A 72,089-nucleotide genomic window follows, 5' to 3' on the forward strand; every position below is an offset into this window, starting at 1 on the left:
CTATATTGACCTTTTCATGAATCAAAAATGTTCTTAATGGCATTTAGAAAGGTGAATTCTTTCCAGAAGGTTTTCAATCAACTTCTCCTAAGTCCATCAGAGGAATCACTATCTGTGGCAGTTATAGCCTTATAAAATGTATTTCTTAAATAATAAGACTTGAAAATTGAAATTACTCCTTGATCCCCAGGCTACAGAATGGATGTTGCATTGCCAGGCAGGAAAACAACATTATTCTCATTGTACATCTCCACCAGAGCTCTTGTGTGACCAGGTACGTTGTCAATGAATAGTATTATTTTGAAAGGAATCTTTTTTTTTCTAAGGAGTTGTCTCAAAGTGAGCTTAAAGTATTCAGTAAATAATGTTGTAAACAGATTTGCTGTTACCGGGATTTGTTGTTGAAATTATAGAGCAAAGCAGAGAAGATTTGGCATAATTCTTAAGGGCCCTAGGATTTTCAGAATGGTAACTGAGCATTGGCTTCTACGTAAAGTCACCAACTGCATTAGCCCCTGAAAAGAAAGTCTGCCTGTCTGTGAAGCTTTGAAGCCAGGCACTGACTCTCCCTTTATAGCTGTCAAAGTCCTAGATGACACCTTCTTTAGATATAAGATTGTTTCATTTACATTGAAATTCTGTTGTTTAGTGTAGCCACCTTCATCAGCTGTCTTAGCTAGACCTTCTGGATAACTTTCTGCAGTTTCTGCATCAGTACTCTCAGCTTCACCTTGCACTTTTATGTTTTAGAGATAGTTTCTTGCTTTAAACTTCATGAACCAACTTCTGCTAACTTCAAACTTTTCTCCTGCAGCTTCCTCACCTCTCTCAGCCTTTCTAGAATTGAAGAGCGTTAGGGCCTTGTGCTAGCTTAGGCTTTGGCTTAAGGGAATGCTGAGACTGGTTGGATCTTCTATCCAAAACTACGAGAACTTTCTGCCTACCACCAAAAATGCTGTTTTGCATTCTTACTATTTCATGTGTTGTTGGGAATAGCACCTCTAATTTCCTTCAAAAACTTTTTCTTTGCATTCACAACTTGGCTGTTTGGCACAAGGGGCCTAGTTTTTGGCCTGTCTGAGTTTTCAACATGCCTTCCTCATTAAGCTTAATCATTTCTAGCTTTTAATTTGAGGTGAGATGTGTGACTCTTCTTTTCACTTGGACACCTAAAGGCCACTGTAGGATTGTTAACTGGCCTAATATCAATGTTGTTTGTCTCTGGGAATAGGTAGCCCTGTGGAGATGGAGAGAGATGGGGGAACAGTTGTTGGAGCAGTCAACACAAACATTTACCAATTAAATTTGCCATCTTATATGGGTATGGTTCATATACCCCAAAAAATTACAATGAAAGCAACAAAGATCAATGATCTCAGATAACCCTAACAAATATATAAAAGTTTAAATACTGTAAGAATTACCAACATATAACACAGAGACACAAAGTAAGCAAATGCTGTGGCCTTAATATCTAGTGGCTCCCATTTCCCCTCTTGGCTCTGGCCTCATGATATGGAGAGATGCCCAGGGTGAACATTGTAAACAAGAGGGGTCTGGAAGCCCCGCCTGAGGGAGGGGACTTCATTTGGAGACAAATGCAGAAAATCTATGTCCAAGGCCTATTGTTTGAAACAATCAAGGTCACAGAAGAAACACCACTAGGGACCCTAAAAAAAAATAAAAACTATTTTAAAGGAATAGTATGGAAAACTATATGCCAACAAATTACATAAGTTATATGAAATGAACAAATGCCTAAAAGACACGATAAGAAATAGAAAATCTATAGAGACATATAAAAAATAAAGGCATTTTGTTCATAATTTTAAAACTTTTCAAAGGAAAACTCCAGGCCCTGATGGCTTCACTGATAAATTCTCCAAATTTTTAAAGAAGAAATAAGACATATTCTCCAAAAACTCTTCCAGAAAATGGAGGAACGCCCACTCACTCTATGTGGGCAGTTTTACCCAGATACCAAACCCAGACAAAAAGAGCACAAAATAAAAACAAACAAACAAAAAAACTATAAACCAATCTTCCATCAATATAGACTCAATGATATACTACAGCATAGAAACCCACTTTAAATATAAAGACAGATTGGTTAAACATGTAAAGAAAAGGAGAAGGACAAAGTCAGAGGACTGACACTACTCAATTTCAGGACTTACTATACAGCTACAGTAACCAAGACAATATGGTATTGACAAATATCAGTGGAATGAAATATACAATCCAGAAATAGACCCACATACATTTAGGCAACAGATCTTTGAAAGGAGCAGAGGCAATGAAATGGAGCAAAGATAGTTTTTTCAACAAATAACACTTGAGTAACTGGACATCAACATGCAAAAAAAAAAAACCAAATAATAATAATCTACACAGACCTTACACATTTCACAGAATTTGACTCAAAATAGATCACAGATCTGTGAAGTGCAAAAAAATAAATCTCCTAGAAGATAACATAGGACAAAATCTAGATGACCTTTTATGTGGCAATTATCTTTTAGATACAACACCAAGGGCACAGTCCACGAAAGATGTAACTGACAGTCTGGATTGCATGGAAATTTAGACTATTTCTCTGCCAAAGACAATGCCAAGGGAATGAGAAAACAAGCCAGACTTGGAGAAAATATTTGCAAAAGATATATCTGAGAGAGGAATATTATCCAGTATACTCAAAGATTTCTTTAAACACAACAATAAGAAAACAATTTGGTTAAAAAATAAGCAAAAGACCTGATCAAACATCTCACTAAAGAAATATACAGATGGCGAATAAGCATGTGAATGATGTTCAGCATCATGTATCATTAGAGAACTAAAAATGAAAACAAGATCCACAATACACTTATTAGGCTTACTTACTACCTACACTGACAACATCAAGCGCTGGCAAGCATATGGAGCAACAGGAACTCCAATCCTGATTGGGAATGGAAAGCAGTACAGACACTTTGGAAGACAATTTGGCAATTTCTTACAAAACTAAACAAACTCTTACCAAATTCAATCCAGCTGTGCTGGTTGCTATTTACCCAAATGCATTGGAACAAAACCCTGCATACTGAAGTTCACGGAGGTTTTTTTCAAAATTTCCCAAACTTGGAATCAACCAAGATCTGCCTCATACAGTGAATGGATATATAAACTGTATTACATCCAGACAATGATATATTACTCAGTGCTAAAAGTAAATAAACTATCCAGCCACAAAAAGACACAGAAGAACTTACATGCATATTACTAAAAAAAAAAAGCCAATGTGAAAAGGGTATATTTTGTATGATTCCAAGTATATGCCATTCTGGAAGATGCAAAACTATGGAATCAGTAAAATTTGTAGTTTCCAGGGGTTAGGAAAGAGGGAAAAGTAAGTAAGCAGAGCACAGATGATTTTAGGGAGGTAAAACTATTCTGTATGATACTACAATGGTCAATACATGTCATTATACATTTTCCAAAACCTACAGAATGTACAACACCAAAAGTGAACCCTAATGTAAACTATGGACTTTGAGCGATAGTGATGTGTCAGTGTTGATTTACTAATTGTAAGGAATGTTCCACTGTAATATCAAATGTTGACTGTGGAGGTGGTTGTGTATGTGGGAGTACAGGAGGTATATGGGAATTCTGTACATCCCACTCAATCTTGCTGTAAATCTTAAACTACTCTAAAGAAAAAGTCCATTTAAAAATTTAAATAAAAGGATGAGATATATATTTACCATATGAACACAAATCAAAAGAAATCATCAGTGGCTATTTTAGTATCAAAGTATATTTCAGAGCAAAGAATATTACCAGGGATAAAGAATGTTATTTCATACTAAGAAAGAAATCAATTAATCAGGAGGTAGTAACAATTTTAATTATTTATGTCCCAAATAACAGAGTTTTAAAATATATGCAACAAAAACTGATAGAGCTGCAAGGGGAAATAATTTTTAAAAATATAATCAGAGAATTGGAAGGGGAGGTCATCGAGAGGACATGACCACCAGTTGACCCATGAGTTAGAACTGGGCAATGGGAGGCTCCCCCCACCTCCCCTGTACTTGGAATGTGCATTCCACATACCTTCCTCCCTCCCAGAAGCTGCCCCAAGGATACAGCCTTGAGAGAGTGATGTGGTGTTGAGACTGTCAGGACACTATACATGGCTGAATCCACTTAAGGCCTCTGTATTAACTTTAAGATTGGGCAGGTGGGTACAGAGAGCTTCTCATCATGAGGTCACCTATGATGTTGGTTATGTATCATACCCGTCAGGATATGACTCTTCTTGCAACTGGAAGTAAAACCTTAATTGAATTTGATGATATAAATCTAGTTAGAGATTAATATTGCCAAAGACATGTCCTGAGTACTTATATGTTAAATGAAAAATACTTTAAAACTTCACTAATGTTTAATGCATAGCTGCTTAAAGAGTAATTTGTCTTGTCTCCTTGTTCTGATTTCTAGAATATGAAAAAGTTTTTCTTGACAAAGAAGTCCCCAAGAGATGTCCAATGTAAATTATTTTCATGATTCTTCTTCTTCCCAGAATACAGAATAGGAGAATTTCACCCAAAGGATTCCTTCTAGTGGTGAATATGTGTCAGCCTGAGGGAAAGTACTTCTACAGATACTGTCTCCACCCAACTGCGGATGTCGTCTCAAGCATAAATCAGAAGAGAAGAGGAAATAGCAATCTGGTCTTAGAGAAAATTTGTGTTTAGTAAGTTATCTCATGTTCTCTGTAACTCTCTTCTTAAAGTAATTTTTAAAATATCTGTATGTATCTGCATTACCCATGTCCACTTGCTTCGAGTTGAGTGTGGCTTGTTTAACTTCTGACCTTTAAAGAAGGTAATATAGTTTTTCTCCTCCCATCAGAGGAGCTTTCTATGGGAGCTTCTATGGTCTCTTTGACAAAGGTGTACATATCATCATCATGCAGAACCACAGAGATGTTCTCAGGTCAGCTTTTGGAAGATCTCCATTTTTTGATGGCTACTGGATATTAGCAAATTCCAGCTATCTTGACTCAAGTGGATTTTTCCATTTAAGAAGATAAAGTTTTTCACATCAGATAGAGTATTTTATCTTAAAACAACTTTTAACATAGAGATAGAAGTAAAAACGGATATATATCCGGTGAGAAGTGATATAAAACTCAACTACTACAGAAATAAGATAAAACTCAGAACCTGAGAGAAAAGGAAAGCACCTTAAGCTAGCAGAAGGAACTTGGACTTTCTTCCTGAACATCTCACCAAGAGGGTATCTTAGGCAATGATTAAATTCGCTGAGTCCAAGTCTCTCCTTGAAAAAACATAAATGATAAGATTCTCACAGTTTTAGAAAAATTATTATTTAAAAAAATCTTAGTGGATGAACACTGAATCCAGAAGGGCATGGAAAATGTGTTGCTATATTTTAATACTCCTAAAAGAGTAACTCAATTTGTCTCCTTTCCCTGTTTTTTCAAGTTTACTATTCCCAAAGTTATTATTACATTTCTTGTGAAAATTCTCTGAATTACAGCTAAGAATTTCAAACATGCTTTAATAGAATGTGCTAATGCCTCTTGTAGAGATTCTTAAAATTGAATAACCCCTCTTGGATAAAGCCAGAAGTAAAAGGTTAAAAAGTTGCTAAGCTACTGTAAAGCAAGCAGCATGTCTGAAACTTCTTTTGCATCTGTATATCCTATAGGGTTGCTAAAAATACGCTTGTTAACTAGGATGTAAGAGGTAGTTTTTTGGTTTTTTTTTTAAAGATAGTACCATGTATTTTACTTAAATAACATAGTTGGCTGGTCACTAAGATTGCCTCCAATAAGCTTTGGACACTTTACCGCTTTATGTTGCATATTTTAATGAACAAAAGAGGGAAATAATTGGAAGTTTGTAAGAATGTTTACACTTTTTTTAAATTTTTTTAATGTTTATTTATTTTTGAGAGAGAGACAGAGTGTGGGCGGAGGGGAGGGGCAGAGAGAGAGGGAGACACAGACTCCCAAGCAGGCTCCAGGCTCCAAACTATAGCACAGAGCCTGATGCAGGGCTTGAACCCACAAACCATGAGATCATGACATGAGCTGAAGCCAGATGCTTAACCAACTGAACCATCCAGGTGCCCCTACATTTTTTTTTAATGTTTATTTATTTTTGAGAGAGAGCATGAGTAGGAGAAGGGCAAAGAGAGAGGGGATCAGAAGATCTGAAGAGGGCTCCATGCTGACAGCCCAAAGGGAAGCTCAAACTCATGAACCAACCAGGAGATCATGACCCGAGTCGTAGTTGGACACTTAACCAACTGAGCCACCCAGATGCCCCTACATGTTTAATTCTAAATGTTTCCACTTCTTCCTAAATAATGCCCTAAATTTCACAAACTATATTGTTATTCTGCAAACTACAAAAATAAATTTTGTGGCCAACTTCAGCAGGATCATATCTATATGTACAGAAGTAAGATATTTAAGAGCTGCCATAATGTTTTTCTGGTTCTCAGACTACAACCTGAAATGAACTTTTAAAAATCTGAGTTTGTCATTTCTTTCTATAAGTATTCAGAAGAATCCATCACTCACCACACTCGTTATAATCATCATTAGTAGCAAAATGGTCAAGTACAATAGCCACTTGCTTCAGTTAGCCTTCAATGCAATCAACACAATTATCTACAATGCCACTGCCTGCTGGTAATGGATCACTAGCATGCCATTTCCCACGGGCAAGGATCTCAGGCTGTGTTCATTCCCAAGGCCAAGACCAAGCCAATTCCCAATCCCCATATTTAAGGAGCTGCTTCCTGGGACCAATTTTGTTACACATTTAAAATTAGATGGGGCACCTGGGTGGCTCGGTCGGTTGGGTGTCCGACTTCGGCTCGGGTCACGATCTCGCGGTCCATGGGTTCGAGCCCCGCGTCGGGCTCTGTGCTGACAGCTCAGAGCCTGGAGCCTGTTTCGGATTCTGTATCTCCCTCTCTCTGACCTTCCCCCATTCACACTCTGTCTCTCTCTGTCTCAAAAATGAATAAACGTTAAAAAATTAAAAAAAAAAAAAATAAATAAAATAAAATAAAATTAGAACACACCAAAAAAAGACATACTTGTTCTTTTAATAAAAAAATATCATTTAAAGATGGTTACCTAGGTATTGAAGAACTAAAAATAGACTTTTTAAAGCACTAAGGGATCATTTTAAAAGCAGCTGAAGGAAAAAAAAAATACCAGCTTCAGGACTGGAGGAATAAAGGGGAGAGTTTGGCATTATTAAAATTCAGAAGCTTAGAGGACCCCACACACTGGAAACTCACACCTATGAAAGGGGGTCAGTGTAGGAGTTTTGAGAAGAAGCCTAATTTCTCTAAACCAGTTTCTGTAAAATAGCACTACATTCTCATAGCATGTTAAGGATAAAATGCATAACTTACATAAAACGCTTAACAGTGTCTTTCACAAAGCAAACATACATACTATGAAAGCTCCCAAAGGCCATCCATTTATTGTTAGGATAAAGTTCAAACTGTGATGTTTTTCAACACCTAAAGGCCCTGCATAATGTGGTTTCTGTCTGCAGACACACCTCAAAACCACGCTCCTCATTATCATCTCAGCTTCTCCAGGCCATGAATGGAAAACAAAACAAAAACCACAGATGATACAATCCTAGAAATTCATAGTATATTTATTATTTGCTGTTTGTTTATTGTAGGCGATGGTTTCTTTACAAGGACACCCAAAGCACAATCAACAAAAGAAAAAAATAGGTATACTGGACTTCATCCAAACTAAAAATATTTGTGTCAAAGACTCCACTCAAGAAAGTGAAAATAAAACCTGCAGATGAGAGAAAGTAGTTGTAAGACCCTCTGATGAGGGTCTTGTAGCCAGTGGAGTGGTGGCCCTCAAAGAGATAGGTCTATATGCCATATCACAATTCCTGAAACTGTTGATGTGACCTTCCTTGGGGAAAAAAAAGGTCTTTGCAAATGTAATAAGGGTGCCGAGATGACATTAATTTGGAGAACCTGGGCTGGCTCTAAATCTAATTAACAACTGTCCTAATAAAAGACAAAGCGGAAAAGACAAGAATACAGAGGATAAGACCGTGTGAAGACAGAGGTAGAGGATGAACTCTTACAGTCACAAGCCAAGGAACATCTGGAGCAACCAGAGCTGGAAGTGGCAAGGAAGGATTCTTCCCTGGAGCCTTGGAGGAAACATAGCCCTGCCAACAGATTGATTTCAGATTTCTAGCCTCCAAAATTGCAGAGACCAAATTTCTGTTTTAAACCACCAAGACTGTTAATTTGTTATGACAGCCCTAGAAAGCTAATACAGGTCTAAATATAAAGAACTCTTAAAACTCAATAATAAAAACACAAGAGACAAAACTAATTTGGACGTAAATTAAAAAAAAAAAAGAAGCTTGGGAAATAAATGTATCACAAGGGAAAAAAAACACAAACGACAAAAGATATGAGATGACATTTCTCTCAAGAAGATGAACAAGTGGCTAACAAGGAACCACATGAAAAGGTGCTCAACACCTAGAGGAATGCAAATCAAAACCACAATGTGATCCTACTTCATATGCATTAGATTGGCCATAATAAAAAATAATAAAATAAAATAACAAGTGTTGCTGAGGATATGGGGAAATTAGGGTGTTCAGACACTGCTGATGTGATTGTGAAATGGTGCAGCCACTGTGGAAAAGTTTAACAGTTCTTCAAAATGCTAAACATAAAGTTACTATATGACAGCAATTCCACTCAAAATAATTGAAAACAGGTGTTCAAACAAGCAAACAAAAAAATAGCACAAATGTTTGTAGAACAGTACTCACAATAGCCAAAAGGTAGAGACAATCCAAATATTTGTCAACATATGAGTGGAAAAGCAAAGTGTGGTATGGTCATACAATGGAATATTATTCAGCCATTGAAATGAATGAAATTCTGATACATGCTACAATATAGATGAACCTTCAGAACATTATGCCCAGTGAAGGAAGCCAGACACACACACAAACACATAAAATTCCATTTATATGAAATGTCCAAAATAGTCATATCCATAGAGACAAAAAGTGGATTCATGGTTGCCGGGAAATGCGATGAGAAGGGAATTGGGACTGACTACTAACTGGTATGGGGTTTATTTTTGGGTGATGAACATGTTTTAGGAAATGAAAAATAGGAAGTGTTGCATTGGCCAAAAGTTATAAAAGGTCAGGAATGTAAATTCACTCACCACAAATTAATTTCCTCTGTTCATGGATGTTCACATGAAAGAAAAAAAAACTGAAATATATTATGTTAGAAATGTTGAAAGAAGATCTCAATTGGTTTCCAAATGTGGGCATTTGGAAACAATCTTCATTACCAGGAACAAGGTGCTTTTAAGAATTCATTCATTCCATCCCTGACCACCTACTGAAAATACCCAATAAACACCAGATACTGTGTCAAGTTCTGGCATAAAACTTTCACCTGCCTTCAGGAAGTATACTCCTTGGTGAAGGAACTAGACATTAAATAACCATTCACTGGTGTATCCAGTTACATGTTACATGTACACCTGAAAAGTGTATTCATTATAATTGGGTTAAAAAATCTGATATATATCCACAGACCCAAAACATCTAGCTTAGTGTGATCATATTTCTGATAATTTTAATTTTCAATTATTGTGTTTCCCACTTGACCTGTCTTAGATTGAACACTGTTTATCAACGACTGTCAATAAATCTGTCCTATTTTGTTGTTTTGCTATACATCCAACATTGTACAAAATGTTACTTTCTTAACATCATTTTTCTTTAATACTGATAGATTTGAAGGATGGACTAACTATACCTTAAGGACAACCATACATTGCCGCCAACCTGATTTTCTGTCCTATTTAGGTTACTTCAGTTACTTTGAAAGGAGGCTCAGAAGATACAATACTTTAAATAGCAATAATTTTATTAGTATACATCTTGAAATTGACCATCTTGGATCAGATTTCCCAAGATGACTATAAGGTATTTCATTATACAGATTCCGGTCTTTTATTTCTGACACATTAATAACAGTATGAAATGTTAATTCTATTATATTGTCTCATTTTCAAATTATACAAACATTGAATATCATTTGCCTACTTCTATACAACTTTCTCTCTGAAAATTTTTTACTTTTGTCTTTAACTGGGTTTTATTTTCTTGGTTCTTTTCATCTTTGTTTCCTGTATCCTTCATTGTAATTTTGGCCATTCTGGTCTCTTTTGAGTACCTAGTAGTTTATTTCTCATTTCTGAAATGATTTTGTCTTGTTCAAATTTTGTTCTGAGTATAAGTTGGCTCTTACTTTTTATTTCCAAATTATTCATTTTCAGTTAGAGATTTTGAATTTCTTTTTTTTTTTAATTTTTTTTTAACGTTTATTTATTTTTGAGACAGAGAGAGACAGAGCATGAACGGGGGAGGGTCAGAGAGAGGGAGACACAGAATCTGAAACAGGCTCCAGGCTCTGAGCTGTCAGCACAGAGCCCGACACGGGGCTCGAACTCCGGACCGCGAGATCATGACCTGAGCCGAAGTCGGCCGCCTAACCGACTGAGCCACCCAGGCGCCCCAGAGAGATTTTGAATTTCTGATCCAAATGTTCTTATATATCTTGTGTTACAGGTTTAATGACATTTCATTTATGATAGAATATTATCATATAATTTCTCTGTTTTGTGGCTAGAATCAGTATCAGCTTATGCCCAGATTCCAAAAGAAATAAATTTTAACAGAAAATTAAGTAGACATTTCAGGCTGCCTCATAAATACATACATACATACATACATACATACCCCTCATGAAAATTTCTAAATGAGGAATTTTGCTTAAAAAGACTTAAGATGTGTAGCCTCAGAAGGAATGTTTATCTTAACGGTAGAAGATATTATATTGCCATTTTTATTTTCAGACATAAAAGGAGGAGACATTACGGAAGATATTTCATTAGGCACAATTCTAGATTACAAATAAATACAATATGAAATACATAAGGAAGCAAATTCCATCTCAATATCAGTATAAAATGTCAGGGGTGCCTGGGTGGCTCAGTCAATTAAGCATCCCACTCTTGATTTCCACTCAGGTCAGGATCTCATTATCTGCAGGATCAGGCTCTGTGCTAACAATGCAGAGCCTGCTTGGGATTCTGTCTCTCCCTCCCTCTCTGCTCCTCCTTTTCTCTCTTTCAAAATAAATAAACTTTAAAAACAAATGAAACAATAAAATTTCAACACGTAAGCATTTTCAAAACACATCATTTTGCTTCGTGGGGTGGTGAACTGTCAGGCCTGTAAGTCTAAACAGCACAGACATAATGCTTGAGCATGGAGTGGTATTCAGTATTGCATTGTATCCAGGCTACATAAAGATATGTAGCAATACTACATAGGAGTTCCTTGTCTTTAACGTTTTCTAAACCCCATCCTAGTTCTATTCTCTTTAATGTATGTTATTTCTTAATTCACATCTTTCTAACACCAGTACACATTTAAAGGGAATAGTTAAAAGCAGAGTTGAGAGGAAGAAGTTATAACTTTGCCCACTTGGAAACCAGATCTTAATATGATTGCAAATACTAAGAGCTGTTTGACTGTTTTTTGTTGTTGTTGTTTTTTGCCCACTTTGTTGTTTTCTGCTTATGTGAATATCAGACAATATATAATCTATGACAAAAATTATATTCATGTAATGGAGTATATCCGTTAACCTAAGTAACAAAGAAAAGAAAAAAGTAGCAGCACACCTGAACCAACTTAAATGCTTTGTTCACCCAAAAAAAAAAAAAAAGTTGTAAGAATCAATCATTCTGTCTACATGAGAATATATTCCAATCCAGTAACACAGAAAACTTTGTTTACACCATTGCTCTGCAAATACAGCACAGTGACTTCAAATTCATGAGCCACACAAAATGCAGGTTTTCGGTATTTTAACATTTTAAAATAGGCAAAATGGTCTTAGATAAATAAATATGCATATAATCACACCACTGACCATTAACATGGAATAAACTATCTGAGATTTTTGTTCTACTGAAAAATAAATTGTCTTAAGATAGTATATAACCCTTCAACACTTATCCATACAGTATTGCTTGCAGAAGGCACCACTTGTTTTCCCATGAGCTATTTAGATCATTCTCAAACTCAGGAATTGACTACTCAGTCTTTTCATTGCCATCTTCATGTCCTTGTTCCTCAATGTGTAGATAATGGGATTCAGAATGGGTGTGATCATAAAGTCCAAAATGGCAAGAAACTTATCCACTGGCACTGTGGGAAATGGCCACACATAAACAAAGATGCATGGTCCGAAGAACAAAACCACCACAGTGATGTGAGCTGACAGAGTAGAAAAGGCTTTAGACAAACCACCTGAGGAACGTTTCCATACAGTGACCAGGATGAAGATATAGGACATGAGCAATAAGAAGAAGGTGCCCATGGAAATGAACCCACTGTTGGCAGTAACCATGAATTCCATTCTGTAGGTGTCTGTGCAGGCAAGTTTGATAAACCAAGGAAGGTCACAGTAAAAGCTATCTATCTCATTAGGACCACAAAAAGGCAAATGAACAACAAAAGCTACCTGGACCACTGCATGAATGAGGCCAATAACCCAAGCACCGGACAGAAGCAAAATGCACATCTGTGGGCTCATGATAGTCAGGTAGTGGAGGGGCTTGCATATGGCCACATATCTGTCCAAGGCCATGGCGATGAGCAGGACCATCTCAGATCCACCCAGGACATGAAGGGCAAATATTTGGATGACACAGCCCTGAAAGGATATGGTTTTGTACCCAGAGCATAGGTTATGAACCATCTTAGGAACTGTTAAGGTAGAAAGGCACAAATCAATAAATGAGAGATTGGCTAAAAGGAAGTACATGGAGGAATGTAAGTATGGGTCAAAAGTCACTGTAAACACAACAAAAAGGTTTCCCAGAACAATTGTTACATAAAACACGGTAGAGAAAGCAAGGAGAAAATGCTGCACTGGTCTATAGGTAGAAAGTCCCAGCAACACAAATTGAGACACTTCAGAGTAATTTGTTTCAAACATTGGCTTTACCTGGTGATACCTAAAAGAGCAAAAACAAAACAATAAGTAAGGAATTTACCAAAAATTATTATTTTAAAACACAGATTTAAGCTTTCATTAAATCTGGTTTTAAGAAGAAATCTTTAGTAACAGGCAACAGGTGTTTTTAAAATATCATGTTAATTTATCTGTTCAGCTAATATACACACATAGTATAACTAATATTCCTATTGAAAGCTACCATATGTCCAGTTTTGAGGTAAAACACTGACCCTGACTTTAGGAGGCTTACAGGCTAATGGTGGATCTAGACATTAAATAGCTTTAGAGACAGATAGAGCCCTCTTTTCCTTTAAAGAACAGAGTACCATAAGACAATGTGGCTCATCCAAGTGGTGATTGATCAGATTCTGCTTAACAGGGAGTTACTACTGAAAAGTAGAGCCCACACTATGTAAATGCCAAGTTCAGAGATCATGAAACAGGAAGGTTAGCAGGGCAAAGGGATAAACAATTGAGATCAGGCTGGAGTAACAGGCCAGATAGGATGAAAGTTTGTATCCATAAATTGAACTTTGCTTTATATCCTATGAGCAATAGAGAATTATTAGGGATTTTAAGGAGTAGCTTGATATATTTCTGCTGTCAAACAGTCACAAGGCTTCAATGTAAGGAATTGAATGAAAGGCCTAAAGTAAACTTAGTGAGACTACTGAAGAATCATATCAGTGTGGACAGGGTGAAGTATTCAACCAACAAGACTGGAACAGCAGATGGAACTTGGATAAATGGAGATCTTTGCCTTTTAACATAAACATAAGGAAATTTTTAATGAATACTTAAATGTTAAGAAAAAAACAAAAGAAATATATAAATACTAAAAACAAACATTAAGATGGAAAATTCATTCTTAACACCCTTCATTAACAAAACAAGGAGGAAATAGTTGACAGTAACCAAGACATTGAAATCAAAATCACATTATATGTCAATATACACAGATATAGAAGGACAATATATATAGATATACACATAGGTATTTTTACATGAAGATTAAAGTGCTATAAAAATAAAAGTAAAAACACTGTGGAAAATAGATTTGTTTGTTTGTTTGTTTTTTTAGAGAGAGAGTATGTGCATGCGAGCAGGGTAAGGGGTAGAGGGAGACACAGAGAATCTTAAGGAGGCTCCACACTCAGTACAGAGCCCAACACAGGACCCAGTCTCGCTAGCCTGGGATCATGACCTGAGCTGAAATCAAGACTCAGACACTCAACTGACTGAGCTACCCAGGCACTCCCAGATGATTAATATTTGTAATATGAAATTACCTATTCCAAATACATTTCAAAATGTTATATATCAATTTTAAAATGAGTAGAACATATGAAGACTATTGACAAAAGCAAAATGCCTATTAATCATAATCATGAAAAATAAAACACTCAGTAATCAGATAAATGTAAATAAGATTACACTAGAGTGCTATTTAGTTCTAACAAATCGTCTAAGTTTAAAAAAAATGATGATTGTCATGGATGAGGCTGTGAGGAATCAGACACACTCATACACTGATAATGGTAGTACAAACTAATACAATTCTCCAGAAGGTACATTCAAAATAGATACAAAGAGGCCAACAAATTAGACAAGCTAAAAGAAATGGATAAATTCCTAGAAACATACAACCTTTCAAAATGGAATCAGGAAGAAATAGAAAATCTGAATAGACCAATTACTAGTAATGAAACTGAGTTGGGGCGGGGGGGGGGGGGGACTCTCAACAAACAAACATCCAGGACCAGAGGATTTACAAGTGAATTCTATCAAACAATTAAAGATTTAATCCCAATTTCTTTCAAACTATTTCAAAAAATACAAGAGGAAGGAAGGTTTCCAAATCATTCTATTAGGCCAGCATTACCCCAATATCAAAACCAAAGACACTACTAAAAAGGAAAACTATAGGCCAATATTCCTTATGAATAGACATGCAAAATTACTCAATAAAATATTAGCAAACTGAGTTCAACAATATATTAAAGGGATCACTCACCACAATCAAGTGGGATTTATGCCACAGAAGCAAGGATGGTTCTATATTCACAAGTAAATCAACATAATGCATCATATTAACAAAATGAATTAAAACTATATAATCATATAAAAACATACAGAAAAAGCATTTGACAAAATTGAACATCTGTTCCTGATAAAAACTCTCAACAATGTGGGTTTAGATAGAATATACCTCAACATAATAGAAGCCACATATGACAAACACACAGCTAACAGCATATTCCATGATTAAAAAAAAAAAAACTGAGAGCTTTTCCTCTAGCAACAGGACCAAGACAAGGATATCCCTTAGTGTTACCTTTATTCAACATAGCACTGGAAGTCATGGCCACAGCAATCAGACAACAATAACAATAACAACAAAATTAAAGACATCCAAATTGATAAGAAAGAAGTAAAACTGTCACTATTTACAGATACATAATACTTTACATTGGCAATCCTCAAGACTCAAAAAAAAAAAAAAAAAAAAAAAAAAAACTACTAGAACTGGTAAATCAATTCAGTAAGGTAACAGGAAACAAAATTAATACACAGAAATCTGTTGCATTTGTATACACTAATAATGAAGTAACAAAGAGAAATTAAGTCACAAACACCAGTTACAATTGCACCCAAAAGAAAAAATATCTAAGAATAAATGTAACAAGATAAAAGAAGTGTGCTCTGAAAACTATAAGACATTGAAGAAAGATATTGAAAACAACATGCAGAAATGGAAAGATATACCATGCTCATGCACTGGAAGAATTAATATCATTAAAATGTCCATACTACCCAAAGAAACCTACAGATTTCAAGCAATGCCTATCAAAATACAAATAGCATTTTTCACAGATCTAAAACCAATAAACCTAATCTTTGTATGGAACACAAAAGACTCCAAATAGCCAAAACAATCTCGAGAAAAGGACAAATTTGGAATTATCACAAGCCTTGATTTCAAGATATCCTACAAAGCTATCATTTATAATCAAATATTATGGAACTGGAACAAAAATAGACATATTAGGTCAATGGAACATAATAAAGAGCCCAGAAATAACCCCATAATTATATGATCAATTTATCTCTGACAAAGGAGGCAATAATAAGGAAAAGGCAATCTTTTCAATAAGTGGTGTTGGGAAAACTGGACATCTACATACAAAAGAATGAAACTGGACCATTTTCTTACACTATACATAAAAATAAACCCAAAATGCATTAAAGACCTAAATGTGAGACCTGAAATTATAAAATTCCTAAAATAAAAGATAGGCAGTAATCTCTTGGACATTGGCCTTAGCAACATGCATATGGATATGTCTCCTCAGGCAAGGGAAATAAGAGCAAAAATGAACTATTGGGACTACATCAATCTAAAAGGCTTTGGCACAATGAAGGAAACCATCAACAAAACAAAAAAGGCAACCTATGAATGGGAGAAGATATCTGTAAATAATATATCTGACAAGTGGTTAATATCAAAAAATATCAAAAAATATCAAAGAACTTATAAAACTCATACCAAAAAAACAAATAATTTAAAAAAATCACCAAAGTACCCAAATAGATATTTTTGAAAAAAAGACCTACAAATGGCCAAAAGACAAGTAAAAAGATGCTCACTCACTAATCGTCAGGGAAGTGCAAATCAAAATTATGAGATATCAACTCACACCTGTTGGAATAGCTAGAATCAAAACAACAAGAAATAACAAGTTTGGGCAAGGATGTGGAGAAAAAAGAACCCTCCCTATGTATTATTGGTGAGAGTGTAAATTGGCATACCCACTGTGAAAAACAGTATGGGGTTTCCTCAAAAGATTAAAAACAGAAATACCAGATAATCCAACAATTCCAGTACTGCAATTTACCCAAAGAAAACAAAACCATCTATTCAAAAAGATATCTGCATTCCTAAGTTTATTGCAGCATTATTTACAAGATATGGAAGCAACCTAATACTAATATATATATATATATATATATATATATATATATATATATAGGTTAATATATATTACACACACACACACACACACACACACACACACATACACACAATGGAATATTACCCAGACAAAATAGGGAATGAGATCTTTCCTTTTGTGATAACTTCGGTAGACCTAGAGAATGTTAAGTGAATGTTAAGTGAATACCAAATTATTTCACTTATATATGAAATCCAAAAAGCAAGACAAACAATAATAAAAAATACAGGAACACACTCATAAATATAGAGAAGAAACTGATGGGGATGTCAGAATGGGCAAAGTAGGTGAAGGGTATTAAGAGATACTCTTCCTGGGGTACCTGGGTGGCTCAGTCAGTTAAGTGTCCAACTTCAGCTTAGGTCATGATCTCACAGCTCATGGGTTCAAGCCCTATGTTGGGCTCTGTGCTGACAGCTTGGAGCCTGGAACCTGCTTCACATTCTGTGTCTCCCTCTCCCTCTGGCCCTCCCCTGCTCATGCTCTGTCTCTCTCTCTCAAAACTAAATAAACATTTAAAATTTTTAAAACAAAGAGGTACTCTTCCTATTATAAAATAAGTAGGTCACTAGGGAATATAGGCAATAATACTGTAATAATATTGTTCGGTGACAGACAGTAACTACACTTATCATGGTGAGTGCTGCGAAATGTATAGAATTGGTGAATTACTATACTCTACACCTGAAGCAAGTATAACATTGTATGTGAACTATACTTCAATAAAAACTAAACCAGAATTTTATGACATGACAATAATAATACACACCAAAAAGTTTCAATTATCCTTCATTTATGACCAAGAATCTCACTTGAAGAAAATTTGCTTAATGCTACAATAGATTAGTTAAAAAATAAGCTATAGGGCTACATATATATTAGAACCATACTTATTAAAAAATATTAGAAATAACCTAAATGTCTACAATAGAGAATTAAATTATTAATGGTAATTCCACCTGAGGAGCCATTCAAACATGTATAATGAAATAAAAGTCAGTAACATCAAAATATATGAATAATTTTCATTGAATAAAAAGAAATGGTTATCAAATAAGATGAATATGAAATCCTAACCCCTAATCCATAACCTTGGGAGAGGTCTCTGAACAGCAGGATATTAGGCACATACCCTAACCCTAACCGTAGATCTGAGAGAGAAACAAATGAATAGGAAACCCATTTTTAAACTTATATGTCCAGGAAAAAAAAATAGAAATTCTTATCTTCTATGTTTATCAATAAATTGTTACTCTCTGGATTTCTGTGTATTTATTAGTTTGAAGCATATGGAATTGTTCTTTCTGTAGGTCCAAAGATGATTAAATTTTAATGTCATAAATTTCAATCTAATATATTAACTAATTTGTTTCTTACATAATTTTCTAAACTGCCATTAAGCAACCAAACTAAATTATGGATGCTTATTTCATGCCTGAATTAAATAACGTGGTTCCCCCAATGCACTGCCACCACCAGTTTTCCCCCCAGCCCCACACTACTAACAACCATTCTTTCTTATGTCATCATATTTCCCTTTTACTACCCCACATCATACCCAGACTCCTGCATGTCACAAGTCTGTGCTTCCTCAGAAGGAAAGCAACATAAGAAGGTGGGAGCATCATGGTCCCACTATAGCCAAGAATAGACTTGAGAAGAGTCAGGCCAGGCAGTAATAGGAATCCTGAGGGTTACTGTAGCCAAAAGGAAACACTACAGAGGTCCTACTAAGAGGACCCACCACAAGGGCAATGGATGTAGAATTTTATAGCCAATAACTGAGATAAAATACATAAAGATTAAGCAAAGAATAATGGGGTAATTACAGAACTGAATAGTAGTGGATATGACATCTCAAAGGACCTATAATCAACTCTATCTAAAGATTTTGAACACACAATGTGTGGGTATTTTAAAATATGGATATTCTGGAATACAAAAAGACACACATTTAGTATGTTCCCAACTCTATAAAATAAATAAAAATATTTTAACGACCAACAGAAAAGTCAGTAAAAATAAAAGATTATTTTTTTTTCTTAGTCGCAGGAAAATTAGGTGTTTTTCCCTGTTTTTCTCTTTTCTTTATCTTCCAAATGTCAAAAAATCCTTTATTAAACAAGTGGTCTTAATTTGACACATTTCAATAGATAGGAAAAATATTCTCATCAATCAGAGTGGTATATTTGATAGAAAAATCAATATATTAACTCTACAAGGAGAAGGTCTAACTTTAAAAAGTGGGAAGGCATGCACAGGTAACTAACACCAGGAACAGCAACAACACATACAACTGGCCAATAAACATATTTATTGATATTTAGTCTCATCATCATCAGTGATCATCATCAATCTTCATTGTTTTGTGTTTTACTGATCAACAGAGAAAGAGAATTCTCAGTATTATCAAGGTTTCAAAAAAAAGTGCTCTTATACATTGATGAAGGGATTATAAATTAATATTTGTTAGAATTTAAAATGTACAAATCTATTCCTAGAAGTACCAGCATAAGAGCAAATATTATGTACATGCAGCATATATGTTCATATAATATATATGTATTTACAAACAGATACACACATGTATACAAATAATAGAATGTTGTTGGCCCATGTCAATCAATAGAAAAGGTATTAATCACATTTTAGTATATTTATATAATGGAATACCCTGAAGTTCTTAAAATCAACTAAATAATTCTACACATACAGATCTGGAAAGATTTAAATTTTAAGTGAAAAGAAAGTGCATAAAATTAATATGAAACTTTGTGTTTGAATAAAAAAATTCTCCAAGAATGAATACAAAATATTATAAATAGTAAGTCCTGAAAAGTAAGATTACATGTGGCTTTCACTTCCTCAAGTCTGTATTTCTTTTCTGTTTAAATGATCTAAAACAACTTATATTGTTTTTGACTTAAAAAGTATGATTTTTAAATACAAAATAAGGGGTTCAAGATGTACGTCCTTTCAAATTCAGATTATAGTGATATCAATATTCAAATAAGCATTTAAAAATTGAAATAAAGTTTTACAAATGTGTGAACAACTGTATAGTCATAAAAGTATCACAACCGTCACTTTAAAAATGTTCTCAGAGATTCATTGCCATGATAAAGTGACTTGTGAGCAGTCTATTGCTATTGTTTAGTTGATGGATACTAGTAAGAAAGGAGAGGGTAGGAAAAGGCAGGAGAAGGGAGGAGCGAGAAAGGACAGGAGCAATGAAAGAAAAGAAAGAGAGAGGAATAGAAGCAAGGATTACCATAAAGGTTTTAAGAGAGGCAGTTAACATACATACCAAGAGAATATTTCCTGTTTCTTCTGTCGCCTACTTACTGCTTAAAATTACGCAGTGATTTTTCCTGCTCTCTCAACATCACAGCATTTTGGCATATAAAACTCTTGGGAGCTGTCTATAGCCCATCTTTCTTGCACCTCACAAATGTCATGAACTACCTTGCTCCTTCATGAATGATCAGCTTTACCCATACTTTTGTTCTGCACTTAAGGCACCCTGACTTTTTTCATTTAGCTGATTATTTCTTATAAAAATTCATTCCATCTATTCCACAACTAGTCAATGATGTCTCACTCTCCTCCAGTCTGGATTAGATATTCCCCTTCTATGCTTTCACATCATACTTGCAAACCTTTCATAATAAATTTTTCATGATAATATAATTTACACATAAATAGTCTCTCCATCTCCCCTGCTAGGTCTATGAGCTTCTTGAGAGAAGGGACTGTGCTTAGTCATAAATGCTGGCCCATGTAAATGTTGTGAGTTTGGGGAAAAAGATGAGTGGTTGGATGGATGTGGGCATGCATATGTATATAAATGCATGGGTAGTTGATGGTAATGGTTTTGTGATAAAGACTTTGATTTTATACTTTATTCCTATTGAAAACTGATTCCAGTAAAATAGAAAACAATTGCCACTCTAGAAATTGCCACAAATATATGGCAGGTATAAGTTTACTCACATTAAAACCAGTTGCTAAGATCTTTTCTAGTCTCTATCCAAATGTAATACAATCAAGACTCAGAAATTTCCCTGTAAATCAAGACATAATCTAGGCATATGGAGCAATGCATACAGCCTGAAATGAAAATTCTCACTTCCCTTGGAGAGACCAGCACCACTGGGTGTCCAAAAAGTGCTTGTCGAATTGGAAAACAGAAATGGAGATTTATTATTTTTATTATTTTTTTTAATTTTATTTATTTATTTTTGGGAGAGAGACAGCACAAGCAAGGGAGGGGCAGAGAGGGAGACACAGAATCTGAAGCAGGCTCCAGGCTCTGAGCTGTCAGCACAGAACCCAACACGGGACTCGAATCCACAAACCATGAGATCATGACCTGAGCCGAAGTTGGTCGCTCAACTGACTGAGCCACCCAGGTGCCCCCAGAAATGGAGATTTGAAAAAAAAGGAAAGAGGGAGAGATTTTCTAATGTTGTGCCATAAATGTATACACTGTTAGGATAAAAAGAATAGACAATAATTTTAGCAGGCTATTGACATAATATCTCCACTTACCTGGCCAAAAAAAAAATTTTTTTAACCCAGAAAGTAATATTTTCACTGTTACTGGATCTTTTAAAAAAATGTTTCCCTCTTTGATGCTATATGGGTAGTGCTTCTCACAGCTGCTCCTGCTCTAACAATAATCTAACACCTTTTGGGGACCACTTAATGGTTCCATGACCTGAGTCCCCAAGCCATTCATCATGCGAGTTTTACTTAATTCTCATGGCATGGCATTAAGAGAAGGAAAGAGTATTAGAAGTTTGGTTAAATAAGTAAATGGAAAGCAAAGGAAACTACGTATAATAAACTATGACAGCAAAATATCTTTAAGGAAAGTTAGCATCTTCTAAAATTTTAATGTCTATTTATAAACTAATTATCATTTAGATCAAATACCAGTGAAAAAGGAATAGTTATTAACAAACTCATTAAGAATTATTTAGGATATTTTTGAAAGCATATCCATGGACTATCCTTGGAAACACTGTACTTGCTTTTTACCTCATTTATACAATTAACATCCCCATTTTAGAGATACTAATATTATATACCAGAAAAAGACTAAACATGTTGGCAAAGGTCACTATGCTAGAGTCAGATCTATATTCAAAAACCGTTATTTTTTAATTTCAAAGTACATGGATTTAATCCTACACTCTACTGCATCCTTTTATATAAAAATAAGAATTTACAGATTTGTCTTTTAAATTTTCTGAGTGTTTTTACACATATTATCTCATTTATTCTTTCAAACAAAATGGTGAGATGGAAATGCAATATTCCTCCCTATCAGATGAAGAAACAGGTTGTCAGTTATATCCAGTTAATAGCAGAAAATAGTTAGAATTCATGTTCCTTGGGATTCAGTGCAGTGATCTTTTTCTTCATTAACTGAATGCAGACATACTGAAAGTCTCTAACTGCTTAGAAAAGCAATGTCTTTTTTTAAGACACAAGAAAAAATATCACACATTCTTGTATCATGTAACACTATAAGAGCTCCATTTGAACATATTGTTCTAATAAACTTGATTGTTATTAAATTGTTAATAATTATTCTCATTATATAAAAATTTTTAAACTAAATTCTATATAATATCTGACCTGGAGAGTTTAAAATGAGCAAAAACTTAGTGTGTGAATTTTAAGATACTTTTTTAGATCAAAACTGAATTTTCACCTAAATATCTAGTAGAGGGAAAGGTAAACCTAATCCAACTATGACTGAAAAACAATATGCCAAAACAAAGTGGACAACTAAAATCTTAATTCATAATAGAAAATAATATGTCCTCATTTATCTTTCTCAGGTATTTAATTTTATTGAGGGAAAATTCACACAACACAAGATCATTTGAAGGGTAGAATCCAATGGCACAATTCTGTGCAACCATAACTTCTATCTAGTTCCAAAATATTTCCATCACCCCAAGGAAAACTCCATATCCATTGAGCAGTCACTGGCCATTCCTCTCTTCCAGCTCCTGGCAAACACTAATCTGCTTTCTGTCTCCATGCACTTACCTATTCTGAATATTTCATATAAATAAAATCAAAACAATATGTGACCTTTAATGTCTGGCTTCTTTCATTTAGAATTTTCAAGTTTATATATATTGAAGTGTATATCAGTACATTTCTTTTTATGATTGAGTAATATCCCTTTGTGTGGATAAACCACATTTGTTTCTCCATTCATCGGATGATAAACATCTGCATTGTTTCCACCTTTGGCTATTGTGAAAAGTTCTACTAAAAATATACATGCACAAGATTTTTTTTACCTGTTTTCAAATATTTTGTATAAATACCTAGGAGTAGAATTAATGGGTTATATGGTGTAGAATTAATGGATTATATGGTAATTCCCTGTTTAACTTTTTAAGGAAATGAAATACTGTTTTCCACAGTGGGTGTCCCTTTTTATATTCATACTAATGATCCACAAAAGTTCTAATTTCTCCACATCCTAGCCAACACTCATTTTGGTTTTTTGTTTTTTTTCTTGCTTATAGACAACTTAATCTATATTAAGTTAATACCGGCAAAAGGAGGTATTTCATTGTGGTTTTGACTTATAATTCCCTAATGACTAACAATGTGGAGTATCTTTTCATGTGTTTGTTGGCCATTTGTATATCTTCACTGGAGAAATGTCTGTTCAGGTCTTTTGCCCATTTTTATTGAGTTGGTTTTTATTTTTACTGTTGAGTTATAAGAGTTCCTTAAATATTGTGAATAGAAGACCCTTATCAGATATATGACTTGCAAATATTTTCTCCAATTCTATCTAACAAACTATCTTTTCACTTTCTTGATATTGTACTTTGATACACAATATTTATTTATTTTTTCTTGATGTCATACCTCCTCAGGCTGTTCTTGGCTGTAATAGTTACCTAGACTTTCTTTGTATTTAATGACCTTGACAGTTTTAAGGAGCACTGGCCATAAATGTTGTAGGATACCCTTCTATTGGAATGTATTTGATTTTTTTTTCATGATTAGACCAGAGTCATGGGTTTGGGGGAGGAACACCACAAATAAAGTGCCATTTTTATCACCTCCTATCAAGGTTATATTCATTTCTCATGGCCTTGATTATCAGGCTGAAATAGTGTTTGTCAGTTTTCTTCATTGTAAAGTTACTTTTCCCTGCTTTCCATACTGTACACTTTGGAAAGAAGTCATCGTGCTAAACCTGTATTTAAGAAATGAGGGGTTATGTTCCTCCAGGTTTAGGTTAGAATGCCTACATAATTTACTTGTAATTCTTCTGTATGGAAAATTTCTACCCTACTTATTAATTTATTCAATCATTTATATCAATATGGGCTCGTGGATATTTATTTTATAATTTGGATTAAGATACTTATTTGGATTAAATATTATTTTATTTTGTTGTACAAATTTTTTCAGTTTAGCCCAGTGGGAGCTCTTTCATTTGGCTCCTGATATACCCTGATATCCTCCATCAAAATGGGTGAGTTTGTATATATTTGAACATTTCCTTATTTTCTGGCATTACAGAATGTTCCAGGCTTGTCTTGTGTATTTCTGCCCTATTTCTATAATCAGCCACTTCTCCAAGGATATCTGGTTCATTTTACTGGAGATGATATTAGAAACAAACATCTGGGCACTACACATGCTCGTTGTTGCCAGGGCATCATTCCTTTTAGGTTCTCATTGATGACACAGTATGCATAAAACCACATATCCAAAATTATACTATCATATAGAATAGTATCACTGCACTGAAATCTCCTGTACCTCACCTATTCATCCACCCCACTGAACCCCTGAACCCTTGATAACCACACATCTTTTCACTGTCTCCGTAGTTTTGCATTTTCCATAATGTCATATAGATGGAATAAGTATGCAGTCTTCTCAGATTTGCTGCTTTCACTTAGCAATATACACTTCAGTTTCCTGAATATACATTCATGACATGATATCTTATTTTATTTATTGCTAAATAATCCATTGTATGATATACCACAGTTTTTTTAATCCATTCACCTATTAAAGGACATCTTGGTTTTCTACAGTTTTTGGTAATTATGAATAAAGTTCCTATACACATGCAGTTTTTATGGGAACCTAAAAACTGTTTTTTTTTTTATTTTTAATGTTTATTTTTGAGAGACAGAGAGACAGGGTATGAGCAGGGAAGGGGTAGAGAGAGAGGGAGACACAGAATCTGAAGCAGGCTCTAGGCTCCGAGCCTTCAGCACAGAGCCCCACGCGGGGCTAGAACTCACGAGCGGTGAGATCATGACCCGAGCCGAGGTAGGACACTCAACCAACTGAGCCACCCAGGTGCCCCCCTAAGTTTTTAACCAATCTGGTAAATACCTAGGAATACTATCACTTTATCTTATGGTAATATTATCATCAGCTTTGTAAGAAACTACCAAAATGTATGTCCCATTTCCTATTTCCACCAGCAGTGAATGGGAGTTTTGAAAAAAATTTTTCAGTTTTATTGAGGCATAAAAGAAAGACAAATACTACATGGTATCACCAGTATGTGAAATAAAAGAAAAAAGCATAGAAACAGGGAGTATAAAGTGGTTGCAAGGGGATGGGGAGGGGAGGGGAGGAGGAAATAGGGAGATGTTGGCAAAAGTACAAACTTTCAGCTATAAGATGAATAAGGTATGAAGATCTAATGTAAAACAATGTTACTACAGGTTGCTAACAATGTATTGTATAATTGAAAGTTGCTAAAGGAGTAGAACTTAAGTGTTCTCACAAAAAAATTAAATAAATATGTAAGGTGATGGATGTGTAATTAATGTTTTTATAATGATGAGGATAATGCTTTTACAATGTATATGTATATCAAATCACCACGATGTACACTTTACATTTCTTACAGTTTTGTTAAAGAGAGTTCCTCTTGCTCTGCATCCTTGCTACCATTTAATGTTGTCAGTTTTTTAAGCCAACTTAATAGGTATACAGTTGTATCTCATTTGTTGTCAAAAGTTGAAATTCCTCAATGACAAATGATGTTGTGTCTTTTCATGTGTATGTGTGTGTGTGTGTGTGTTTGTTTCTCTGTTTGTTTTGCCATCTGTATATCTTTTATGGTGAGGTTTGGTCTGTTTAGAATTTTTGCCCATTTTGTAATCGACTTGTTTATTTTCTGAGGGTTGAGCTTTAAGAATTCTTTGTATATTTTGGATATATTTCTTTATCAAATATGTGTTTTCCAACTATTTTCTCCCAATCCTTGGTTTGTCTTTCAATTCTCTTAACATGGTCTTTCACAGAACACAAGTTTTTAAATTTTAGAAAGTTCTACTTATCAATTTTTTCTTCCATGTATCATGTTTTTTGGAATTGTGTCAAAAAACTCCTCTCCAAATCCTAGATCACTTAGATTTTGTCCTCTTTAACTTCTAGATGTTTTGGAGTTTTGCAATTTATATTTAATTGTATGATCCATTTTTAGTTATTTTAGTGAAAGACAAAAGGACTATGTTTTCATTCCTTTTGTGCATATGAATGTCATATTATCCCAAAACCATTGAAAAGACTATCATTTCTCCACTGAATTGCCTTCGCTCCTTTGTCAAAGACCAGTTGACTCTGTTTTCATGGGTCTATTTATAGACTGTCTACTCTCTTCCATTGCCATACATGTCAGTTTTTACACTAATGCCACATTATCTTGGTTACTGTAACTTTATAGCAGTCCTTGAATTCAAGTAGTAGCTATCTCCTACTTTGCTCTTTTTCGGTATTGTGTTGGGTATCCAAATTTTTTTCTTTCCATATAAAGTTTAGAATCAATTTGTCAAAGTTCACAAAACAGCTTGCTGAGGTTTGGGTTGGGATTGCATTAACTCTCTAGATCAAGTTAGGAATAATCCACATCTTAACAATATTCTCCACTATTCAGATATTCTTTGATATCTTTTTTTTTACTTTTTTTTTTAACATTTATTCATTTTTGAGAGACGGAGACAGAGCATGAGTGGGGGAGGGGCAGAGAGAGCTGGAGACATAGAATCCAATGCAGGCTCCAGGCTCTGAGCTGCCAGCATAGAGCCCCACATGGGACTTGAACTCACAGACCATGAGATCATGACCTGAGATGAAGTTGGATGCTTAACTGACTGAGGCACCCAGACACCCTGGGTCTTTGGTATCTTAACAGAGTTTTATAACTTTCTGCATATATATCACATATATATTTCATAGGATTTTACCTAAATGTTTCATTTTTCGTGGTAATATAAATGGTATTGTTTAATTTTAGATTCCAATTGTGTAGGGCCGTATATAGGAAAACAACTTACTTTGGAATATGAATTTTGTTTTTATGACATTGCTATAATTGCTTATTAGTTCCAGGAGGATTTCTTCTCATTTGTTTGGTATTTTCTATGTAGAAAATTATGTTATCTGTGAACAAACACAGTCTTATTTCTTTGTTCTGAGTCTATATACCAATATTTTTCTAGTCTTATTGCACTAGTGAGGGCTTCCAGTATAATGTTGAATAGGAGAAATGAAATATTGTTGCAGTATTAGGGGGGGTAAACAATCAGATTCTCCCTCTCAAGTGAGATGTTAGTTATTTTAGTTGTTGGTTTTCATAATTGTTTTTTCACCAAATTGAGAAAATTCTCCTCTATTGTTAGTTTGCTGAAAGTTTTCACCATGAATGGGTGTTGGATTTTATCAAACACAAAATGCACCAAATATTTTAATGTATCACCTCATATGATCATGCAATTTTTGTTCTTTAGCTTGTTATAATTTAATTGCTTTTCAAATGTAACTAGAATAACTCCCCATCGGTCTTGGGTATAATCTTTTTAAATATTGTTGATTTAGATTTGCTAATATTTTGTTAGGGATTTTTCATGTGTGTTCATGAAAGATACTGGTCTCCAGTTTTTCTTTCTCATAATGTCAACATCTGATTTGGCTATAAGAATAATACTAGAAGGGGCACTTGGATGGCTCAGTCAGTTAAGTCTCAGACTCTTCATCTCATCTCAGGTCATGATCTCACCGTTCGTGAGTTTGAGCCCCGCATTGGGCTATGCACTGTCAGTGCCAAGCCTGCTTGGAATTCTCTCTCCCTCTCTCTCTGTCCCTCTCCCACTCATCCTCTCTCTCTCACTCTCTCAATATAAATAAATAAACTTTTTTCTTAAAACAAAGAATAATGCTAGAAAGCATTCCCTTTGCTTTTTATTTTTGGAAGAAATGGTAGAGAATTAGTATCATTTATTCTATAAATGTTTGGCAAATTCACCAGTGAAATGAATTGGGCAAGTTGCATTTTTTGAAGGTTATTAATTATTGACTCATTTTTTTATTACAGATAAGCCTTTCATATTATCTATTTCTCTATTAGGTAAGTTTTGGTAGTTTGTGTCTTTCAAGGAATTAACTGATGTATTTCATCTAAGGTATCAAATTTGTGGGCTTAAGGTTGTTAAAAAATATCTCCTTATTATTCTTTTAGTATTCATGGAATCATTAGTAATGACTCTTCTTTTATTTCTAATATTGGTATTTGTGTCTTCTCTCTCTTTCTTTTGGTTGCCAGGCTAGAAGTTTATTACTTTCATTGATTTGCTCAAAAAACTACCTTTTTAATGTTGTTGGTTTTTTCTATTTTGTTTTAAATTTTATTGATTTCTGCTCAAATATTTATGTCTTTTTTTCATTCGCTTTAGGCTTAACTTGTTCTTTTTTCAGTTTCCTAACATGTAAGCTTAAAGTACTGAGTTTAGATCTTTCATCTTTTCTAATATATGAATTCAATGCTATAAATTCCCCTCTAAGTACTTTTTTCACTGTGTCCCACACATTTTGATAAATTGTAGTTTAATTTCCATGTGGTTAAAAACATTTTTAGGGGCTCCTGGGTGGCTCAGTCGGTTAAGTATCCAACTTTGGCTCAGATCATGACCTCACTGTTTTGTGAGTTTGAGCCCTGCCTTAGGCTCTCTGCTGACAGCTCAGAGCCTGGAGCCTGCTTCGGATTCTGTGTCTCCCTTTCTCTCTGTTCCTTCCCTGCTTGCATTCTGTTGTCTCTCTCTCAAAAATAAAGATAGATTTTAAAAAATTAAAAAAAAACATTTTTAATATCTTTTAAGACTTCTTCTTTGATCCATGTGCTATTTAGAATTGTATGGCTTAATCTCCAAATATATTAGAATGTTCCAGCTATCTTTGTTATTGATTTTTAGTTTCATTCCAATGTGATTTGAGAACATACTTTGTCTGATTTCTACTCTTTCAAATTTTTTAAGGTGTGTTTTATGACCCAGAAAGTGATCTATCTTGCTGAACATTCCATGTGAACTGGAAAAGAATGTATATTCTGTTATTGTTGGATGAAGTGATCTATAAATATAATTAGATCAAGCTGATTGATGGTTCCTTTGAGAGCAACCATGTGCTTACTGAATTTCTGCCTTCTGGATGTATCAATTACTGAAAAGAGAGACTTGAAGTTTCCAACTATAATCGTGGATCTGTCTATTTCTCATTGGACTTATCTCAAGTTTTGCCTCATGTATTTTCATGCTCTGTTTTTAGGTGCATACATACTAAGGAATGTTATGTCTATTTGAAAAATGAGTTATTTCTCTCTGAGAACATTTTTTTTTCTCCTACACTTTTGGAGGATAATTTTGCTGAACATAGAAATCTGGATTAATTTTTTTAACATGGTAAATATTTCACTTCACTCTTTCAACCATAACATGGTTATGACAAGAAGTCTGATGTAATTCTTATCCTTGTTCCTCTATAAATAATGTTTACCCTCCTTGAATTCCTTCAAGATCTTCTCTTTTGTTTTCTACAGTTTGAATATAATATGCCTAAGTGTAGACTTTTTTCTTGTTTCTTTTTTTTTCATGTTTGTCATTATTTTTGGAAAATTCTCAAGCCATTATTATTTCAAATATTTCTTCTCCTTTTCCTCTTTCTTTTCCTCTGTTATTCCAATTATACATATGTCCTTTTATTATTGTACCCCATTCTTGAATAATATATATGATTATTTTTGTCATTGTTTTCCTTCCAAGTATTTGAATTTGGGAAGTTTCTACTGATGTATCTTCAAGCTCAAAGATTCCATCCTTGTTATGTCCAATCTAGTGATGAGCCTATGAAAGGCATCCTTCATTTGTCTTACCGTGTTTTTGATTTCCAACATTTCCTTTTGATTCATATAGTTTCTATCTCTCTGTTTACCTTACCAATCTGTTTTTGCATATAGTCTACTTTTCCAATTAGAACACTTTATGTATTAATTATAGTTATTTTAAATTCTTTATACAATAATTCCAAAATATGTCATATCTGACTCAGCGTCTGATAATTGCTTTGTCCCAAGATTGTAGTTTCTCTTGCTCTTTATGGTGCTTTGAAATAAACCTGATTTTAAAACACTTTTATTTCTTGTGGCATATATATACATACATACGTGTGTGTGTGTGTGTGTGTGTGTGTGTGTGTGTGTATACACACACACACACACACACACACACACACACATATATAAAATCAGAAGTTGGGAATAAGTTTAGGAATTCCCTGGGCTTGCACCAATGGGTTAACAAGGCATGAAGAATTACAAAGCCATAGGATGCTCACACCCAAGTTTGGGTAAACAAGATTAGGCAAACAAGGATAGAGAGGGCAGGGCAAAGGCCCCCAGGATAGAGACAAGGGGCAAAGGCCCCAATACAAAGGTATATGAAGTATACAAGGTTAGGTATTCAAGGTGAAAACGCCTCCCAATTTAGTACAACAGCAGAAAGTTGCTTTCACAGGAAGGAAGGACCAAATTAGGTAAACAGGTAAATAGGGCTATAGACCACTGTGGGGGTGAAGCTACCCAGAGAGGAACTAATTAGCAAAAGAAAGGTGCCTTGTTAACCCTGAGGCAGCATGCTTTATTTGTCTTATCCCCTAGGTTGGCTAAGATAAACAGACACAGAGCCTCTTGTCTGCAGTTAACATCCATCTGCCCTGAGCCAGGATTTTGTTTTATATTGACCTAAACCCCTAACACTGTATATCTTCAAAACCCCCTTTCCCTCACACCCATGAGTTAATGTTCACAGATTCATTGTCTTTTTGTGCACATCCATCATGCTTGTAAGCCTTCTGATCCTAATAAATATGGAGCAAGGACCCTTACTCGGGGCTCTTGTCTTTTCCTGGACATATCTCGCATTTTAATCCTGCATCCCACTTTCTTGCTGGACAAGAAAGATCTAGACCCAGAGTCTGTGACACAATTGAGGCCAGAATTACCCTGAGACCAAAACCAGAAAAAGATACCACACAAAAAAGAAAACCATAGGCCAGTAGCCCTGATAAACACAGATGCAAAAATCTCCAACAAAATGCAAATGGTATATAGCAATGCATTAAAAAGATAATTCACCATGATCCAGTGAGATTTATTCTGGGCTGCAATGGTGGTTCAATATTCACACATCAATCATAAATGACATCAACAAACAAAAAAGATAAAAATCAAATTGCCTTATCATTAGATGGGGGGGGAAGCATTTGATAAAATTCAATGTCCATTCATGATAAAAACTCTCAACCAGATGGGGTTAGGGAAAACATACTTCCACATAATAAAGGCTATATATGAAAAACCATAGCTAACATCATACTCAATGGTGAAAAACAGAGAGCTTTTCCTCTAAGATCAGGAACAAGACAAGGATGTCCACTCTCACCACTTTCATCTGACATAGCACTGAATATGCTATGCCACAATAATCAAACAAGAAAAAGAAATCAGAAGCATCCATATGGGTAAAGAAGAAGTTAAACTGTCACTATATGCAGAAGACATCACACTATACATAGAAAATCATAAGGACTCCACCAAAAAAAAAAAAAAAAAAAACTACAAGAAGTAATAAATGAATTCAGTAAAGTGGCAGGGTACAAAATTAACAGCCAAAATATGGTAGTGTTTCTGTATACTAATGATGTAGCAGAAAGAGAAAAACAGAAATTTTTAAAATAGCACCATTTACAGTTGCACCAGAAGAATAAAATACCTAGGAATAAACTTAAGTGAGGTGAAAGACCTCTATGCCCAAAACCATAAAACATTGATGAAAGACACTGAAGATGACACAAACAAATGGAAAAATGGAAAGTTATTCCATGCTCAGGTATTGGAAAAATTAATATTGTTAAAATGTTCATATCACCCAAAGCAATCTACAGATTCAAGGCAATCTCTATCAAAATATCAGCAGCATTATTCACAAAACTAGAATAAATAATACAATAAACAAATAAACAAAGCAATCCTGAAGAAGACAAGATACCTGGAGGTATCATAATCCCAGATTTCAAGATACATTGCAAAGCTGTAATAATCAAAACAGTATGGTACTGGAGCACCTGGGTGGTTCAGTTAAGAGGCCAACTCTTGATTTAATCACCAAGGTCTCAGGTCATGATCTCACTATTAGTGGGATCGAGCCCTGTGTTGGGCTCTGTGCTGACAGTGTGGAGCCTGCTTAGGATTCCCTCTCCCTCTCTCTCTGCCCCTCCCCAACTTGTGCACACACACTCTCTCTCTCTTCCTCTCTGTCTGTCTCTCTCTCTAAAAATAAATAAATAAACCTTAAAAAGCCACAATACAAAAACAGATACATAGATCACTGGAACAGAACAGAAAGTCTAGAACAAACCCACACTTGTATGGCCAATCAGTCTATGACAAAGGAGGCAAAAATATGCAATATCAAGACCACCATGTATGAGATATATTCGGTGTCCTACAACATCTGGTGTATAGGAGTCAAGGCCCTGCTGAGGAGCCAGCTGCAGGTCCTGTGCCACACCACCCAGGTGACCAGACAGTTGCTCATCTACACTGGCACGTACATGCTCCAAGTGCTTGGTGACACAGAAGAGCAGACTCCTCCCAGGTCACAGTCCCGACAGAGGTTCACATGTGGATAAGGATGCGCACTGCAGGGGACCCAGCTGGCTCGTGACCCTAACATTCCCTCTCAAAAAATGAATTTTGAAGATGCTTATGTTCCAAACCATGTGCACTTATAAACTGTGGGTCATGTGTGCTCAGGAGTGGCACCCAGGGGAAGAAAAAGGGATTGATAGCATATGAAATGGGGCTATGTATCAAGATGCCCTGAAGGGAGGAGATACCTAGGGGCTTCTGTGGGGGGAGGAAGAACCAAACGTGTGGTATCTCTGCAGCAACACAAATTATGTGTTAAACCTCACCTCCTGCAATACACCAATCACAAGAGCTACTTTTAATATGGATTAAAGAAAAATGGAGAGTTTCTTCAACAAATGGCGCTGGGAAAACTAGCCACCTACATGCAAAAAAATAAAACTGGGGATCACTTTATTACACCCTGTACAAAAATAAATTCTGCATGGATTAAAGACCTAAATGTGAGATCTGAAGCCATAAAAATCCTGGAAGGGAACACAGACAATAATTCCTGACACTAGCCATAGCCACGTTTTTCTAGATATGTCTCCACAGGCAAAGAAACAAAAGCAAAAATACACTATTGGGACTATACCAAAATAAAAAGCTTTTGCACCGTGTAGGAAACCATCAACAAAACAAAAGACAACTTACTGAATAGGAGAATATATTTGCAAATAATATATCCAGTAAAGGATTAATATAAAAATATGTAAAGAACTCATACAACTTAACACCAAAAAACAAACAAACAAACAAATACCCCATTTAAAATATGGGCAGAGGACCTGAATAGACATTACTCCACAGGAGACATAAGATGGACAACAGACACATGAAAAGATACTCAACATCATTAATCATCAGGGAAATGCAAATCAAAACCTCAATGAGATATTACCTCATAGCTGTCAGAATAGCTACAATAAAAAGACAAGAAATAACACGTGTTGGCAATGATGAAGAGAAAAAGGAACCCCCAAACACTATTGGTAGGACTGTAAATTGGAACAACCACTAAGGAGGTTCCTCAAAAAATTAAAAATAGAAACACCATATGATTCCATTTTTCCACTACTGGGTATTTACCCAAAGAAATGAAAACACCTTTTCAAAAAGATATATGCACTCCCATGTTTGGTTTTTTTTTTACGTTTATTTACTTGAGAGACAGAGCATGAGCAGGGGAGGGGCAGAGAGAGAGGGAGACACAGAATCGGAAGCAGGCTCCAGGCTCTGAGCCATCAGCCCAGAGCCCGACGCAGGGCTTGAACTCACAGACCGCGAGATCGTGACCTGAGCTGAAGTCAAATGCTTAACCAACTGAGCCACCCAGGCGCCCCTGCACTCCCATGTTTATCACAGCATTATTTACAATAGCCCAGATATGGAGCAACCTAAATGTCCATCAATAGACAAATGGATAAAGATGATGTGGTATATATCTATATCTATATCTGTATCTATCTATCTATCTAATAATGGAATATTACTCAGCCAAAGAAAGAATGAGATCTTGCCATTTGTGATGACTTTGATTTTGTTTGACCTGGAAGGTATTTTGTTAAGTGAAATAAGTCTGAGAAAGATAAATACCATATGACTTCACTTATAACATGAAATCTAAAAAAACAAAACAAGTAAATAAACAGAAAGCAGAATGAACCTATAAATACAGAGAACAAACTGATAGTTGCTGGGAGAAGGCAGGCAAAATGGGGGAAGGGGAATAGGAGATATAGGCTTCCACTTATTGAATGAATGTAATGGGAATAAAGGCACAGCTTAGGGAATATAGTCAATGGTATATACTACAATGTTGTATGGTGACAGATGGTGGCTACACTTGTGTGCTTTATATCATAGCATGATATAAAGAGAAAGTGAATCACTATGTTGTACATATGAAACTAATGTAATATTATGTGTCAACTATAGTCAAATAAAAAAATTAACTAATAAAAAATTATTTCCTCTTTCACTCTCTCACAGCACTATATACCTTTTCTTCCACAGAAGTTATGTACAGCTTTCAGTTATTTATTTATTTATTTATTTATTTATTTACATAAGTATTTGTTTGCTATCTGATTTTCCCTCAAAACTCTAAGTTCTTGTCTGAGAAGGAGACAGAACAATGTCTTATCATGCCTGAGAGATATCAGGGATCTATAGAAGCAACCATATTGGGCCCCTGGTTGTTAGCAGAGGCAAAGACAATCATTTTATGGATACTGGGGCTAGAAAGAAAGCAAGGAAGGCAAGAGTGAATACTGATGTGTTGTATAAACTAAATCGGGTCCACTACTATCACCATTTTACATATTATGCATTTATTTGTTTACCTGAGCTAGTTTGCTTGGATACTGTCCAGAAATATACAAAAAAAAATTAAGGTAATACAAGAATCCCATTTTAGATAAAAGAATATGAGGCTCAGAGTTTGTAACTTGGCTAAGTTCGCATAGTTCACAAGTGACAGTGCCAAGTTTCAGGCTACTTTTGCCTGTCTTTAAAGCCTGGGCTTCCCGGTTTATACCATTCACTGTCCTCTTTCACATATTACATTCCTTACTCTCGGTATCTTTGGAGAGTCTATCATTCAATCAAATTAGCCATATCCCATAGTACTTTCACCAATCTGTGCTGCCCACGTTGACCTTTAATCCTTTGAAATTTGTAGCCCTTAATTGTATACCACCGTCTGCTGTTCAGTGTCTTACCACTGTTGACTTACCAATCTAATAGCACCTTCTTTAAGGTAAGGGATCTACACTACATATATTTACATCTAGTACTTCTTATAAGATACAGTCTTAACTCAGTCTCTTCCTTGAGTAGACTGCTAGAAAATGATGGGCTAGAAACTAATAGGCACCAAGCAGGTGGGATTCCACCAAACAAAACTTTGTTTTGAAAACAGTAGGTTAGAGAAATCATAACCTTATATGTCCCAGGCTTCTATATCTGGATGGAAAGAAGTTGAAGATAGAAGTAAAATAATCCTTAACAACACAAAAAATGTTATCTCTTAGGAGCTTATGAGGATATCATCAAAATAATACTGTCAAAAATGTAGGAAGTGGGGGCGCCTGGGTGGCTCAGTTGGCTGAGCATCCAAGATCTCCGAGATCTGAGATCCAAGATCTCAGTTCAGGTCTTGACCTCGGGTTGTGATTTCAAGCCCCACTTTTGGCCCCACGCTGGACACGACCCGGCCTGACTCAAGATGCTGCAGGTGCACCTCCTATGCTAGAAAGGCAGAGGGAGGAGGAATAAGGTGGCCTTCCTGCTGAGAGTTTGCCTGCTGGAAACTCAGTGCCTGGATGAGCATCCTGGGGTCTCAGATAAGTTAACACATTGGTGTTAGAATAAGTTCACCCTGAAGTATAAATGTTTTGCAGATTCAGGCCTTTCTGTGCAATATCCTAAGTCAGGGCCTGTTGATCCTTCATCCACAGGGAAATAAAACTTGAATTGTTCAATCTTCCAAATACACTGCACCAAGAGGCATCGCAGGTGTGGCTGCTTTTGTGTCACATTTGTGTCATTAGGTGACAGAAAGGAAAAGTGGCTTATCCAGGCCCAGTGTTCTGGCTGGTGAACATCTGAATGATTAATAGATTGACACTTGAAAAAAAAATGTAGGAAGTGGAACACATCCATAACTACACCGCTTAATTCTTCCCTCCTCATTACCTGCGCACAACAATTCTTAGCTCATAGATGTCTTGGTCTTATTTATAATTATATTAATCAGGCTGGGTCTTTCAGTATTTTTTTCATTGTAATGGATTAGGAGCCCCATTGCCTAGCAGCTGGAGAAATACAGAAGTACAAGTTAAAAGCCATTGGAATTTTTAATCTAGTTGTCTATCCAAACTACTCAAGACAAAAAAAAAAAGGGTATTTTTCAAATATTGGTGAGAAAACAACTTAGAAAAACAACTCAGTTTAAGTTGCCTTAATATTTACTACTTTTTCTTCAAACAAGCAGTTGATGTAAAAAATAATAAAGTCAAATAAAAGAACAGAATTTAATTGCCCCCCTATTATTTCATAGAAGCCCATTTGAATTCAGGTGGTCAACACAAACAAAATTATGAGCAGTCTGCTGATCAGAGACCTCAGTGACACTAATCTATTGCTCAGTCTGGGAGAAGATCCAGGCCAACATTCAACAAGTCTACCTACTACTAAGTAAGTAAATTCCTTTTTGTGTAATAATTACTTAACTCCAAATTACAATTATTTTTGAGTCAGTGGTCTTAGAATGGCCCTTCCTAACATAATACAGAATTCTAATTTAAGAAATGAATGTCTATGTCTTTTTCCTAACATCCCCTGTGATATATACACATGTATCCCTTTTTAAGTTGGCAACAACTCATTTCCAGACATCGTTATTTAAACTTTACCTCCTTCCTCCACCTTAAACATTAGTGAATAGTGTAAATCCAATAGGAATTGTTCTGAGACTTTTTTTTTAAGTTTATTTATTTTCAGAGAGACAGCATGAGCAGGGGAGGGGCAGAGAAAGAAGGAGAAAGAGGGAGAATCCCATGCAGGCTCCACATTGCCGGCACAGAGCCCAATGTGGGGCTTAAATCCATGGACCATGAGATCATGACCTGAGCCGAAGTGAAAGGCTTGACTGAGCACCCAGGCGCCCTCAGTCTTTTTTCTTTTCTTTTCTTTTCTTTTCTTTCTTTTTTTTTTTTTTTTTTTTGAGAGAGAGAGAGAGAGGGAGAGAAACAGTGGGGGATGGGCAGAGAGAGAAGGGGAGACAGAGTCTGAAGTAGACTTCAGGCTCTGAGCTGTCAGCACAGAGCCCTACATGGGGCTCAAACCCACAAACCATGAGACAATGACCCAAGCCAAAGTCAAATGCTTAACCGACTGAGCTACCCAGATGCCTCCAAGTTTTGAGTCTTTTTGAGTTGTGTGCATGTGTTTTAACTCTCATACCTGAGCTTATGCTGTTGTGGGTTCTCTGCTTACTTCTACCAGGCACTTATTCAAGGTTTCATAATCACTCTCATACAGCGTGGCTGATCTACTGGCCAGCAAACATTCTAGTAAAAACCTTAGTCAGCTGTGGATGTTGACACGTGCTTTAGGATTATGATGTACAATATAATATGGTTCCCAAAGTGACTTGCTAATGTCCAGGATGATTGATTGATAAGTGATTAAAATCCCTGGTAAATCAGGGCACCTGAGTGGCTCAGTCAGTTGAGCATCCAACTCTTAATTTTGGCTCAGGTCATTATCCCTGGGTCATGGGATTGAGCCCTATGTCAAGCCCCACATCAAGCCCCTTGTCGAGCTCCACACTGAGCTTGGAGATTAAGATTCTCTCTCTCTCTCTCTCTCTCTCTCTCTCTCTCTCTCTCTCTCACATTCTCACTCTCTCTCTCTCAAAATAAAATAAAATATAAAATAAAATAAAATAATAAAATAAAATAAAAATCCCTGGTAAGTGAATATATTAATATAAGCAAGAGGTATTGCTCTCATCCTTTATCACAATTACATTTTTCTCAGTCCTTTAAAATTACTTCCCTCTGCCTGATTGGACCCACTTTAGGAAGATGATATATCTAAGTGCCCTTTGCTACATAAATGCTCATCTTAGGTGAAGTCTCTGAGACTTTTCACTCTTTCAGTTTTACCTAGGGATAAGTGAGCAAGATCTAATTAGGTAACTACTCCATTCTCCCTCAAAGAATAACAATCTTAAAACCTCTCTCAGTTGAACACATTGACCCACTTCTCTACCCTGGTTTCTTCTTCCTTGGTGGAGCTGAAATTTAGGACTCATTTACTCCCTAGAATACCTACATAGAATGTACCAGACACAGGGATAGTGATTATGAAGTCTATACTTGGTAAATGCTTGGAACTTGTGTAGAGTCCCCCACCAGTCAGGACTAGTGAAATGCCTATTTAGCAAATGTTCTCTAACCAAGAGAAGAGAAGGAAATAAACAACAGAATGTGTTTGCAATACACTGCATCACAGCCACTTCTTCCTGATGAGCTAACGTAGGGTTGAGGTGAAGGTATATAACGCTGCTTCACTACATATTCAATGTTATTTTAGTGTAGTTGCCATAATTTAAAATGTTTGTATTCTCCAGACTGTCTAGAATGTTCACACAATGCAATAACTGGTTTATTTACTAGTTTACATGTGGTTTCCATTCCTTAAACATAACCATCTATACTTTAACGTAGTGATGTTTCTAGGCTATGTCTTGAGATACCACCTTCCTTTGCCTGATCTTTAGCCAAGCTGACTAGTGGATTCACATCACTGACACTATCCACATAGTTAATGTCAAGTCCAGCAATCCCATCCTTATGCCTCATTGTTTTTCTACATTAGCTTTCCAAACCCTAAGCATCCATCCTTAAACTGTGAAGAGAACATTTTAAAAATATACCTTTACCTGAGCATGTGGGTGGCTCATTCAGTTAAGTGTCAGACTCTTGACTGCAGCTCAGATCATGATCTCACAGTTCAGTTCATAAGTTCGAGACTTGCATCAGCCTCCATGCTGACAGTACAGAATCTGCTTGGGATTCTCTGTCTCCCTCTGTCTCTGCTCCTCCCCTGCTTACTCTCTCTATCTCTCTCTCTCTAAATAAATAAACATTTTTTAAAAATTAAAAAATATAAATATGTCTTACTTTTGAACAAAAAATGAAATATGTTTTAAATAAGGTTTCTCTTTGTTTTTCTAAGAGTAGTAATCACCATTGAAAGAAAGATACTTAAGCATAAATTAATTTTAAATAAATTTTAAACAAATTAAAGTACATTTCTATATCTTATCTATTCAAAAACAAACAAGACTCCTCCCAAAAATATGTGGATATGTGTACACATAATTGTGTAATTGAATTAAAAGGAAACTGAAACAACCACCAAAAACGTGAACAGACTTGTGTGTGTGTGGTTAAACAAAAGTAACAAGAAAAGGCAGATAGAGACATATTATCATATTTCCTTCTCAGACCTCTAAAGCGTTGCATTCTGATCAATAATACTTGATTTATGTAATACTTTGTAAGTGAAAATAAAAAGGTAGGCTTCCATTATTGTTTTGTTACCTAAAAGAATATTAATAATGTTGACTTTCACCCAATATAAACCCAGAACTTTGATCATGTAACCACAGAAATTCTCGAGACTTCAAAATGTTTTTCTACCCTCCATTGAAACCCCACAAAACCAGCAATTCAAGGCTGGCTGTTCTGTCATATACACAGGTGGAGTATATCGGCAACCAGCTCATTTGTCTTGACTGGTCTTCTCTGACCACTCACCTAAGTCATCTGGCTCCTGAAGGGACTAGAAATAGCAATTTCGTTTTAAAATAATATAATTATTAAATTAAAAAGTTAGCCAAAGAAATGTTTTAAAACCGTGCTTAACTTCTATCAGTGGAACTTTTATAATTAATTGCACTGACCAGGTCTGTCTTTGATTTTAGCAAAAGGTACACTTTCAAGTGATTTTCTCAATTCAGAGGAACTCAGAAATTAAGAGGTCCCAAAGGAGCATAGATAGCTTGGGTAAGTGAAATTTTCCTACCCCAGAAGGTAGTCTCTACAATGAATATATACCTCACACTCTCACATGGATACTGGTCACAACAGAAAATGGATTATTTGTTTTGCTGCAATATGAGTTTATTTCAGATTCTAGTTAGAATATAGACAATACTTTATCCATGGGAAAAAATATGGTCAAATATGGGGTCTCTCTGATAGGAAGGTACAGTCTATACTCTCTAAATTTCTTAACTACTCCCTTAATTCCCTTCCTCTATCACATTTAAGACAATTTTACAATGTTTTAACACTATATTTCCATTAATACAAATTGGGATGGCTTGGAATTTTTGCAGTTTCCAGAAATATCAAGGGTTTCTTCTCCTAGCTACATTTGGGACTTCTGGACTCCATACAGCATCATAAAGAACACCTGCTATTCAGTCTGACAGCTCCCTAAATGCCCTGGTTGAGGAAGTATTTGGGTTCTCACAGCACCACAGTCATCAGGGGCTACAGTTTTTTCTGGATTATGTTCCAGGCACAGGTATGTAGGCATAAATAACAGAAATTTCCAAACATGGAAAAATGGACTGTTAATAATTTAGCTCAGGAAAAATCCTGATAGAAAATACGGAATGAAATCTCTCAAAAGTTGTAACAGTCAATAGTTACCATGAGAATGGAATTATGCTTTTGGAAATGAAGAGTAGGAAATGCGGAATGATACCAAAGAAGGAGAAAGCACTGGAGTCACAAACATTGGGTGTGCATCCCACTCCCCACCCCAGCCACACTATTTCTCTGTTCTGAGACTTCCAACAGGTTACAAATGGGGACCAACCTCAGGACCTATTTCATGGGGTTATTGTAGAGATTAAGTTAGACAATGTAGGTGAAAATATAGTGGGTATTCAGAGAGATAGAGAGAGCAGGCAGAAACAGAAAGAAACAGGGAGACTTAGTTTTTACATGGCCCTAAAATTCATAGTTCAAAACAAAAAAATAGGTATTGTCTAATTTCCTTCCTTCCTTCCCTCTTTCCTTCCTTTTCTTTCTTTCTTTCTTTCTTTCTTTCTTTCTTTCTTCCTTCTTCCTTTTCTTTCTTTCCTTCCTTCCTTTCTTCCTTTTTCCTTCCCCCCCGCACCCCATCCTAAGTTTTGATTCTCTTTGGGGAGTTCTGCTTTAAGTCATTTGATTTTACTATTATACCCTTGGAATCAAGATTTAATTCTCCCACCTAGGACATGATTGAAAATAAATTATAACAGTGTTATTAATATGACTATTAATATAGTTAATTTAGTAGTAATATTTTGTCTTTTGTAATTCAACTAAAATAATGTTAACAACTTTTAAAGCAAGTATTAGGTGAGCAAGCAGGCATAGGCTTTTACTTCTTTAGTATAACCTACAGAACCTATTTTTTCATCTATAGTGTCCAAAAGTGATCAGAGTACATAGTAAAAATAAATTCAATAAATTCTTGTTGACCACACTAGAAAATTAGAAGGCCCTCCTATATCTAGTACTTTATAACTCTGTCCCTATTTTTATTGCTGGTATCTGGTAACTCTTGTGGATTTAAACAACATCAACAATTTTATAATAGACAACAGTGAGGATAACAGACTAAATTAGAGGAAACCAGAAGCAGTTAGTGCCAAGAAAAATAATAGAATTATTATAGATACAGAGAATACTTTTCATAGATCTACTGGCCATTTATATTTCTTCTTATGTCAATTACCTCTTCATTGGACATGCAATCTTATGAAGAGTTTTATTATTTTTGATTCATAGAAATCATAGTTCTCAGCCAAACTGAACTTTTCTCCAAACCAACATTCTTTCCAGAAGCTAACTCCAAATAGACTATTAACCGTGTTCCTTTTGGGCATTTACCTTTTAACTCATCTTTTCAGCAATAAAATAAGTATGATTATTATCATGATTATGAAACAATGGTTAAAAGTGTTTATTACAGCTCTGAATTATATAGAAAAAGAAAAAATGAAAAAAATACTGTATAGCTGGTTTCCAGCTTTGATAGAGGACTGTGAACACCAGTCATCATAAACTAGTAGGGGCTGCTGGAGATAATTGATCCATTGTAGCAAAGCCCTTCAGATCAAGAAATTTTTGAAAGAGAGAAGGTCAGGGAACAATCAGAAGGATATGGGAAAAAAATAAGGAGAAAGGAAACTGGGAAGAGAGAAAAGGAAAAAGGGAAAGAGAGAGAAAGAATATGAATCTCTTGTCCAGTTTTATAGGTTTATTAGATCTTTAAAATAATTTACGCAGCAAAATGACTAGTTTAAAGGAAAACTTAAAGTTTCTCTAACTTGTTGATAAGAAATATAATTAATTTATATTTTCCATTTACCCTGGTATTACAAGAGATAGTTTGGAAAGAACTATCTGCCAAAGATTGTTAGAAAGAACAGATTTCAAAAATCATGGTTTCTCAGGCTAAAGCAAATGAGACTGAATGGAAATAGCTTCCTGTGGATATGTTGGAAATGATGGAATTTACCTAACTCTGAAACTCCCATTTGTAACACACACAAAAAAAACCTCTTTTCCTCAAGTAACTTGAAGCATATCTCTCTCCCAGGGTTAATTATAAACTTTGGATTATTTTAGTCCACCCAGAGATTTCCAGATTTTAGTTTCTCAGAAGCCATCTTGTTTTGAATCAGAAACCTAACACCAGATTTTATATTCAATGGTCCCATACCACGTCTGGCAAAATGGCTTTAACACACATTTTAAAGTGCGATATTCAAAACTAAACCTTTCATGATGGCCGAGGTACACTTCAGGCTATAAGTAATTTCTTACAGGTTATATAAGCTTTGAATTTCATGAACAGAGAATATTTCTTCCTGGTGCTCATGATTTATCCTTTCTTTATGCCTAGAACATTTATTCTTTAACTGATTTTTAACTACCTTGTATTTGATTAGTTTATCTGCTCTTGTACTTAACTATGTTCATTAGTTAAAAAGTTTTGTCATTTTGTCAAAATAGTATTAATATCTCTTTTTAAAAATGATTGATTCAAAAAATGATTGATTCATCTATTTATTCATTAAAAAATTAAGTCAGGGGTGTCTGGTGGCTCAGTCAGTTAAGGGTATGACTCTTGATTTCAGCTCAGGTCATGATTTCATGGCTTGTGAGTTTGAGGCCCATGTCCGGCTCCACGCTGATAATGCAGGGTCTGCTTGAGATTCTGTCTCCTCCCTCTGTTCCTCCTCCGCTCTCTCTCTCTCAAAAATAAATAACTTTAAAAAATTAACCTTCAATAATGTATTAAATTGTGTCAGTTTTTCAAATTTATAAATAGAAACTATTTTTCTAACTTACAGCCCCTAAACAATGTCATTTTAAAAAATGTCACTTTACCTCAGGTCTACAGTATTTATTGAATGATCATAATTCTTTTTTTCTAAAGATTTTTTTATTGTTAAGTAATCTCTACACCCAACATGGGGCTTGAACTTACAACCCCGAGATCAAGAGTCACCTGCTCTATCAACTGAGCCAGCCAGGAATCCCAAATTGATCATAATTCTTGATTCATAACATACTCTCACTATTTTTCCATGCCCATTTTGTGTTTGCTTGTTTATTTAATGATAAAATTACACTGATGGAAACATGACCTAATACAAGATCTAGATAATTGGTAACATACAACTGGTTATATGCTCATCTTTATGCCTACCTTTCACCTCCCTTCACTTAAGGTTACTTAGGTCTTACATCTTCTCTTTCTGTACAGAGTTTTATCATTTATATTTTTTCTGCAAAATATACATTATTTTTCCATTGCTCTTTACTTTATATAAATAGTACTGAGTGGATCCATTTTGGACTTTTTTTTCTTTCAGCATTATGTCTAAGATACGTCTATATCATTTTATAGCTGTAATTTGTTATAGTTCTGAATAATATTCCATTGTCTTGCTTATGGCGATTATTATAAATTTCTCTACATACACATACAAGAGTTTATCTTGGGTATAGAAATGGGAGTGAAATTGCTGAACCACAGAATTCATCAATATTGAGCTTTACAAGATAAACTTTTTTCCACACTGATTATATTAGTATAGACTTCCATCAGCAATGTAGAAGAAATCTTCTTGATTCACATACTGTTATTCAGAAAAATGAATTTCCTGTCTTTCCTTCAGGTGTATTTAGAACAAACTAGACAAAACTGAAGAAGTAAACCAGTCTGTGGTGGCTGAATTTATTATTTTGGGGCTTTGTAATTCATGGGAGCTCCAGGCCTTTCTCCTGGTGATATTTTCTTCACTTTATCTTATCACCATTTTGGGCAACATCTTCATCGTGTTCCTAATTGTTGCTGACCTCATCTCCACTCTCCCATGTACTTTCTGTTAGCCAATCTTTCGTTTATTGACTTCTGCCTTTCCTCAGTCACTACCCCTAAAATGATCACAGACTTTCTCAAGGAAAACAAGACTGTCTCCTTTGAAGGCTGCATGTGTCAGGTTTTCTTTGGACATTCTTTGGAGAGGGTGAGATATTTCTGGTTGTGTCAATGGCCTATGACCGTTATGTGGCCATCTGCAAGCCACTCCATTATTCCAGCATCATGAACAGACAAATGTACATTGGGTTCGTGGTGACATCATGGATCTTTGGCTTTGTGCATTCAATAAGCCAACTCACTGTGATTATAAAGCTGCCCTTCTGTGGGCCCAGGGAACTGGCTAGCTTTTTCTGTGATATTCCATTGGTGACCAAGCTAGCCTGCATAGACACCTATATCCTAGAAATGTGGATAAATGCTGACAGTGGGGTACTGGCAACCATTTGCTTCATTCTATTGCTAATCTCTTACTCATATTCTGTTTACCATCTGTCTTTGCTCTAAGGATGGGACATTCAAGGCTCTCTCCACCTGCACTGCCCACATCACAGTGGTAGTGCTCTTCTTTGGGCCTTGCATTTTTACTACCTGTGGCCACTCAGCATCACCTGGGTGGACAAATTTCTGGCTGTGTTTTATGCAGTCATCACACCTCTCCTAAATCCGGCCATTTACACTCTAAGGAACCAAGAAATCAAAAATGCCATTAAGAGATTATGTTAGCATATGGATTTCTGTATTTCAGGGCCTCATGTTAACAGAATGTGTACTATAAGATCTCTAAATTAGCCATACCTGTCTTATTATTTGGCACTGGGAAGCATTCCCCAAGTCACATATGGAAACAGGTAACAGTTTTATGTCAATTCTATTTTATTCCATAATCACTTGCTAATCACTGAATACAAAATGATTTCCTGTCTGGAAAATTTGGCCAGTGTCTATGACTATGATGTTGGTTGTGGTCCAGAATAAGTTAAAATTAATAACAATGTTAATGTTATTTACTACTAGTCGTGTTGCTACTTCAGCACCTTATCTTAAAATTTCCTGTTAAGCTAAGCATTTCTTTGAGCAAAGCACTTGACATAGATCTCTAAATTTTGATCAACAGGTCAGTGTATGGAATACTACTCTTTATTTTTATAATGGGTAAATTAGTCTCTCAATTAGTTAAAGCTCTAGCTACCTTATCTGAAGAGACCGTTGGAAAGGTAGTAACTATTATTCATCATCCTCAGAAAAAAAAGAATCATAATCATAATCTGAAGAGAGTGTTGTCCCCGCAACCTCATATTTTAGCCATCTGTGAAACAATATGATTCTCTTCAGAAGATGAGCTAATTTAAATACAAAGATGGATATACTAACAACCTTTGGGGATTTTGCTTCATCTCTTTTTATTTGTAAATGGGTTAGAAAGTTCATTATCTATATCAGATTAAAGCAGGGAAAAGTGTTATGAGGGTGAGGTCAAAAAGTCTGATTTTAGAACAAAGTATCCATTCAATTATCCAGGGTTCAGATGGCCTGCAAGCAACTGGATTATACACAAAGTTTGTGAATTGTTCATTACTACATATAATATAACTGATGAGGGACAGAAGCAGGGAAATGTTCACCTTTAACCCAGAAGGCTGATCTGAAGCCTGCATAGTTCCAATATGGATCAAATACCTGCTAGTTCCTACATTCTTAAAGGGTCTCGTGACTGCCTGTACATCTCGCCAGTAATTAATATCAAGCTGAATAATAAGCACCAGAGAAATCTTGCAAAAGTAATTTTACGGGTAGAAATTTGAAGAATACATTTATGATCTAATAGTCCTTGCAAGGCCCCTCCCCCTTACACACTAAGCATACAACCACCAGCTTCATACAGCAAAAGTGCAGCCCTTTCTGTCCTCGGGTCCTGTCCCAGGCCTATAATAAAAGCACTTTTTGCACTGAAAACATCGCAAGAATTCTTTCTTGGCCATTGGCTCCTAGCTCCACATCAACAACTTTCTTAAGAGTTCTTCCTACTCTGTGTTTCAAAAAGGTATGCAAATTTTCATCTCCTTATCTGAAACCCATGGATCCAGATATACTTCAAATTTCATATTGTTTTTTTAATGATGAATTGAGCAGAAATTTTATTTCCAAGCTCATCAAAGATGATTACAAACACAAATCAAATACCCTTTAAAAATGTTCCCAATTAAATCAAAGGTACATCATCAAAGTAAAACACTTGTGACATTAAGAATTCATTTAGGCTGTAGTACTTTCACATTATTTTGTTTTTAATCATTTGCAATGTTCTGAAGGTCACATTTAAACATTTTGAAGACAAGAAATAATATAGTGTTTTTTTAAGGTACAACCAAAACTATAAAATAGAGGAAATTAAGAAGACAATGACCAAATCTGCTGCATACACAGGATGGAGTAATCTAATATACATGAATCTTTCCAAACAAGTTTGCTAAAACACAGCTCTCATGATTAGAGAGAGAGATTTAGAAAAATCAAGACATCATTTGATTAATAAAGCCTATTCTTCCCCCAATTTTCTACTTGCTTGTATTCATTTACAAACTGTAAATTCATGAGAAAAGAACACGTTTTGTTATGGTATAAAAATCTTGGGGGGCACCTGGGTGGCTCAGTCAGATAAGTGTCTGACTTCAGCTCAAGTCATGATCTCACACTTCATGAGTTGGAGCCCCACTTTGGGCTCTGTGCTGACAGCTCAGAGCCTAGAGCCTGCTTCTGAATCTGTGTCTCCTTCTCTCTCTGCACCTCCCCCGCTCACACTCTGTCTCTCTCTCTCTCTCAAAAATAAATAATCATTAAAAAAAATCTTGGGAAAAACAAATTACAAATATTCAAATTTTTAACAAAAATGTTTTCCTTCCCAAAATGTAAACATCCATAAAACAAACATAATATTCCAGGTATAGAAACACTAGTAATTCACTTATAAAAGACGTGTATTTGGTGGTAACATTTTTAAGTATAAAAGCACTTTACAAAACAAATCAGGCCATTATTATTTAAAGTCTACTCCTTCACCCAGTTTCCTTTATCTGAGTAGACACTCATCAATTTCTGTAGAATTTAGGCTCTAGGACCAGGCCACAGGAAAGATCTGAAATATCTAAAAGTCATTTGGCTGGAGAAAAGCTTTTTCTTGAGACTGGGAGGCAGTCATTCATCACTTTGTGCTTAAGAGCCTTCCTCAGCAAACTTCTTCCCTACAGTCTTTAGAAGAAAGCCCAGAATCTGGGCTCCAGGGGTTGCTTCCAGCTGGAACACCTACCAGCAGGGCATCTTTACAGGCATTCTACATGCAGTACTATTGAACTCTGTGGCCACCTGCTGAGACCTTGATCCTTCCCGTGTCCACCTCCTGCCAGAGCTGCTCCGCCCCCCACCCCCTCTGCTCTGAGGGGTATTCATGCTGGCCCAGGAAGATAGCAGTGCTGCTGGGGTCCTGGGCTCCGAGGGAGGGGACCGGGCTCCAAATTTCAAATTGTTTTGTAAAGGTAACATGGTCCTGTGTATTTTTGTAATATTCCAAAAGAGAGGGTCTCAGGCACAAACCCTTATATAAAATAATTATTATTTCTGTGTATGTGTACGCATATACCTATATACCTTCTGATTTTTTTTTGTCTTTTACATCTCTGCACATCAATATGGGTATCTATTGACTTGTCTTTGAATCCACTGATTCTTTCTGCTGTGTTCACTCTGTTTTTAAGTCCACTTAAATTCATAATTTCATGTTGCTTTTACAGTTCTAAAATATTTGGTTCTTTCTTCAATATTCCATTTCTCTTAAAATTTTTATAGTTTTCTCTATTTTTTGGCTTTATAATCTCTCTCTTAAAATATATGATTTTTTTTTCCTCTTTACTAATTTCAACAATTGAGCCGCCCTTGTTCTTAACTATTTTCCTCTTAATTACGAGGCATACATCTCTGCTTCTTTGCATATTCCTATTTTATGTATTTTAGGTACATTTTTATAAAAAAAATCATATAGATCTGACAAAATATTCCTCCAGAAACTATTTACTGTTTCTTCCATGAGGCATAAAATGTTGTTATAATCACTTCAATCCAATCAAGTACTGAGCTTATTTGAATCGGATTGTAATTTTTACAAGTCTCAGTATACTTGTGATTTGTGCCTGCTCCTTGGATATATCCCTTCCAAGTCTTATTTTTTTTAATGGTTTTTGTTGTTGTTGTTGTTCTGTTTTGTTTTTTGAGAGCACACGTGCGCACAAGTGGGGGAGGAGCAGAGAGAGGGAGAGACACAGAATCTGAAGCAGGCTCCAGGCTTCTAACTGACAGCACAGAGCCCAATGAGGATCTGAACCCTGAGATCATGACCTGAGCCTAAGTGATACACTTAACCTAGGAAGCCACCCAGGCGCCCCTCCCTTCCAAGTTTTACTTGTGATTTTAATGGTTCTCTTGTTCTTCAGTCTTAAAGATTTTAGGTGATTAATTTTTGCCCTTCAGAATTTTTTTTTAAGATTTTTAATTTGTACGTAATCTCTATACCCAATGTGGGGCTCAAACTCACAACCCCAAAATCAAGAATCAGCACATTCTGGCTCTATGACTGAGCTAGCCAGGTGCCCCGTTCTTCAGAATTTTTGAGCTTAAAAATTTAGTCTTCTCTCTTCTCCGCTTGCCTTAAAAGTATGGCAAATTCCTCACTCAGAAATCTGACTTTATGTTTGTCCTTTTCAATGTATTGTACCCAATAAGAATCCATTACAAATATAAATATTAAACAACAAAGTAATAACAAACAGGAAAAATATAAAATATTACTGATTGTATAACCAGAAAGAATCACAAACACTCAGGACACAGAGTCCTTTTATACTCTAGGAGTGAATTTGTCTTGGTCTTCTTGTTATCAAAGCAAAATATAAATTAAATTAGTTTTGCAATTTCTACAGATTATACACACAAATGCACAAGCACATGTATACTTGAAACCAATATCTTGAATAAGAAAAGAGTTACCCAAGACAAGTTACTAGAGAAAAATTGTCAACAAACAGTTTGGACAGAATAATTATTGGATAATAATAATATCAGCCATTAAATGATCACATTAATATCTATTTGACATTTAAAGAATATTGGCTGGTCACAGACATTAAGTCAGAATTTCAAAAATTGTGAAATAAGATATATAAATATAATATATATTCTATATTTATAATAAAGATACATTTTTCCCTGCCCTAAGCCAACTGGAGATGGCATGAGTCCATTGGAATTGGGCAAGCAAGGGTAAGAGTAGCAGCCACAGGCCAAATATATGAAACACGCAGTTTCTGAGGCTCTCCCTCTTGTTTTCCCACCCATATATTTCAGTCTTTCCTTATTACACTGCCTTATCCATATTCTATTAACCTCACACTCCCTTTCTGTTCCTTCTTCCTCCAGGAACAAATGGGTATCTATTTAAATACTCTCTCATATATTTTTTGTTTTTCAGAAAACAATAAAATTGAATCATTCATATCCCAGGTTTAAATTGAAGGAAAGTTGTATAATTCATAGTTCCCTCAAAAGTTTGAGTATGTTAGCTCCAAGTAGATTAATTTGAATCCAGACAGTCTAATGCCTGAGGCCATGCTTTCAGCAGATTCTAAATCTATAATCTAAGCTTTTCATCAACTTCCCATACTTTTCCTAGGGCTTTCATTCAGTTTTCAAACAACTTGTTAACTAGAGAGTTAATCTGATAGTTCAATGTACCCTCACAATCAGTGATCTATTCTGAATATTATAAAATGGTAACTTTAGAAAAAAACAACCCCAAATTTTGTATTTTTTTAATATTTATTATTGAGATACAGAGAGAGACAGAGTGTGAGCAGGGGAGGGGCAGACAGACAGGGAGATACAGAATCTGAAGCAGGCTCCAGGCTCCAAGCTGTCAGCACAGAGCCTCACACAGGGCTCGAGCTCACAAACCGCGAGATCACGACCTGAGCCGAAGTCGGACACTTAACCAACTGAGCCACCAGCACCCTGTAAATTTTGTATTATTATTTAAGCATTTATATTACTTGAAGTTGTCTGGAAATGCATAGAGTAACTTGTCCTCTTGTGAATTATTTAGGAGATCATTCTCAAACTCAGGAATTGACTACTCAGTCTTTTCATTGCCATCTTCATGTCCTTGTTCCTCAATGTGTAGATAATGGGATTCAGAATGGGTGTGATCATAAAGTCCAAAATGGCAAGAAACTTATCCACTGGCACTGTGGGAAATGGCCACACATAAACAAAGATGCATGGTCCGAAGAACAAAACCACCACAGTGATGTGAGCTGACAGAGTAGAAAAGGCTTTAGACAAACCACCTGAGGAACGTTTCCATACAGTGACCAGGATGAAGATATAGGACATGAGCAATAAGAAGAAGGTGCCCATGGAAATGAACCCACTGTTGGCAGTAACCATGAATTCCATTCTGTAGTTGTCTGTGCAGGCAAGTTTGATAAACCAAGGAAGGTCACAGTAAAAGCTATCTATCTCATTAGGACCACAAAAAGGCAAATGGACAACAAAAGCTACCTGGACCACTGCATGAATGAGGCCAATAACCCAAGCACCGGACAGAAGCAAAATGCACATCTGTGGGCTCATGATAGTCAGGTAGTGGAGGGGCTTGCATATGGCCACATATCTGTCCAAGGCCATGGCGATGAGCAGGACCATCTCAGATCCACCCAGGACATGAAGGGCAAATATCTGGATGACACAGCCCTGAAAGGATATGGTTTTGTACCCAGAGTATAGGTTATGAATCATCTTAGGAACTGTTAAGGTAGAAAAACACAAATCAATGAATGAGAGATTGGCTAAAAGGAAGTACATGGGGGAATGTAAGAATGGGTCAAAGGTCACTGCAAACACAACCAAAAGGTTTCCCAGAACAATTGTTACATAAAACACTGCAGAGAAAGCAAGGAGAAAATGCTGCACTGGTCTATAGGTAGAAAGTCCCAGCAACACAAATTCAGACACTGGAGAGTAATTTGACTTATTCATTGACCTTGTGTTACCTGAAAGGAACAAATAAAAATAATTACAAAAGGATGCACCAGAGCTATTGAAAGAAACAGATGTCACTGGGTTTTAAATTCTGACATTACAGAAAAAATTTCACTCTTGGTCACAAAAGTCCTTTGAAAAAAAGTCATACAATAATTTATTGATTTAACAAATGTTCATTGAGCAGCTACCATGAAGACCTATGTACCTGGCACTGTGCCACATTCTGGGATATAATATATACCCTGTCTTCATGTAGTTTGTAGTCTAGTTGTGAAGCTAGGCATTAAACAACTAATCATATAAGTGGATGATTATAATGGTGATAAGTTATTTGAAGAAAAGAACAAAGGGCTATGAGAATTATAAGAGCTCATAGCAGTGCCATCTGCTATGACCTGGAAGAAGACATTTGTGCTAAAATCTAAATGATGAATAAGAGTTAAATAAGTGAGGAAGATAGGAAGAGTGATCTACTCAGAGGAAAGATATGGGAAATACTCATTTAGGATGAAGAAACAGAACAATTTGGAATAAACAAACAAATAAATAAATAAGAGTCTGATCAAGGTAGAGTCCTCTACCCTGTGTAAAGAATTTGGTCAATATCTTAAAAGTGACAGAAAGCCACTAGGTAGAGCAGTGAAATAATAATATTAGTACTTTGAAGAGTTTACAGTAGCTGCAAAGTAAAGAATGTAACACAGTAATCCCAAAGCAAGAGAGAGATCCATTAAGAGTCTATCAAAGGACCATTTCAAATCAGTATAAAAAGGGTAAATTTATCAATAAATGGTGTTGACACAATTTACCAAACTTGGCAAAAGAAAATTAAATTCCTTACCTTACAACAGTAAATAAAATGCATTTTAATGAATATTTAAATGACAAAAGAAACAGGAAATAGAAGAAATATAGGCTTACTTTTAGGCAATCCTTTGTGTGAGAAAAGTCTTTCTAAACACATCCCCTCATGTGCAACTCATGCAGAAAAAAAAGGACACCTACAGATTCAAAAATTTTAATGTTCTATATAAACGTTTTAGGGAAAAAAAACAAATGTGGGAAATACTTGTTAAATATAATGATAAACCAAATTTTAAGTGAACAAACACATAAAAACTTGGACAGAATAATAAATATAAATAGTCATCACATGAAGAATAGTCATACTCACTAGCAATCAAAGAAATGTAAATAAAACAATATGGAGTTGCTATTATGTATGAATAATTGAATAATATATCATCAGTGAAGCTATGATGAAACAATCTCTATTATTCCCAGTACAAATTCATATAACATCTCCAGAATACAATTTCAAACTACATATCAATCAAATATCTTTGAATTGCCTTATGACTAAGATTCCCTATACAGTAAATTTTGTTTAAGGTAATAAGAACAGATGAGCCAAAAAATTTACCTATTGGGCAAATGTCATACAATTATTTAAAAAAGGAAAAAAAATGAAAATAGCCTAAATTCAAATGAGGAATTAAATTATGAATAGTATACCCAAATGGGAAAGGCATTCAACCTTAAATGTACAAAAATATGAAAATTTTAATAATAAACATTTATTTTAAAAGAACAGTTTACAAAAGGAAATGTATAGAAAACATTTTTTAATTAAGCCTAGAAAAATAGAAATAAAAAAACAACAGATTGTTGAGCTCCGTGTGTGTGTGTGTGTATGTGTGTGTGTATATATATATAAGTTTGAACCATATAAAATTGGTATTTTGATAGATCAAAAAATACTGAAATATCAATTTCACAGGAATCCAACTAATATATTAATTTTTTCCCTTATAAGATTTTCTAAACTACTTTCCCTTTTCACAACCAAACATATTGATGCTTATTCCACATGTGAATTGATTTCCACAGGTTCCCCATCCACCTGCACTGCTACCACCAAGCTTTCTTCCAGGCCCCACATCACTGACAACCATTCTTTCTCTTGTCATGACTTCTTCCTATGCTACTTCACATTATGCTCAGGGTATAGCCTGGCACAGCCCTGCACTGTGTATGCAGATGGGATCACCATGGACACTATATGGCTAAGAATAGTCTTGAGGGCTGCCAGGTCAGGCAGAAATGGGCATCCTGAGGGTCATGGCATGGGATGGGTATTGTAGCCAAGAGGAAATACTATTGTGGTGATGCTAGGGCCTTCCCACAAGGGCTCTTTATGGAGAACATGGCCAATAACTAAAAAAACAGAGCAGAAATAAACAGAGATGTGGAACAATCACAGAAGTAAATGGCAATGGATGTGACATACAAGGACTGCCAGGCATTTTTATATTTTGACCATGTAGGGGCACCTAGGTGGCTCAGTCAGTTAAGCATCCAACTCTTGATTTTGGCTCAGGTCAAAATCTCATGGTTCATGGGATCGAGTCCTGTGTCAGGCTCTGTGCGGAGGCAGCATGGAGCCTGCTTGGGATTCTCTCTCTTCCTCTCTCTGCCCTTCCCCACATGTGCTTTCTCTCTCTCTCAAAATAAATAAAATAAACTTAAAAAAAAAACACAGTGGTATAGATCTACCAGAGGTGAAAACTTTGCATAATAGAATCAATAGTATCTTTGTGTGTATATGCACATAAACAAATGCCTGACTTTTTAGAATTATTAATATAGTAAAATGTGATTGACTAGACATGACTTTAACTTTCTAAAATCCTTATTTCTGCCATTTAGATGCCTTTTACAAAGAATTGGTATTTGTTAATAAAAAACATTGATTTTGAAAATACAAAAGTGAAGGTTAGATCAGGGGAGTTCTGGGAAGATGGAGTAGATCCTGAGCTCTCCTTGTCCCATGTACACACCAAGATAACAGCCATATTAATACAACTAACTGAAAATAATCCAAAGATTGGCAGAACAGACTTACCACAGTTAATCATTGAAAGGAGGTCATATAGAAAAGGGTATGAGGGGCAGAAACATGGTCTGGAATCAAACTCCTGGGAGACTCACCACAAACAGAAGACACCACACACAGAGAGATGTAGGAGGATCAGACTCCTTGCCAGAGACACTAGGAATGCGGGACCTGTCCTGAGATGGTGACTCCCCATAACAGTTGGCTGTGAAAACCAGTGGAGCTCAACTTCTCCAGCTTTTACAATCAATGGGGCTTAACTCCAGGTATATTAAAAATCAGATGGTTTAGCTCTGGGAGAGCATGCAGGCTATAGGAAACTGAGTCCTTGACCTGAAAGAGCCAGCATATAACAAAAATTTGCAGAGAAGCAGCAGTTTGAAAAGTGCCCCTGGAATATACTGAAGGAGATTTATCTACTCATCTCAAAACACTAGGGCACACATAACACACATAGGAGACACCCATGAAGCACAGGGTCTGGTGAATATGGGGCATTATGTTATAAGGCACCCCAATATCTCTTCTTCATAAAGCAACTACTTTCAAGACCAGGTGATGTAGCTGACTTTTTTAATACATAGAAATAATTCCATTTCCGGGTATTTACCCAAAGAAAATGAAAACATTAATTTGTAAACATGCATGCACCCCTATATTTATTGCAGCATTATTTATAATAGCCAAGATCTGGAAAGCAACCCAAGTGTCCATCATAGGTAGATACTAATGATGTGGTGTATATATATTTACAATGGGATATTAATCATAAAAAAAGAATGAGGCCTTGCCATTTGCAACAACATGGATGGACCTAGAGGGTACTGTGCTATGTGAAACAAGTCAGTCAGAGAAAAATAAATACCATATGATTTCAACTCATATGTGGAATTTAAGAAACAAAACAAACAACAGAGAAAGAAATGGAAAAATAGACTCAAATACAGAGAATAGACTGGTTGCCAGAGGAAAGCGGGGTGGGGCGGGGTGGGGGGGGAAGGTAAAAGAGGCGATGGGGATTAAGGAGACACTTAACTTGATGAGCAGTGAGCAATATACAGAATTGTCGAGTCACTATATTGTACACCTGAAACTAGTATAACAGTAGGTTAAAATTTTAAAAGTTTAGAATAAAAAAGTACAAAACTGAAAGTTCAAAATGCATAGCATGTTAAAAGGAAACATAGAACACAAACAGTGAAAAAAATGGCATGAAACTTCACTAGTAAGTGATCAACTCTTTTCTCGTCAACAATCAAAACTATAAATATAGCAAAAATTCTCAGCAAGGGGTCCATCTTGCGGTGCAACCTTTATATACTTATATTTTTAATACTATCTTTTGCTGGATATGTATATGAGAAAGAGAGAGAGAGAATGGATACATTTCTTGATTAAGTATGGAGATGATTTTAAAAAGAGAGGAAAAGGGAGCGAACTTACAAAGATAGAAGAAGAGGAGAAAATAGAAATAGAAGTAAGCAATTGAGAGAGTAAGAGAAAAGAAAGAAGATGGCTTCTGGGAGAGTCCTCTGATTGGTTATAGTCCTGCTTAAACTCCTTTAGTGACTTCTATTCCTTCACTTGGACTCCTTCATATGAGGCCATGTATCCTCTGTCTATTCCCAGACTCACATCTTGATTCTCCCCTATTCCCACAAAATACTCTCCAATTTTCTTGAACTACTTGAGTAATCCTGTTTTTGTTAACATTTGTTTGCTTGCTTGCTTGTCTGTTATGGCTGAACTGCTATGTGCACCCTGTACTTCTGCTGACTGCTTCTCATACGTGAGTACAATTCATACAATGCCTCCAGAGGACAGTTTCCTCTTCCAGCTGCAACTGACCTTATTCCTTTATGTTCTCAGGCCATGCTGTGCAAGCATAATGTTTATGATACTACTTTGGCTATACTGTATGTCACTCCTACCACATCTATGAATTCCCTAAAGAGACACAGTATGTTAGTAACAAATTCTGGTCCATTAACAAGTGTTCAGTAAATGTTTGTGTGCATAGATGAATGGATGGATGACCTGATAATAGTTTCTTGTTATATATTACTTACATATTTTTGATCCTGTCCATAATATGGCTAATCACATCGACAAACCCCATAACCTGCCTGCCACTGTATCACAAGCCAAGAAAATGAATCCAACAAGTTAGGGGAGGGTCATTCAAAGGCTAATGTGAATCCAGAATTGACTTTTGAAGCACACATGTATGTCTTATTTTAATTTTAACAAAAAGAATTGACAGGAGAGAGTCCAGCTAACACCATTTCCCACAGAATAACATGAGTCATAATTTAGAAAAGCTAAAGAGACCTAACAAGGGTGCCATCCTGTTGAAACCTGCCACCCTACAGAGGCTGCCCTCAGGGTCCACTGTCTAACTCCATGTCTTTGAGAGTTTAGGATACACAGGCAGCAAGACTGGGTCCTGAACACTGTTGTTGATTGACATTCCCTCCATGAAACATTAAGTTTCAGATTTCTCCATTAACAACTTTAATTCCTGTCTTTCCATTCATCTCTGAATCCTGTCAGTTCAGGGCATTCCCCAACCTGACATCTTAAAGCACCCCTCACTGTAGCTCAGAGCTCGTTTCTTCCTTCTAATGAATCTTTTGATTGCTATTAAATGAAGCAAGAGCTAGAAATGGCAGTGGCAGATGAAGCTATGAGTGTTGTTGGCAATGTACAAGCAATGACCTGGCGATGTTCCTCAGTCATCATCAACATAAATACTTTCCTTCCTTTTTTAAACTATCTCTAACCTGAAATGTGGATTTATCTTGCATGTCCTTCTATTGACATCTATCTACAGTTATCTCAGTGCACACTTCTGTCAGTTCTTTAGATCATTGGCTATTTCGCCATGTGAAAATTTCCTCTCCCCAATAAAAAATAGTCAAAAAGTAAACAGAAAATTACCACTATCTAGCTGTTATACTATTCCTCACTTTTTTTTCCTACTCATCTTGATTAGTTCAATGATCAAAATGTTTATGAGAGTATATGCAAACTTTTGTCTTCTAATTCCTCGAGTGAGTCTTCCCTTTATTACTTCTTCATCTTTTTAATACAGGTTAGAAATAAATGAAACACTTATGACATTTTTCAATTCTTCACCCTAATTTCTTTAGATTCCTAAGGAATTCCAAATTTCTAAAACTAACTTTGGCATGCTTATACTAATTGATACTCATGAAATCTGACCAAATGGGGAGGAGCGTGGGAGGATGGGTGAAATAGGTGATGGGGATTGAGCAGTGCACTTATGATGAGCACTGGGTGTTGTATAAAGTTTTGAATCACTATATTGTACACCTGAAACTAATATCACACTGTATGTTAACTAACTGGAATATAAATAAAAACTTAAAAAAAAGAAATTGTCTCTTGGAAAATTATTTTTTCAATGTTGGTTTACTAATTTATTCTATATCCCCCCCTCACTTCTGGAAACTTTGAAGTCATTATAGAATATATTCTTAGGGAATTTTATCTGGTGACAGTATTTGTATGTTTATAGAAGTCTTCGTAAAGAGATTTCCTTTGAATACATTCCCTATCACTGAGAAGTCTATGAGCTATGCAATAATCTCCAAATATCTCATTCATGCCCTTGAAGAAGTTACACGTATGAAATAAATATTTTTGTAATGTCTGTCCAGTGCAAAACATATCAAACCTTGAAAATCACATAGTAAATTTGTATATTGAATTTATATTTTTGACAGGAGGAAATAAAGCTTCTGTGCATTCCCCCATTAATTTTGTGGGAAGGAATAAAGTATAATATTACAAAGGAACACACTGTGATTCTGGCCGTGGGAAGGCAGAATCACCGAAAGCCTCTCTCATTTCTGTTTTCTCTGCATCCTCCTAACTGACTCTTCTCACTGGCCCGGACTTGTGTCTTCTAAGATTCTGTGACCTACCAGACAAGTTATGATGCCTTCTACAAACCAATCCTTCTGTGAAAGTGTAGATATGCTCCTAATTATTTTGAATCCAATGATTTGTAAACTTCAAATGGCTTTCTCTACACTTGAATTTTCTAAGGTACTGAACTATAACTAATTCATCTAAAAAGTATAGTCTTCTCAAGTGAGACACACACATACACATTTTCATTTCCAGAGGTGTGTTTGCTAAACATGACATGGCCATTAAAACATTACCCATCTTCATTCTTTTCCCACTCCTACCGATGCATGCTCATCACAAGCATGAAACCTGGAATACCTCTCTGGTGACACTTAGATTTCCCTATAGCTTCAAGGATAACATCAAGCCTGGAGTAGAAAATTCAGTTCTGTGTAAAGTAAGTTTGAATAAATAGAAACAATCAGCAGAATTTACCTGTCCCAAAAGTATGGTCTATTCTTAGTGAGTTTTCAAAAATCTTCAAGGCACAGTCCAAAGCACTGTACCTAATAATCACTGTCTAAGTCATTCTAGGCCCCCCTGGAATAGGCTATGATCGAGGCACAAAAATATCTTCCTATAAATCAGGGTATAATCCAGACATATAGAACAACGTATGCAGCCTGAAACAAAAGTTTTCATTTCCCCCTGCTAAAAGTTAGCACCCAGGAGGTATTCAATAAATGTTTGTTGAATTGAAAAAGAGAGAGAAAATCCTTATGATTCTGGAATTTCAGCAGACTACCAACTTTAATTTTACTTTACTCACTTACCTGACCCCCCCCCCAAAAAATGAAGATAATAAAAGGATATTAGAAAGCAATATCTTCAGATACGCCTGTGTCATTTTAAAAATCTTTCCACTGTGATGTCCTGTGGTTATTACTGCGATGTCACTAAACTAAGTTAGAGCTGCTCTAGCAGGAACATCAACTCTCAATGACAAAACTATACTTTGGTGACCTAATAGTCCTCAGTCCATTCATCTCGGGAATTCTGCCTTAGAATCCCCATGGTCTGAAGAAAGGTGGAATATAGAAGTTTGGTACAGAGTAAAATTAAGTTAAAGGAAAACAAACATTTGTGCAACCAAACACACCTGGGGAACCCTTTAAAGGAGAATCAACATTTCCAGGCAGTAGAATGTTACAAGACACCTGTGAAACTTATCTCAATGAACAGGAAATAGCTATTAACACATTCAATAAGCACACTTCAAAATTTATTGTGAAGCATATTCATAATGAAAAGGTTTAAGTGAGAAAGTCTGCACATGCATTCCCATTTTAATGAAGTTAAGTTTCAGGCAAAATAAGTTAACCAAGGTTACCCTGCTGATTTTGTGTAACTGATACTCAAATCAGAGATTGAGGAATTAACCACTACACTGTACCGTTTCCCTTTTATGTCATTGTTATAGCATATCAACAGGGGTTCATAGGTTTAGGTAGATTTTGAATTTTGTAATCAATATGACAAATATCTCATCACATATTCTTTTGACTTAATAAACTAAAAATAAGAATTTAGAGCACATCATTCACTTAAGGCTGGTAGCAGAGAACTCACATAACTCTGGGATTCTGCCCTAACATCAGCCACACTAAATGCCTGGAATGTTGTTCAGAAAAGAAATCTAAACAAATATAAAATTCAGTCTCACACATCTTAATCATGGGAATTTAAAGTTAGTATAAGAATTAATTTTAAACACACGATTTCAGCTGAAATACATACGTAAATTTAATTGTTGTCAATGAAATTGCTATTAATCCTTTTCTGTTTATTAAATATTACACCAAGTTCTTCATAAAGCCTAACCTGGGGGAGCTTAAAAATAGATGAAAAATTTTGTGCATTAATTGTTTAAACATCTCACAGGCACAGACAGGACATAAAGTCGAATATGATTTTTACAATCACATTTATCCAAAGTAAATGACTAGATGAGTAATTAATAGAAGCTAGTCCCTGAAGAATTACTGAAATCCATTTACAATTTTTAATTAATTAATTAATTGATTACTTTGTGATGAATGAAAGAACTGAGTGTACATATATCCGCTTCCATGAGATTATTATTATTATGGTTAGGAAGTGAGATTTCTGCCACTGGAAGAATTCCAGCATCAATGAATAATCATCTGACAGAATTGCCATAGGGTAAAATTATACCAGATAATTTCTAAAGCCTTCTCATACAGAAGGAGCCCTTAATATAACTTCTCCTTTTAAAGTCTAATTAGGAATATACATTTGATAGTAAAACAGTGGTTGGAAGGTAAAATAGTTTACTCATTATTCATTATTGCTGAGCTGGGAAAATACATTTCAATAATCACTGATTTAAATATTACTTTATCAGATTAACTAAATGGCAGTCATAATCCATTCATTCGATACGACAACAAAGGAAAAGTAGAAAACCTAGTCAATAAACCAATTATTTGATGTCCATGATATTAAACAGATGTTTTGACTAAATGAAGTAGTTGGTGTTGGATTGTGAAAACAGCCCTACACAACGCTCCATGCTTGCCTATGCTTTTTAGAGTGAGAAATATCAAAGGAATGATTACAACTAAACATGACCAACGTGGGAGTGGGGCAACATGGGTGCAGCCTTTTAGTCACTGATGTTTATTGACTATCTTCTGCTTGTTCATAAGAACAAAATGTTTTTGCATGTGTACATCTCATACTGAGTGTAGAATACTCTCCATGGAGGCCAAACCTGTGCTTTAATGATTCAAGGTCTTCACAATTGTGCTTACTCAAAATTCTATTGCCTATTGAACTGAAAAGATGCCTGAAATGTCTATTGTAAAAATGGCTTCCTTACATTATGTCCAGAATCCATATTAAAAGGCAAATATGTTACTTTAAAATATTTATATATATATGTCCAGTTTATTCAATATTAATGCAAATATGGTAAAAAAAATTTTTCAAAAAGCATAAGAGTGTTAAATTCCCCTCACCTTCCCCAGTTTCCCAGAAGTAATCACTGTTAAATATGTTCTTATGCATCTCTTGAAAAGTTTTCTATTCATATACATTATATCCCATTTTTACATACAAGAGGAATCACACTATATATTTTGTGGTATTATTTTAAGAATTTTTCTAAGAGCTAAGCCTTGTATATTGGGAAACCAGGGAAGTAAGACATTAATCTCTAAAATTTGTATAAAACATGACATGAAATACTGCATGTTTGATGGACCTCCAAATCAAGTGGGAACTGTGGTATGGATATAAATAATTTTTCATGTAAAGGCTGCAGAGGAAAGATTAAAGCCCAAGTAAACAGCATTCTAAGTAGCTATGTAGTAATAGAGGTAGAAGGCATGAGAAAAATATTGCTAATAATCCAGCTATAAACTTGGAAAGGCAGCAATATGAATTATCAAAGACAGAAATACAGCTATACTGTATCTATCTTTTCATAAGACTTTCACTCTAGTCCCCGGTATCAAAGAAGCACACTGTTTGCCTTGGATTAGTAGTCTTCCAAGACTTCAAGACTACACTGTATGTTAGCTAACTTGACAATACATACATACATACATACATACATACATAAATATTAAAAAAATAAAAAATAGAAATGTCTTGACTTTGGGGGCACCTGGGTCATTCAGTAGGTTAAGCATCTGACTCTTGATTTCGGCTCAGGTCATGATGTCACAGTCTGTGAGTTCAAGCCCCACATCAGGTCTGTGCTAACAGCGTGGAGCATGCTTGGGATTCTATCTTCTCCTCACCTGCTCAATCTCTTTCTTTTTCAAAATAAATAAATAAACTTTTAAAAATAATAATAAATGAATTAATTAAATAAAATAAAAATATACTATAGAAATGTCTTGACTTTGGAGAGAAGTTGTGCTTATTTTAGAATTGGTTTGCTTATGTTTTTTCCTAGTATAACTGATCTGCTTAATCTTCTTTGTAAACAATTTCTAGAGTTCATTTTGAAAATAAACATTACCTTGAAACTGATTGATTTAATTTTTGTATTTCAAGTTCATTTTTTAAAAATAAATATAAAATTCTTTTTATATTTTTTCTGTGCCTGTGATTTCTTTATCCTCAATTAAAATACTATGAAATTATTTTCATTATTTAAAACCATTATCTAATATTTCAATTACAATATTTTCTTCAAATAAATTATTTTGGCTTTGTTCATTGATCCTACTGTGAACATCCATTAATATTTACTTTTCAATATATTATACCCTGCCATGTTAGTTGGGTTTACTATATTAGCCATCACTTACATTCAAAAGTTGAAAAACAATTACAATATTTTATTCATTCTTATTTGATTGTGTTAAAAGTTGAAGAGCTATAAAATTTTCTCTGAGCAAGATTTTACCCACAATCTAAAGGTTCTAATGACTACTGTTATCATTATTATTATTATTACTCTACAGATTACTTAAAAATTTTAGTTGCATTTTACTTGATTAAAAGTTGTAAAAATATATATTGGTTTTGTTATTGATTGAATTTCATCCCTCTTACCATATAAATTATACTTTAAAAAATCTTTAGTAGTTGCCCTAGACTTAAAATACATTTTTGCCTAACCTAAATGCACTTTCAAATAACACTATACTGCTTCACATGTACTTGCAGGTACCTTATAACACAATACCTTCCTTTGTTCCTTTGTGTTAAGGAAAAACATTTATTCTAACATTTATTCCTTCTCCAGTGCCCTTCATTTCTTTATGTAAATCCAAGTTTCTGGCCTATGTCATTTTCTTGCTGCCTGAAGAATTTTTTTAAACATTTATTGCACGATAGGTTTTCTGATAATGGAATCCTCCAATTTTTGTCTGTGAAACTTATTTCTCTTTCACTTTTGAAGGAAAATTTCACTAGACATAGAAGCCTATGTTGATGTTTGTTTGGTTTTTTTCTCTTAATTCATTACATATTTCACTCCACTGTTTTTGCTTGCATGGCTCTAATAAGGAGCTCACTGTAACGTCTTACCCTGTTCCTCTACAGGTAAGATGTCCTTTCCACCTTTGGTTTCTTCTAGATTTTTCTGTTTGTCTCTTCATTTCTGCTGTTTGTATTGGATATGCTTACATGTGAGGATTTTGTTTTGCTTTGTATTTATCATTTTTGATCTTCTCTTGGCTCCCTCGATCTACAGTTCTCTCATTTTTTGACTGTTCTCACTCATTGTTACTTCAAATATTTTTTCTGCTCTGTTTTTTTCTTTTTCTCCTTCTCTCCCTGGTAACCCACCAAAACATACAATAAGCCTCTTTTTATTGTCCCACAATTTTTGGCTATTCTCTTCTCCTTTCTTTCTCTTTCTCTTTCTTTTTGCATTTTAATTTGGGCATCACCAACCTTATCACGTCCTTCCTTGGCTCTATGGAGGCCAAAACTCTCTAGTGCATTTGTTTTATCCTCATCTTTTGACTTTGGGCTTCCCTAAGTATTCCTCCTTGAAAAGAGTCTGTGACATGCAATTCTGTCTCTTGTAATCTCTTGTTATCATACTGCAGCCCTGATCATATTGTGGTACATTGTGGAGGAAGGAGAACTTCTATAATCTTCTGAGATTAGATTTCCATTCTTTAGTGGGTCTGTGTTTTAGGGTTGTATCTCCAGTGATGTAGCTTGTTTAATTCTTCTGCCTCTTACTTCCTTTCCTCAATGCAGCATTTTTAATGTATTTTCTTGAAGCCCTTACCCCTTTGACTATGTTGGTGTATCCAGGAAGACTTAAAAGAAAAAAAGCAAAGTCAGCCTGGGAAAAATTTCCTTACCCAGCTGGGAAGGATTTTAAAATTGTATTCTGACAAGGTCGTTTCACCTGTCCCTTGTTGTAGGAAAGGCTCTTAGTTCACAATGTTTACTTTGCTCTTCCCCAGCCATAACCATGAGGAAAAGATCCTTCTCAAATGTTTACAGTGATAACCTGGAAGGGTTCTTGGATGTAATGGCCCCCAAAAATGTGCCACCCAAAAAGTTCTCACACTAGTCCACACTCAAGCCTACAAAAAATCACCAAATTTATCAATCAAGTGTCCCTACAACTTCATAGTTCCAGCGGATTCCTCTCCAGTTAGGTAGACTTCATTTGAATCTTTCTGAATATGCTTCTCTTTCCAGATTCCAAAGTGGCAGTTTGCCTTATAACCTCAGTTATCTTACAGGTACAAAAAAAGTTAATGATTTTCATCATCCAGCTTTCCCTTGTTGTAAAAATTCAAGTGACAACTTGCAAGCTCTTTACTTGTCAGAGGGAAACCAGAAGTCTCCTATGCTTTGTTTCTGTTGTACTTTTAAAACATGTCTGATGACTGATTACAAGATAACTACTTCCTTTTGCTTTCTGAGCTTGTAGTTCTTAATAAGTCTCAAATTGGCTCACTTCTGATTGCTATTCATCCTTGAATGTGCCCATCATATGTAAGCCAAAGAGTATTAGAAATAATGGACAGGGAAGAGTTGGAAAAGCAGGAAGCTAAGGAAATCATAAGTACACAGCTATATATGAGTTTCCAAAAATGAAAACAGTCAAGCAAACAGCCAGGAAAAGATATAGAACAACAAGAGCTCTCCAGGAGTACTTTATTGTATTACAAAGGCTTTTATTTTTTTCAAGTTTCATGGTAAGCATATATTTCCTCAAACTCTTCTCTAAACCAGCATCCTTCCCCAGAGGGTACCTCTCATTGGTCTTTCATTTAACAGCTGTAAGGCTTAGAAAAGTCACTTAGCCTCTTTTTGCATATTTTCCTCTCTATAAAAGGATCTATATGTTATCATGATTATACAAGATAGTGCCTGGGAAGTGTATTACAGCATTCAAGCAAGTAAATAAGCATTGAATCTCTATGTATGGATTCTAGACCTCAGGGCACAAAATGGTTCATGGAGCAAATAAATGTTTTGAGATCTAGAAATGAAAGGAATAAAGGAAACTCCAAGAAAGGGAAAATGAAATAGTAAAGAGGAAGGAAAGGGGCAGGGCCCATAAGGGATAAGTTGAAAGAAAGAAAACAGAGATTTAATAAAAATAGACTTTCAGGGGCAGCTGGGTGGCTCAGTCAGTTAAGCATCTGATTTCATCTCAGGTCATGATCTCGTGGTTCATGAGTTCAAGCCCCCTTGGGCTCTGTGCTGACAGTTTAGAGCCTGGAGACTGCTTTGGATTCTGTGTCTCCCTCTCGCTCTGCCCCTTCCCCATTTACTCATGCTCTGTCTCTCTTGGCCTCAAAAATAAATAAAACATAAAAAAAATTAATAGACTTTCATATATAATTTATTTAAAATCAAAACTGCAAACAAATAGTTAAGAAAAAAATTTACAATGATATATGTTGATATGTACACTTATCCCTATTGATAGGATCCATAAAAGAAGTCTGTACCACAAGATTAAAAACGGTAGTGATTACCTCCAAGAAGAGATAAGATTGGGAGAGGACAGATGAAGGGGGTCACCAATATTTGCTCCAGATAAATCTATTATTAATAGTTTAAATCTTATTAAGTTATATGGCATTCATATCATTATTTCTTTAATAAAGGAGTAAATGGCATCTGGTGGCTTAGTTTGTTAATCATGTCTCTTGATTTTTGCTCAAGTCATGATATTGCATTCATGAGACTGAGCCTTGTGAGTGCTGACATCATGGAGCCTGCTTGGGATTCTCTCCCTCATTCTCTCTACCCCTCCCCAACTTGCATACCTGCATGCATGCATACAGGTATGCTCTCTCACTCTCTCTCAAAATAAATAAACTTAAATATATATATATATATATATATATATATATATATATATATATATGAGTGAATTAAGAAACTATCCTTTCATTCTCTTTTCATCATTTAGAGAAATGCCTCTAATATGATTTACACTCAAACTATTAATATACAGGACCCTGCTCAAGGAAGTACTGTGAAGGATGAGACCTAATATTCCCCTGAAATCCAAGGAAACAAAGTTCAATAGTTGCAACATTCCAAAGACGAGCTGTCACCTGTCCATATATGATCTAACTTCTGCTGGGACTGGTATCAACATCTTGCTTCCCTTTATGACATGGTAGATACAGAGCAAAAGAAAGAAAGTTACTTCCTCCTAATAAAAAAGAAATATAACATTTGAAACTCCTTTCTTTTATACTTCCACTTGTATTTAAAAGGACTAACTTGAGGGATGCCTGGATGGCTCAGTCAGTTAAGTGTCTGACTTCAGATCAGGTCATGATCTCACAGCTTGTGGGCTCAAGCGTTGACAGCTCAGTGCCTGGAACTTGCTTCAGATTCTATGTCTCCCTCTCTCTCTGCCTCTCCCCGACTCATGCTCTCTCTGTCTCTGTCTCTGTCTCAAAAATAAATAAACATTTAAAAAAAATTTTTTTTAATAAAAAAAAGGACTAACTTGAATCTAGCTTTCAAAAGAGTAGATTATTGCATGATGCCCTTAATGCCCAACTTTTCCTCAGGGAAAGGTGGAAGCTAAGGATCCCCCAAGAGCATGATAGGGAAAACCTTTCCAAATACTTGACTCACTTAAAACACAGAGATAGAGATGGAAAGCCTCCAAGCTCAGAGGCTACTCTTTACAGCATACACTTGGCACACTGAGGACACAATCCCTCCAATATTGCTCACGGTACCTGGAATTCATTTCACCTAAAGCAGACTCTGGAGGTAAGCCCTCTCATTAAGCAGTGAAGGAACTGGTTTCAGAGGTGATCAGTGTAGGGTAAGTATATCCCAGATAAGAGATTATTTTTCTTTGAACTTTTACTTTTAATGCATCCCCCCTATTTTTTTTTAAAGTTTATTTGTTTTGGGAGAGGTGAGGGCAGTGAGAAGGAGTGAAAGAGAATTCCAAGCACACTCTGCACTGTCAGAATGAGCCACCCCACCCAGGGGCCCCGGTTCCCCCCTATTTTAAAACTGTTTTGCAGATTTTTTATATCTATCTATGGAGCTTACAGTTCTGAATGTTTTATTTGGTTAAATGCTTACAGGAAAGTTTATGGGTTTTTCTCTCCCAGCTAATCCCTGGGACTTCTGAATTCCTAACAGCATTAGACACACTAACAAAAAGCACTGACTTTCTACAATCTTAGAGGTTCTGGATTGCCCTGGTTGGGGAAGATGTTTTCTTATCCTGATGTTTTCTGGATTTAGCTTATTCCACCATTTGATATACAAAACATATGAACATAGGGGAAGGGAAGGAAAAATAAGATAAAAACAGAAAGGGAGGCAAACCATATCTCTTAAATATAGAAAACAAACTGAGGGTTGCTAGAGGGGAGGTGGGTGGGGGATGGGCTAAATGGGTGATGGGCATTAAGGAGGGCACTTGTTGGTATGAGCACTGGGTATTATATGTAAGAGATGAATCACTGTGTTCTATTCCTGAAACCAATACTACACTGTATGTTAATAATCTTAAATTTAAATAAGTAAGTAAGTAAGTAAGTAAGTAGTGGTAAATGCAGAAAAATCTTAGTCATTAACATTAACAGTCCTCTTAGTAATTAACATTAATAGGCCTAAGTACTGTCCTATGAAAACAGACAATGAAGTTAAAATGATTTTAAAATAAATATGAACATTGTTTTTGGACTCTTACATATGTTTGTGTCTGGGTTACCTCTTCATAGAATAAAAGGTCTTATTTTATAAAAACCTTTTCTATTTTTATAGTCTTGTCAAAATCAGAAGGTATCTCTAGGAGGGAAGTTATGTTGGTGGTTTGGGGATCAGAAAGACCTCAGTTTATATTCCAGTTCTGTTAACTTTCTAACTTATGACCTTGAAAAAAATCAAGTAAATGGCAATAAATGTTGTGATTATTGAAATAGATAATGCCTATAAAGTGCATATTAGCACAGCAACTGGTACTTAATAAGCACTAGGTAGTCAATTTTTTAATCTTCTAGTTTCTAGCCTGAAAAAGGTAAAAAAAAAAAAAAAGACAGAGAAATTAAGAGAGACAAAGCAAAAAAAGAATGAAAGGAAGAAGAAAGAAAGAAAGGAAGGATTAAAAGAAAAAAATTTCCATTGAAATCAATATATATAATATAGATAAATAGTTCATGAACAAGTGAACTGAGTTTACATATTCTCCCATCGAGGAGAGTCAGGAACTTTCAGAAGTCTGTCATATAAGATAATCTCAAAAAGGAAATTCCTCTTGCCAGTGAGGGGGAAGCACCAGTGAATATATGGAACATTTATGAGTCATTAATTCTCAGTCATGCTAATTGGTTTCATTTCTAATGGTACAATCTATAACTATTTGTCTAGAGCAATGATGATGAACCCAAAACAGACTGAATCTCTCCGTGTTTCTCAATCCCCTGAAGCTGCTGAGGATGAAAAGAGAGCCTGCGCAGGTACATGGAAATCCCATCTTTAATTCTCCAGCATCTGGTTCCATAAATTACCTCCTCTTTCTATGTTCTCCACTATTTACTTCTCTTTCAGTTGCCACTTCCTTTGTTAACTCACCTAATTTGACTGATTTTCACTCACATTGGTTATTTCCTTCTGGTCTTATTCTCACAATTAAAATTGTATTATAAGATGTATTTCTTCAGAATGCCTTGGTCTTTGTTAAAGTGGTATGTGAAGTACTTTGACCTTTTCACCTACTTTCTCCCTAAATATTAGTATCACAAAATAAAAGGTAACATCTATGTCTTGACTATTCTATTCCTACTATTCAATATGAAAAGCATGCTAGCTTTATCTTTGCCAGAGGAATTAAACCACTGTTCCCATGGTTTCCTGAAAATCATCAAAATTATTGAGCACTTATTATATAGCAAATAAGTGCTTTGCTAGCACTTATTATATACCATAGCATTTCTCATGTTTTCTTGTTTCAACTCATTTAGTCCTCGAGACAATCATAAGAAGTACCGACTCTTAGTGTCTACCTTTAACAGAGGAAGAAATTGACCTATAAGGCAGTCTGGTAACTCACACAGAAATCACAGCAGGTAAGTGGAGCATCTAGAAACACAAATAGTTTGGCCCCTGTGTTGGTGCTGATGCTGTATATTGGAAATGGCTCCTATATAAGTGTTCTGATTCTCTCAACTAATTTTGATACATTTGACTTTAAATTTTAAAAAATACTACCTGTAAAAGTATAGGAAGTCGAGTTGGGGATAAAGAAACAAGCATAAAATTAGTTAAAATCCCACCACCTATATGGCCACAGATGGTAGCTATACTTGGTGTGAACATAGCATAACCTATAGAGATGTTGAATCTCTATGCTGCACAGCTGAAACTAATGTAACATTGTGTGGAAACTATATTCAAATTAAAGTAGAATTTGGGGGCAAATTCTAAACATCCGTTCATGCAAATGTAATTTGTACTCTCCTCTCCCAGTAAAAATATTTTTTTTCCTCTCTAGTTTTCTGGACTTACTGATATCTTCCCATGCTAGTTAATGTAGACACCTAATAACCCTTTTAAAACTGGATATATCCACATAATCAGTCCCTTATTAACAAACATTTCCTATTATAAGAAATGCTAAAGTAAAATAACATTATGCATTTTGTCTATTTTCTTTCAATTAATTCCAAGACATAGGATTCTGAATTACACTTAAAATATTTTTTACTCTTATGACTCAACTGCCTTCTAGAATGACTGTACCACTTCACATCTCCCATGAGCTGAGAATGAGAAGCACTGCTTCCCCGAACCTACAGCAGCAACAGGTTTATCCATTCTGTTGAGGAGAAAATTTTTAAAAATGGAATCTGCTTTCTGAATTTGAAGTAAACATAGACCTCTTCAATCTCCAGTTTTAGAAATTAACTCGTACCCATTTTATTAAAACTTTACAATTTTATTTTTACACTTAAGCCTTCTAAGCATCTGGAAGATACTTTGCTGTAAGAAGAATGGTAAGATACTTACAAGTTTATGTTTCCAATGTTGAGCTTCATATTTACTAACTATCGAATACTCTAATTTTAGTATATAGCCTTCGATTATCCTATTTAATTCCAATGCCTTATTTATCATATACTAAGTTTCCTAATTTGTACCACATTCTTAACTGGGTTTCGTTATATTTATCTGTTCATCTTCAGTTAAATCAATCATTGTTTAATTAGTATGGGTTTATGATATATCCCAATCTCCTTTACAGAAAGTGTTCTCTTTTCTACCCCCTAGCACCCACTTCATTTCCTTTTCACAATATCTCTGGACTTTGAAATGGACATTTAGATCACTCTGTAATGCTCCACAATATTTCTGCTTGGCTTTTTTTTAAAAGGTTATTTATTTATTTTGGGAGAGACAGAGCAAGTGAGGGGGAGGATAGAGAGAGAGGGTGAGAGAGCGCTGAGCCTGACACTGGGCTCAAACTCACGAAACTGTGAGATCATGACCTGAGCTGAAACCTAGAGTCTGATGCTTAACCGACTGAGCCACTCAGGCGCCCCTCCACTTGGCTTTTTATTTTACTTATTTTTATTTTTTTATTTTTTTAAATATGAAATTTCTTGTCAAATTGGTTTCCATACAACACCCAGTACTCATCCCAACAGGTGCCCTCCTCAATACCCATCACCCACCCTCACCCACAGTCCCCCTCCCTCCCACCTCCCATCAACCCTCAGTCTGTTCTCAGTTTTTAAGTCTCTTATGTTTTGGCTCCCTCCCTCCCTAACCTCTTTTTTTTTTCTTCCCCTCCCCCATGGTCTTCTGTTAAGTTTCTCAGGAACCACATAAGAGTGAAAACATGGGAACTGCAATTATTGCTCAGAATAGTTCAGTGAGAACGGCTATTTTTACAACTTTGAATCTTTTTTCTCTATTTACATGGTTTCATTTTCCATTTCAATCTGCATTTCAAATGTTTCAGAAAAGTTCGTTTTTTCAATAGAATGCATATGTTGCATAATTATTTCACTTATAAAGGAGACCTTTCTAAATT

At 35.4% G+C, this 72,089-nt stretch overlaps 2 protein-coding genes, 1 non-coding gene and 1 pseudogene across 3 annotated transcripts; 2 read left to right on the forward strand and 2 right to left on the reverse strand.

The window, feature by feature from the left end:
* Positions 1-12,201: 12,201 nt before the first annotated feature.
* On the reverse strand, positions 12,202-13,137 carry LOC125909776 (olfactory receptor 4F6-like). The gene has a single exon (XM_049613240.1). The coding sequence runs from the start codon at positions 13,135-13,137 to the stop codon at positions 12,202-12,204; it is 936 nt and encodes a 311-aa protein (XP_049469197.1).
* A 23,573-nt stretch (positions 13,138-36,710) lies between these two features.
* Positions 36,711-36,845, forward strand: LOC125910624 (small nucleolar RNA SNORA17). Its single transcript, XR_007454120.1, has one exon. It is a non-coding gene; the product is annotated as a small nucleolar RNA SNORA17 (small nucleolar RNA).
* Positions 36,846-41,235: 4,390 nt separating this feature from the next.
* On the forward strand, positions 41,236-45,909 carry LOC125910363 (olfactory receptor 4K3-like; annotated as a pseudogene).
* Positions 45,910-51,327: 5,418 nt separating this feature from the next.
* Positions 51,328-52,266, reverse strand: LOC125909773 (olfactory receptor 4F6-like). Its single transcript, XM_049613237.1, has one exon. The coding sequence runs from the start codon at positions 52,264-52,266 to the stop codon at positions 51,328-51,330; it is 939 nt and encodes a 312-aa protein (XP_049469194.1).
* Between the last annotated feature and the right edge of the window lie 19,823 nt (positions 52,267-72,089).

Source organism: Panthera uncia, assembly GCF_023721935.1.
Source record: "Panthera uncia isolate 11264 chromosome B3 unlocalized genomic scaffold, Puncia_PCG_1.0 HiC_scaffold_1, whole genome shotgun sequence".
NCBI classification, from domain to species: Eukaryota; Metazoa; Chordata; class Mammalia; order Carnivora; family Felidae; genus Panthera; species Panthera uncia.

What these genes read in the sequence shown, in the direction of transcription:
- LOC125909776 (XM_049613240.1), bottom strand. Translation starts at nt 13,137, where the DNA reads ATGTTTGAAACAAATTACTCTGAAGTGTCTCAATTTGTGTTGCTGGGA.
- LOC125909773 (XM_049613237.1), bottom strand. Translation starts at nt 52,266, where the DNA reads ATGAATAAGTCAAATTACTCTCCAGTGTCTGAATTTGTGTTGCTGGGA.